Source organism: Pseudopipra pipra, chromosome 1 (genome assembly GCF_036250125.1).
Source record: "Pseudopipra pipra isolate bDixPip1 chromosome 1, bDixPip1.hap1, whole genome shotgun sequence".
Lineage (NCBI taxonomy): Eukaryota > Metazoa > Chordata > Aves > Passeriformes > Pipridae > Pseudopipra > Pseudopipra pipra.
The window spans coordinates 83,148,558-83,220,646 of NC_087549.1; positions in this window are offsets into that span (position 1 = coordinate 83,148,558).

The window sequence follows — 72,089 nt, forward strand, 5'->3', positions numbered from 1 at the left end:
GAAATATCAATTTGTGGATTAGACTAGATTTGTATGAAAATCTGAGGTTTATCAAAAGGTTTATCAGGTATGTGGTATACATTTTGTGGCAATTCTCTATTTCCGGTGATGTTCATAATGTTCTAAAAAGGTTTTGTTATTATAGAAGACATATGATGAAAAGAGATGTACTACTCTGGGACCAGCTAATAGATCAGAAGGGTTATTTATGCTGTCTCATTTAGGAGGTCTCTGCATGGTCAGTGACAAAAAACTAGGCTACTAAATTGGATACAATAAGTATTACTTCATAACTTAGATACTAAAGTTTAATATATACCTATAAATGGTGGAGGAAAATGCCCTCCTTACTCCCTCATTGATGACAAAGTCATTTGAAACAGTAATGCTTTTGCAAATCTGGATTGGTTTTTGCATTGTTCCATTTTCCCTCTCTTAATTATGGCATTGTTTATGAAATGCTTGACTGAGTTCCCATGTCCTTTTTTCCCCCATCTTTTTTCAGCTTACTTCTTTGCTGTTTTTACAGAGACATTAAGCAGAACACAGTCCTTAATTCAATACAGTCCAGAATGTAACAGAAAGATGTAAAATCATTTGATTTTGTTCAGATATTCAAGGACACATGGAGTTCTGGCTCTAAAGAAAATAGGATGCTTCTGAACATCTGCCAAAATAACTAACTTCAGCAAACGTGTATATGTCACCCTAATGTACATATAATATTTAGTTGATTTTTTTATGGTGCCTAATGTTTTACAACCTCCATTATATCCTTTTCTGAGGAATGTATCTTTTCCATTAGTGTGAAACATGCTCTTTTTTGTGTTCCATATTGATCTGCATATCCTTTTAACTACTCACTTCACAAAACATAGTAGAGACTGTTCTGAGAAAACTATTTATTACACTGAATCTGTTTTACTCATCTGTCATTTTAGGACATCTTCACTACTTCAATCAAGTTTTTAGTGGTCTCAACACTACTGGTTTAGCTGGAGAATGGTTCACAGCTACAGTGAATACTAACATGTATGTACTGTAAAAACCAATCTTTTGTAGTAAGTGAAGTTATAAGAATTGCTCCTGTATCTTAGCCTTTTAGTGCAGATAAACCCAAGGTGTGATCATACCTTTATTTTTTCAATAGTAGTGGACAGCATCTGTGTAAAACATTCCTTTCCTGACTATATTCCCACTTCTCCCCTGTTCAGCAAGAGGTATGATAAACCAGTGCAGGGCAGCCAGCCGTGTCTGAGAGCTTTAGTTGAGAGCTACTACTTGTATTTGGATATGAAATTTTATTTGCAAAGGACTGAAAAAGTTTTGTTCACTTTTGACAGGCTATAATATAATTTGCAGGTGTAAAAGGGCACTGATATCATAAAGTGCATGCGCCACCATTTTTCATTCCTGATGTTTGCAATTAAGTTAAGCATGCATTAGGCCTCATTGGTGATAGTAAAGCCGTTGTTTATAAATAGTTTGAGTATCATTCTGACAATCTGGCATGCAAACATAGCTTATTGCTTATTAGCCTAAATTTCTGCGCTCCAGGCAAACTTGGCCATATGGAAAAAAATTGCAAGCAGAAGGTCAAAAAACCATCCAGTAGTGTGCCTGAAGTTTCAGATTTTTCCTTTCTTGCTTTAAAAGTCAGCTTCTTATTTGTTGCTTCTTCCTGATGCTACTTGTTACCTAGTGTCTGATGTTACTCTGGTCTGGTTTTTAGTTCACATGGTGGTGTGATATATTAATCTGGGTTGGTAAGATCATAATTACTTTGGTATTCTAAGTTAAATGTATAGGACTTAAATAGAAAAAAGCAATGCTTCAGTGTCATTTCCTAGAGCTTAACAGAACTTAGGTGGAAGCAAGTGGTGCAGGAATGCTACTGTCTGTCAATGAGGCTGTATTGAAAAAATTTATTATATCAGCTTGGTTGTAGACATGTACCTTAAAATATTTGAAAGGCAGGAAAAAAAAGTTCAATCAAAGGAAAGGAAAAAAAGTCTTCCCTTGGACTCTAGTACTAGGCAATAGTACATAAATCTGCCTTATAATTACACTTTATAAATCTATTTCAGGTAAAAATCCATATGGCTTTGTAGTCTCTTAGAGCAGTATAAACTAAATAAAACTGATTTTAGTTGCAAGTCATCAAATAATGTAATATTTCTGTACATTACATAATCTACTTTTGCCAAACTCAATGCATTGTCCTCTGCATTACAGGTGACAGAAAACAATCTGCAAGCCTTTTCCCCCTGTAAATACTTGTTACTGGCTGGGTGTTGAGGTTGCTTTCAGACTTGTTTGGAGTTGGGTGGTAAAGTGGATTGGTACTGCACAATAAATGTCTGTGTATTAAATGTGCCTTACTAGGTAGTATCGGTTTCCTGACTGTCTTACAGGCCAATTTTGGTTCAAAAAATTTTTAACTCCCTCTACAACACATCAGGTAGATGTCAAACCCTCTTACTCCACAGAGCATAAATTGACAGGGTTGTAATTTTACCTTAAATCAGCCCTCAATGCTTTGGGGTTATTGCAGTCTCACAGATAAAGTATCAGATGTGATGGTGTAGAACAAAGACTCTGCTACATAGTCCAGTGTTAATATTCAGCAAAAATATCTGAAGCCATGACTCTGAAATGCTGGAATATTCTAGCCAGGGAGCTGTAATTCACGGTTCACATAAATTCAGTTACTTTTGTAGCAAAAATCTGAATGTGAACTATGGTTTATAGACGCAGTTGGTATGGTTATAGACTGTATGGTCACCCCTTAACACGTCTGTCTATCAAAAATGCAGCATCTTTCTTCTCTGCAAAAAGGCAAATATTAGTGCACTCTGGTCTTGCATAAACCAAAACATCCATTTGATCATATTTCTCATGCATTGTGAAATACTCTTAAAATAAGATGTTTTGGAAAAAAACAAAACACCTGTTAATATTGAATTTGATTTATTTTTTTTTTTACAGGGAGAACCAGAGGACATTTAAAAAGTAAACTCATTCTCAGCTGAAAGAACATGATATGGGATACAAACTTCAGAATTAAGTGCATGAGTCTTCTTCTTGGGATTTTTTTTCCCCACTGATAATAAACAACTGCCAAAACTGCCAGATGGCCATGAACCTGTGGTATCACTAGGTTGTCGAGTGTTTTTGATTTGTCTTTTTTAATTTAAATAAATGGCCTTTGTTCTAATTTTTAGGAAGAGAATCACTCATTCCTTTGTTATGAAGATGCATAAAGAGCGCATCCCTCTCTTTTGCAGGGGCAAAGATGGGACGACTATGTGACCAGGCTTCTCCTACTCATAGCTGTGTGGCACAAAGAAACAGTGATGCATGCAGAGGGCATCTGGCTGACATTGCTCTGCCCTGCAGTCACTTTGGCCAAGCCACTGTGTGCTTGTCATGTCTTGCTGCTGCAACAAACTGTAAAAGCGCTGTGATGTGTGCTAAAAAGCTTTCTGGGGTTTGATCCCAAGCCAAGGGAGTTGGGTGGATTGTATGGTGAGTTGAGTGGGTTTGGCACTGAGCTTCTCGGCCCTGACCTTCACTAGAGGTTAGGGAATGAGGAGTTTGTGAAAGAAAGCAACATCCTCTGGGTGGTTAAAAGGTGACACTAGGATCTCAACAGCATTGGAAAAACTGATTATGCTCCCTTTTCCTGCTTCCCCACCCTGCTCTCAGCCCTGTCTCAGGGACTCCTCAGAACACCCTGGCAATGTAGGTGTGATGATCGTGCGACTCAGTGATGTGGCTGTGCACTTTTGACTATTTATTCAACTCCTGCATAGATCTTGGCTAATGTAGCTCATGCTAAGGCATGATGTATGCTGGGAGCAGTGCCATTAGGTCAAAGTGAGAGCACTGCATAGGCAAGACAGGTGGCCAGAAAGAGTTAAAGGGCTGTTATACCATTATCATACTCAAATTGCTGTTCATCATCTGTGTCTGACAGTTTTGCCAGAATCTGCTGCCTTCTGGAAATGGTATAGATCAAACTTCCAAGCTGGAATGTCAAAAATATCAGCTTATCCCAAAAAAATTTTAAGGGAATCCCAAAGCAGCTGGACTGCTTCATGCTTATTGTGATACAAGGTACACATAAAAAGTTGTGAAGGAGGAAGGATGACCACACTCACCATGGGCTAGGTCACTTTATTTTATCCTTAAAAGTGCACAAATTGAATTATAAGTTATAAGTTATGAAACTTTAGGACCTGAAGGGTGAATGACTGAGTTCATGTGATAGGTTACTTTGGTAAAAGGGGATTGAGCAACTGCTTGTCATGATTATTTGTGTATTTCTTAGTGAGCTCCTGAAATAAAGTTTAAATCAGAGTATATCGTCCTGTAAATTCAAGATATTCAAATGGACCATGACAGTCCTCAGAGAGGTCTGACTGCCTCAGGTGCTTGGACAGGAACAGTATAACCTCGTAGCTGTAGGATGGGGTCACCCTGATGCTGCTGCCTCAGCTGTACTTTGGGGAAATGTAATGTCAGAGGGCAATGCTCCCTCCTTGATTGCTTTGTTTTGTCACTGTGAAGTCATGTGACAAAAGTTGGCAAAGCTTTTCATGTTTTAGTTTTCCACTTTAAAGTCAACGATATTAGCATCCAAAAAAAAGTGATGGAGAAAGTTTAGATAAATTTATTCCTGTATGTTATGCAAATCCCCTAATGTTTGATTTGACAAATTCTAAGTAGTTATACATCTCAGTGTTCATATGACTTATGTTCACTTATGACTTTAGAACTGTCTACATCAAACAATGCTCAAGTAACTGACCACTTATTAAGTGGTATCATGGATACTTACTGAGTATTCATGATACAAATATTGCATTACTACTGTATTTTAAATGGTTAATGATAGATATTGCATGGCTATATGGTAGTCTTAATAATAATGCCATCGTAATCTACAAGGAACATTGCAAATTTGCTTAATCTCTGTTACTGACTGAAATTGTTTGGTAAATTGGAGAGTACCATGCTTATGTTGTCTATGAGTAAATATATATATATATATGTTTTACAGTGTTAAGTTAGTGGTTGGACTTGATGATCTGGGAGGTCTTTTCCAAACTAAATGATTCTAAGTGTATCAGAATGCATTAGAAAACCATCTGAGGAAAAACTGTTACCTTCCTGTATGGCATGGTACAGTGTAACACAACTGAATGCATTGCAGAAGACTAACATAAAAACAGGCTTCAGTTTTACAAGTTGCTTTTTGTAGATCTTTATTCAGGGCTTACCCTGTTCAGCAAGTAAAGAGTGGCTGTTGTACTTGACAAAAAAGTGGACTAAGACATATTGTACTCTCATGGATATATTCCACAGTCTTGTTGCTTTTTTGCCTCTAGGAGGTGGTGCTTCTGCTCCCTGTTGCCTCAATGGTAGAATCTGTTGACTCAGCCTCTGAATCCATACTCTGAAGCATGGCAAGCAAGTCAGAAACTTGGCACATTCTCATGTATAAACTTTTCTTCACTGACACTCAAAACTAGGATGGACTCTTCCCTCTCCTCGGGCTGCAGGGACATCCCTGCCAGGGTTTCTCCTCTGCTCTGCTGGAGCCGGCTGCTCCACACAGGGATCACCCTGGCAGAACCCCCAGTGCTGCTGCCACCACGAGGGCACCTGCATCTAGTGCATAATTAAAAAATGAAATTAATGTAATCACATCCAAATTAAGGACACTGAAAAAAGTAGAAACTATTGCTTTTGGAAGGTTTTGCCCTGAAAGAGGCTTGGGCATGACAGCTGACTTCTAATTTGGCAAAAAAGCCCCCTGGTCCATAAATGGCTTTACAAAGCGGTTACTTAGTAAATGTAATTTTCCATAGGGCAATATTAAGGAGGAGGTTGGGTATGGTCCTATATTCTGATCAGCAGACTGGTGCTCCAGCTTCTTCCTACTCACCCAACAGTGCTGAGGCGTGCGTGGTTGCTGTTCATCCTAGTCTTGTCTGTGTGCAGGGCTGAGGCAGAGCCTGTACATCACTGAAGACAATATGCACATCATTAAATGTCTGAAAGAGGAATGTAAGGATTTCTATGCACAAATGGCATATGAACACTTTTCACAAATGTTAAGGTAGTTCCTGGATGGAAAGGAGCTGAGGAAGAAGAACTTGGGAATCAGTTTTTCCTCTAGTGTTGGTTTTTATTTTTCTCAGTGGTTTTCATGGTGACATAAATGAACTTAGTAGCATGGTAAATATGGTAAATAAAAAAGAACATATAGTACTATCAATAGTCTTAGTAGTAGAATCTGATGCAACATTTCCTGTATACTTTAAACAGAAGAATAAATTACATTATTCTCTTTGGTTCTTTTTCCTTGATATTTGACAGTGACAAAATTATTCGATCTGATTTGGAAACTGAAATACTGAAAATTGACATGTTGTTGTTTACAGTCTCATTTATAATGTTAATGTGGATTTGAATCCAACAATGTTATATGAAATCTGGCAGCATTAACTCACATAAAGTTGTCATTGATACTGATTGTAAATGACAGAGCAGGTTATATTCCTCATCCCTGGAAGTTATGAAATAACTGAAAAATCTATTTTTGAAGAGAATGAGAACTGACCAATAATTTTTGTCAAATTCTGGCCTGCTGTTCCAGTCAGTTTTCTCCAAACTGAGGAAAACTTGAAATGCCTCACTTTGATATATTTTTAAATGAAGCATGTTTATTCTGTATTGGCTCATAGATAAACTATTTTAAAAAGTGCTTTGGTACTCAATGCATAAACATTTCATGTTGATCTGAAATAGGGGGTTTTGTTATTGTTTAATTGCTTTTCACACTGCTGCAACTATGTGTTTGGGGGAAGAGCCAAGAAAGTGCAGAAAATGTTCTTCAGCATGATTACCATTACAGCAGGGATGGCATCTACATTTGCAAAAGCACTTAAGACCCTGTGGTGTCTTTGGATGTCTTCTGATTGAAAGTAATGGAAGTTTTCTGATAGACAACAATACTTGGGCTGTGCTTTCCGAAAAACATATGAGGTTATTTCATACACAAGTAGAAGGAATCCTATAGATAAAGTACCATTATAATTTTTTTTTCTGGGGGAGGGGTCGTTTGTTTTGGGTTTTTTGTTTGATCTTGGAGTTTTTGTTTGATTGGTATCATTTGTTTGTGGTTTTTTATGGAAGATCACTCTTTTTTCCAATTCACCCTGAAGTGGAATAGGAATTTAAGAAATGGGAAGAGATGAGATAGTAAAGAGGAATGTTCTTCATTATAAATTATAGATATAAGTTTTGCATGGGCTCATGCAGTAATATAACACATACCAATTCGGAGGTGGTTTTTCTTGCATTAGCTAAGCCAGCTCCAAAAATTAAACACACTACCTGTGAAACATTTTAGCTCCTGAATTCCTGACTGTCTTCAGAGCTGTCATTTAGTTTACCCTCTTGTTTCGAGATATTTGGCTTGTAGCAAAGTAAGGTTGATTATGCTTCCTGAACAAAATACTTAGCTCTGGTATGTGGATATAGGGAGAAAACTGCTAATTTTCTTTTTGGGGCATTGCTGTTGTTGTGAGGTGGTATGAATAATTATGGCTTATATTTTTAGCCAATTTTAGTAGAGTCTGAATTTTTCAATATTGCAAGTTTATTGCAGCTCTAGTCCATTAGCTCCACCCAAAAACTTCTAGATAAATGCCATAAATATGCTTCCATGCCTCATATTAGGAAATCATTTGGAGGAAATTTTGCCTGTTGCACATAAAAGCAGTTGAATGCTGAGGTGCACAGTATAGATTTCTTCCACAGATTGTTCCTTTCAGGGAAAGTGGAGTAAAATCCAGAAGTGAGCTCAAAGATTTTGCAAGGTTGTGTAAGCCAAGCTTGTCTTTGCTTATGCATTATAAAGATTTAAAATCGAAACATAGTATTGTTATCACCACTGTATGGTGCAGTATCTAATTTCTGATTCTTCCAACAAACACAGACTTCATTTTCCTAAGCTGATGCAAATATTTGGAAGCACACTGAATCAAAATATTTGAGAAGGGTTCTATCAGATCCCAGGACTAGTTATTATTGTCTCTTAGTATGAATCAGAAGAGTACACTACTCACTTTTCTTGTCTTTTCTTTAAGATGATTGTGGAAGCTGACATTCTTTCGAGAGCAAAGCTTGCCAAACTAATGCCTGGCAAACAGAATATAGAATAGTAAAAGTTAATATTTGTACGGCTATTTACCTTAGTACAGCATATGGAGTTCAGTGTGTCTGGGAGTTTTATTTGCAAAAGAAGTCAGCATTCAGGTGGGATAGGTGTAAATTTATAACATGTTAGTTACTTCTATTTCCTTATGCAAATAGTTCTTTGAATACTCAGCATGGAATAGCTTTCAAAATGCAGCAACCAACCTCTCATGGAGATACTTGGAGCTGACACAGGGAATATAGCACTATTTTATAGCCTAGCTAAGTGCTCACTAAGTTTCTCATGCAGACAATCCACAGGATAATGTTGCAGAGGGTTCATTAATTATCTGTAGGGGTTCATAGACTTTAACCTTGACATTTTGTGGCAAAGATACTCAACTCACCTGGGAGATACTATTATGAGAAGTTAACAGCATTGGTTACTTGATGGTTAGGTTTTCCAATGCCTGTTAATACCATTCTAAACCACCAGAACAACAGGAAACATTGTGTTGGACTTAAAATTAAATGCCTAAAAACACACTAGGAGAATGATTACTTTGAACATAACATGATGCTTCCTCATGTTTGATTGGCTGTTAATTTTCATGGGTTTAAGCTGGAAAGATCATCTTGCTACTTCATTAGGTTTTATTTCTCTTCAGTTAATGGAGGTGTGGCTTTGAGAAAGGAAAGATTTTGTTTGCCTTTAAACTCCAGTTTGACAGAAAAACCTGAATTTTCCTAAAGAGTTATTTGCACATATATCATTACAAAGTGACCATCATATTTTTTTACAAGGATCCTCTCCAATGCTGTAATAAGATGCACACAGGCTATCTGTTCCAGCCAGGTTAATAGCATGATACAGCTTTTCTCACAGGGTACAAGACATTACGGCCCACATGTTGATGTCTTTGACCTTTGGTTGATGTGGAAAGAAAAGGTAGAGAAAGCACTCTGAAAATGCAGTCTTATTCAGAAATCTTACGTATTTCTTTCCCTATTTCAGACTGTTAAATATTTGAAAATAAAGTTAAAAGTAAACTTTAGACTGGATTGCAGCAGGAAATACAACCACAGAATCATAGAATGTTTGTGTTGGAAGAGACCTTAAAGATCATCTAGTTTCAATCCCTCTGTCGTGGGCAGAGATACCTTTCACTAGACTAGGTTGCTCAGAGCTCTATCCAGTCTGCCCCTGAACACTTCTAGGATGAGGCATCCACAGCTTCCTAGGGAAACCTGTTCCAGTGACTCTCCTCTCTCACAATAAAGAATTTCTTCCTAATATCAAATCTAAATCTACTGTCCTTCAGTTTGAATCCATTTCCCCTTTTCCTGTCACTTCATGCTCTTGTAGGAAGTCCCTCCCCATCTTTCTTGTAGACTCCCTTCAGGTACCGGAAGATCATTAGAACACCCTGAAGCCTTCCCTTTTCCAGGCTGAACAAACCCATTCTATCAGCTTTTCCTCATGGGAGAGGTGCTCTATCCCTCTAATCATCTTGGTGGCCCTCCTCTGGACTTGTTCCAACAGGTTGATATCCTTCCTGTGCTGGGGACCTCAGAGCTGGATGCAGCACTTCAGGTGGGCTCTCACCAGAGCAGAGTAGATGAGCAGAATCACCTCCCTTGACCTGCTGGCCACATTGCTTTTGATGCAGCCCTGGATACGTTTGGCTTCCTGGGCTGTAAGCGCACATTGCGAGCTCATGTCCAGCCTCTCATACACCAGCACAACCAAGCCTTTCTCATCAGGGCTCTTTTCAATCTGTTCATCCTCCAACATATATTGGTACCAGGGGTTGCCCTGATCCAGGTGCAGCAACTTGCACTTGGTCTTATTAATCTCATGAAGTTTCCATGGACCCACTTCTCAAGCTCGTCCAGGTCCCTCTGGATGGCATCCCATCCTTCAGGTGTGTGAACCACACCACTCAGCTTGGTGTCATCTGCAAATTTGCTGAGACTGCACTCTATCTCTCTGTCTATGTCATTAATGTAGATATTAAACAGAACCCGTCCCCATACAGACCCTTGAGGGACACAGGATTCTGAGCCATTGACCGCTACCCTCTAGATGCAACCATCAAATTAATTCTTTATCCATCTAACAGTCCATCCATCAAATCCATGCCTCTCCAATTTAGAGAGAAGGATGTTGTGGGGAACAATGTCAAAGGCTTTACAGCAGTTCAGATAAATCACACTGAACCCTTTCCCTTGTCCACTCATGTATTCACTCCATCATACAAAGCCACTGGGTTGATCAAGCAGGACTTGCCCTTGGTGAAGTTAAACTGGCTGTCCTGAATCACTTCCCTGTCCTCTATGTGCCTTAACATAGCTTCTAGGAGGATCTGTTCTGTGATCGTCTCAGGCACAGAAGTAAGGATAAGAAACCAGAGGGATTAAGACGAGAGAACTCAGCATTTTCCAGGAAAATGTTCTCAATATGCGTGGATTTCTGTAGAAAGCAAGCACAATGAGAAGAGTAACAACTAGAACTGACTTGTGGTAGTTATCATCCTTGGTTAAGAACAATATGGTATGATGTTTAACAAGACCAAGTGCTGGGACCTGCACTTTGGCCACAATAACCCTCTGTAGTGCTACAAGCTGGGGACAGAATGGATGGAGAGTGATGAGGCAGAGAGGGACCTGGGGGTTCTAATTAACAGGAGGCTGAACATGAGCCAGCAGTGTGCCCAGGTGGCCAAGAAGGCCAGCGTGTCCAGCAGGACCAGGGCAGTGATTCTGCTGCTGTACTTAGCACTGGTTAGCCCACATCTGGAGTACTGTGTCCAGCTCTGGGGCCCTCAGTTTAGGAAGGACACTGTGGTGCTGGAGAGTGTCCAAAGAAGGGCAAAGAGGCTGGCAAACGGACTGGAGCACAGGCCATATGAGGAGCAGCTGAGAGAGCTGGGGCTGTTTAGCCTGGAGAAGAGGAGACTCAGGAGAGACCTCATCACTCTCTACAACTACCTGAAAGAATGTTGGAGCGAGGTGAGGGCTCAGTCTGTTCTCCTACGCAACCAGCAGTAGGACAAGAGGGCACAGTCTTAAGCTCTGCCAGCAGAGGTTTAGGTTACACATTAGAAAGAAATTCTTTACAGAGAGAGTAATCAGACATTGGAATGGGCTGCCCAGGGAAGTGGTGGAGTCACCGTCCCTGGAGGGTTTTAAGAGACTGGATGTGACACTTAGTGCCATGGTCTAGTTGACAGAGTGGTGTTGCATCATGGGTTGGACTCAGTGGTCTCAGAGGTCTTTTCCAACCTAGTTGATTCTGTGATTCTGTGATTCTGTAGTTCTGTAATAGTTCTCCAAAGAGTAGAAAGGGTACCTGAAAAATGGGACTTGGAGTACAAATCATGCAGGTACTGCTAAATATATTTCAATTCCTCTGACTTCAGACCAAAGAGCAGGAGAGGTTTTTGTTTTGATTTGGGTTATCCTAAGCAGAGAAATAAACTTATTTTGATTTTGAAGTCTTAACTCACCAATATGTGCTTCTAGAACATCCCACTGGAACAGAATGGGATAAATTACTTCAGGTAATGTTTCTAACATAATTCAGTCAATCTGGAGGATACTAAGGCACTGAGCAGTCAGTAATCTGATCAATATTAGTAGCAGTCAACATCAATAGTCTGATCTCATTTGTTTGAGTGTAACGAGGACTCAAACATCAACATTCAACCAATGTGCAAAGAACAACAGTGTCAGAAGTAGAACTGGAAAAATCATAGAGTCATAGAATCATTTAGGTTGGAAAAGACCTCTAAGATCTTCGAGTTCAAATGTTAACCCAGCACTGCCATGTTCACCATTAAACTAAAGATAAATGAAATAAAACCTCATATATGTATCGTCCAAAGAAAATAATAAAATATTTTTTGAAGTGTTTCTGGTAGTGGAGAGATTTGAATTATTACCACAGGAGTAACATAATTCTGAATGTACGTTATATCAACATTAGTGAAATTGTGATACATTAATACAACTACACTCATCTCTGACTTTAGTCATATGTTGCAGACTGAATGACCCAGCCTTGCTGGGTCTCTACCACTATTCTCATTCACAGAGTGTAATAATGATGCCTGAATGAGTTTTTCCCCCTGAAGTGGGCTGCAAGTGATGCACTAAAGGCAACTGGTGATCACTTTCTGTGGTGTTTTGGTGGAGTTGGAGCAAAAGTGGAAGGAAGTACACTGTTTCTCCATCCATGGGATCAGCAAGAGGTTACAAGACCAGACAGAGAAGTAGGAAAAGAAGAATTGTAGTGGAGTAGGTGATTTCTTACTGCAGGTGGGTAGAATAACATCCCCATGTCTGTAATGCCTCCCTTGTTTGTTTAGCCATTATGAAAACTTCTTGAGGTTTGGACCTGCCTGATAAGGAAATTAACAGTCATCTAACTAGTAGTAGAGCTGTAATAAAGCATGTAATAAAGTATGACTACTGAAAGCAGTAATCACATCAGATACTCATCAGATAACCCCCAGAATGAAACAATTGCATTAATCCTTTATCAGATTATTTCAAATTCAGGGGCTTACTGTCTGTCCTAGTTTTGGATTTACTCCCTCCCCACCCTGGTTTCTTCAGACAGAATTTTTTCTGGCTTCAGTAAAGGCCATATGACACTTGAAACTATGCAGTCAAAATGATACATTGTTCTTATTCTTCTGACAAATATTTTTTCTTCAGTTAGAGTCATCCCCATGAAAGTTTTGATCTGTGTTGAACAGCATGCTAGCTTATATTGCAAAGCCAGGTATAAAGCAGAGTGGAAAAAGCAGCTTTGTTCTTTTTCTTTCTTTTTCTTTGTTCAGAAAGACTGTTAACCACACTCATCCCTGTCTTGTATGCAGATTTATACCAAAATCAAAGAACAGATGACAGAAGAAGGACTGACAATGGTTACCTATTAGCCATAAGGTGACAATTTTTTCAGAATGGTTTTTCTCCAATACAGATACCAGGAAAACAGATGTTTACTTTCTCCTTGAAGAAACTGAAAGACTTGGAAAAGATCTGTGAAAATGAGATACCTAAATAGAGAAGTTTCCTACTTAGTATTAACTGAATATGGTATTAATCACTCTAAGGGTGGAAATAAGCTGTGATCATTGGTACACACTAGGAGAAGTATAGATGTTTTCACAACACTCATCTTATAAATGAATTTTCTTTACTACTTCACAAAGCCTGAAATTCATTGTATGATGTGTCCTTGACTAAGGGGTTCTTTTTCACTATTTTTTGGGGGTATCTGAACAAACAGACTTTAATTCTTCTGAACTGGTGTGAATCCTACCTTTTCTGTGGGGCTGATACTTTCTTTCTTGTTTGATTTGGGTCTGGTAGCAGGAACTGAAAACTATAAAATCATCATTCCCTCTTTCAGCAGCAAAGTGAGTAAAATAGAAAGTCATAGCTTGAGAGACCTTGAATTGCAGCTGTCTTCCCTACAGTCAAGCTGAGATTTTGAAGCTGTGTTTGGCCATCTCATTGTTAGAATGCTGCACTGCATCACATCTTCATAGGAAATGTTGTTGCATCTTAGTTTGAACATGTCAGTTCTACTATGTTTTGTGATATACTCAGTCTGTGTTTTGCTCACATCCACAATTTACATCTGCAACACTGACTGAGTCTTGTTACTTGTCTTGTGTGTCTGTATTGCAGCATAAGAATGCTTAAGAATTCCCTCCATAATTATTCAAATGATTTTTTTTATTTCAGTGTATAGTTCCTGCTCTACCTACTATGTAGTCAAGCAAAGGTGTGTCAGTTTAAAGCTACTAAGGGGCAATAAAGGACTGACACTTTTTGTAGCATGGGAAATGTCTTAGAGCTTCATGTGAATTTTTATGTCCACCATTGGATATTTCCTTTCAAGAAAGATGTGGACAACCTGGAGGAAAATCAGTGAAGGTCTGAGAATAGTTGGAAATCTTGAACATATGACTTACCAGAAAGCATTGAAATAATTTGAGGTTTTTACGGAAAAGAAAACTGGAAAGAGGCACCATAATGGTTTTGAAATTACTAAAAGGCTTCCACAAAAATGAAGCACAGTATATTCCCTTCATATTGATAGTGGATAGGATGAAAAAAACCAAAACAGTTAAGGAGATTTATGGGTTCAAAATTAAGAAGCAGCATCCTGATGGTAGGGACAACTGAATACAGGTTAGTTTATAAAGAAGCAGCAGCATCATTTGCCAATTGAGGTTTTTAAAACCAGATTAGCTAATGTTGTCCAGTAATTATGTAGCTATAATTGATCTTGCCGAGGGGTGAGCAAGCACACTAGATTTTGTCTTGAGGTTTCTCTGGTTGTTGTATATGCACTTGCCAGCATCAAGCAATGAAAATAAAGGACGAGGGACCAGGTTGCTGGAACTATAGGAGAGCTTTCCTGACTGGACCGTGGCCACCAGCAAAGGCCTGGATTTCTGTTTGTGTCACAACTCACACACAGGTCAGAGCATAGGTTTGTGCAAACCTTGAAGTAAGTTGGAAATTACATGTAAAAATGAAAAGGCCCCCAGCCCCTGTACATATAAAGTGGTGTGTGATTAGATCGGTTCTGATCAATGTGTGTATCCTTTCGCAATTACTAGAGTAATGGCTATAAAGTATACTATAGAAGAATATCTTGCAGCTTTTCAATATGGAGACTAATTGCCTAAAAATGAGTCTTCTATTTTATAATTTTTATTAAGTTGCAATACTGGAAGAAAATTGAGTCTAATTCATTGCACAAGCAATAAGATTGAATTAGATATTTTTAACTGATTTTTTTGCCCTCCTATGTAGGTATTTCCCCACTGTAATGGTTTAATATCTGTAGGGTTTGTGGAACAACTACATAATTTTGAATTATACAAAATTAGTCCCTTTTCTCTGAGCCTGGAGCATTTCATGTACACATAGACAAAAGTGAATCTAATGATGAAGCATATCAGAAAAATCACATCTATATCTGAAATCTTTATGTATCTTTGTTTCACACTTTAGGTCTTTAAATAAAAAAAAAAAAAAAAGAAAAAACAATTTAAAACTCCAGTGACTGGGTTTTCTATGGCATGTGCTATCTGCTGCAACTTTCCTATGGAAAAATGGGAAACAGTAGAAAATCTATCAGCGTGAATGCAGAAAGAGGCTACCGTAGCAAGCCGTGACAATTAGCTTCTCCTTTTCCCTGCATGATTTAAAAAGAAGACATCAATCCTTTTCTGGGAAATTCAGGAACTGTAGCAGCTGTGACAGTTACTGTCTTTCAACTCAAGGCCCATCACCAGGAATGGTACAGCTGAACGAGTCCCTCCTCTTAACATGAGGAAGCTTTCAGTTCCAGCACTGTTTCTGTCACTTCTTCACTGCCTGCTCATTGGGAGACCCCAATATGTCATTGTGACTGATACCTCAGGAACGAAGCAGTTCCAAAGATTGCTATGTTTCAATTAGCTAAACCTTACAGGCACAAATTTTCAAAGGAACCTTATGCACTCGTGCTAAATGTGATACATGTTCATTGATTGCCAGACAGTTGTTGGCAGATAAACAGGTTCTCCCACTTGAGAAAGCTGTATATGCTGTTCTGTTTCAGGATCAAAAAGCTGAAGAAACAAAAACATGATAGTGTTTTTATGACTGCTCAAATGTCAAATGAATATCCAAAGAGAAATACCAGAACGAGAGTACTGGAATTTGTGTCTGTACTTATTGGTGCCTTAGATGGCTTTGAGTTATGACTAGAAAACTAGCAATAAATTAGATTTCTTATTGGTTTTTATTATGTGTCTCTTGTCATGCTTTTGGTCTCAAATGGATGTCAATAGGCTTTTTGCTGATTAGCTGGTGACTGATTTTCTCAGAGCAAATGTGAAAAACAAAATTATTCTTCCTACAGAGCCTGCAGCAGACTAATTCTAGTTCAAAGAGAACTACCCTCCTCCTCTTCCATGAGTCTTTCAGAGATCTGAAGTCTGAGACTTGAGTAGCTCACTCTGAGGAGAATGTGGCAAGAAAGTATTGGGAGGTATTATTACCCCAAAGCTATGTTCAAAATCTAAAGCAGATGTGACAAGATTGTAGGTGTCCCTGTTCTTTTCCTCTTCTCAACCTCCCTCCTGCTCAAGAATGGGAACCAAAAACACATTTCAAGAAAATGAATTTACAGCACAACTTATGTTCCCTTTGAACTGGTTCAAGGCTTTTTATCAGTATAAACAAAATCAAGCTTTGCTGATTCAAGCTGAAAAGCAAAATATTGGAGATTCGGGGGGGATGACGGGGTGTTTTTCCTCTCTATTTTCAACCAGACAACAGTCATTATGGTGACAGGAGCAGCAGCAGCTGCAGGAAAGGAAACAGGAACAAAGAAAATGTTGCTAAATTTATTAGTCCAGAGTAGAATCACAGGCAGCTGATTCCTATCTTTAATTTCCTTCTTGGTTTTCTAATGATTTTCCACAATAACTGTAATGCCAGTGCTTTGTCACCCTTGAGAACCCAATCTCCTTCAGGTGCACTCCCTGTTCATTCCTAGCCTGTCTTCAAAATATCTTCTGCAACATCAAGTTAACTGCCAGAAAAACTTTATTTCCTCCCTCTTGAAAGAGAGAGGATCCAAACATTTCTCCTCAAGTCTTCATTTCAGTGCTGCATGCTCATCTGAGAAGAACGTAACAACAGCCCTGTAGTGTAGTGTGTGTGGTTCCGCTATTGCCCCACTGAAGAGTTGCAAAACGTCATTTCCCACGACATTTGTCAGAAGGCAGCTCTCTTTGTTGTAGAAGGATACAGCTGTTGGACTGTTCATTAAGTCTTCTTGTAAATATTAAAGTTACTAGGGCAGCCATTGTTTCTTTATGGACTGTTACTTGTATCCACTTAAGTTACGGTACATGCATGACATGCAGCATACAGACAGAGTGTAAGTTAAAAAAATATATTGTAAGCAGAAAATGGTAGAACTGAATTACAGAAATTAAACCTAACAGAATTATGACCTGTAAGGATCTACTTCATCCTCTGAGCATTGTTGTAACTATCCTCTTCAAATAAACTTTCCGGGCTCTTTTCAATTTATTCCATCAATACAGTTTCAATTACATCATTTGGACATGATACCAGCATGCTATTGTTTTCACCCCTTAGGTGCTTTTTCCTGATCTTCTTTCTCTGATTGGTACACCTCCTAGTACTATCTCTACCTTCTTTTTACTAACCTAGTTACTCGTTCTTTAACAGTAAAGGACCAAATTCAATTTACAGGAATAGACACAGAAAACAAACCTTATGTTTTAACAGCTAATTTAATTTAGATTCTTAATAGGAGATGCCTGAAAGATCAAGGGGACAGATTACCCAGTGCCTGGAAAAAAAACTTACCACATCTCTTGCAGGTCTACAAACATTAAATCATTTTAAAACTGGTTTCAAGTAAGGGTTGAGGGTTTATTTTCTATGCTGTAAGACGTGATTCTCTTAACTTGGACAGATTTCCCAGAAAAATACTGTTTTTTGTTAAAGAGGTCATTTCAATTTCTACAGGACCACTTGCTGGTTAATATGCGCATTTAGAATACATTGGAAAATACTGTTTGTATGATGTGGGTTATCAACAGTGATGAAAGACCAGTAGGGTTCTTTTGAAACTGCTGACTCTTCTATAAAAATGTGTAATGATTTGTGAAACTTGTATCAAGGGTTATTATTAAGCAAAGTCTTTCTAGGAGACTCTCATCTGTCATTCTTAGACACTAGCAAAAACCATGTTTAGTATCCTGCTTTCAATCTGAATGTCCACCTGCCTTTTAAATGATATTGATGTAGATGGTTCTGGTCCTGCTACGAAGCCTGCCTGACTATGCCTCTCTCTCACACTGAAATTGTTCAAACAGAGGTAGTGAACAGCAAAGAGGAAAGAAGAGAGGCAGCCTTTTGACAATTTTAAATACAGCTTGCATAGAGAATTGTGTGGGCTTTGAGCATCACCTGTATCTTGACCCTGCTTCATCTCTGTCAGGATGCTATCAGTTCCCCTTCTCTTTCAAAAGTTTGCATTTGCCTCTCAGCACCACTGTTTCCATCTCTCTATCTCCAGTTTTTGTCCTTTCTTCCCCGTCTTTCCCATCTAATCTTGTGTCTATGCTTCAGTTAAACCCTAATAGCCCTCTCTTTGCCTCCAGGGAAGGCAGACCATGGCTGCCCCATAATGTGTTCAAGCGAAAAAGAATCCTCTCACATCACTTGCAGCTTTAACAAAATTATCTCCTGTCCAGTGCCTTCATGGTTTCTGAGGAGGTTGCCATATTGAAGGGTGTTTGTTTTACTGTGGTTTTGTGCAGCAACACAAGAGATGTAGTGGTACCCAACCCAAAACCCAGCAAACACTGACAGAGCTGTATGAGGAGGACAGGGGAGACCATTCTTGGAGTGGTAACTGTAGGGGCTTGAACCTCATCTGGTTCTCCAGTGTATCCACACTTTTGTTCAGATAGTGTAGATGTTGGAGTACTAACACTCCCAGGGTAGCTCTGCATAGCACAGGTCTTTCTATAGACCTAAGAAATCTTTTTGGTTGCTAAGATTTCTGAAACTTCTGAAAGGAAATAAAGCTGATTGGAGTAAATCCTGACTAGTTCAGGTCTTCAAACACTAAAGTTCAGCAATATAAAGAGCTATTACCAAGACAAAACGCAACTGAGCTTCCTTGAAGTCCCCTGCAAGAGTCAATATGCTCAGAGAGATGTAGCTACTGATTATTTATTCTTCTGGATAGAACAGCAACGAGTAAATCCACTAGAAACTGAAGTTGCTTTTGACAGAGCATCTAGCAGTTGAAACAATTACAGTAAAAAGTGACAAGAAAAATGGGGAAGCAAAAAGCAAAGTAATAGAGGTAAGTCAGATCACTGATTGGAAGAAAACAGACTAAGCAGAGAAATTATTTTGGTAGTTATACAGCTGACTAGTTCAGAGGCAGAATAGCCTTCTGACCATAGCCAAATTCTTTACAATCCTGTCAATGGGACCCTGTTATTTTGTCTCTAATAAACTGATTTATAACCATCTGATTACGCCTGTCAGCAGAAGGCTACAGTGCTCATGAGTATTTTAGGCTGTATGCAGACTCCTAATCTAAGTGGAAAAAAAGAGGAGCCACTGAACATGTGTGTCATACCTCAGTACAGTCATATCCCACCACAGCCACTCATGATTATTCAGAAATATCTTGGAAGAAGTCTGGTGGAAAAGGACCTGAGCCAGCAGTGTGCCCAGGTGGCCAAGAAGGCCAATGGCATCTTGACCTGTATCAGGAATAATGTGGCCAGCAGGACCAGGGCAATGACTGTCCCTCTGTATTTGACACTGGTGAGGCCGCATCTCGAATCCAGGGTTCAGTTCTGGGCCCCTTTGAGCAAGATGCTGAGGTGCTGGAGCGTGTCCAGAGAAGGACAGCAAAGGTGGTGAAGGGTCTAAGGAGCAAGCCATATCAGAAGCAGCTGAGGGAGCTGGAGTTATTTAGCCTGGAGAAAAGGAGACTCAGGGAGGACCTTATTGCTCTCTACAACTACATGAAAGGAAGTTGTAGCCAGGTGAGGATCGGCCTCTTCTCCCAGGCAACTAACAACAGGATGAGAGAACATAGCCTCAAGCTTCAACAGGGGAGGTTCGGGTTGGACATCAGGAAGAATTTCTTCTCTGAAAGGGTGGTCAGGCATTGGAAAAGGCTGCCCAGGTAAGTGGTAGAGTCACCATCCCTGGGAGTGCTCAAGAAAAGACTGGACGTGGCACTCAGTGGTATGGTTTAGTTGGCATGGTGGTGTTTGGTCAAAGCTTGGACTCAACGATCTTGGAAGTCTTTACCAACCTTAGTGATTCTGTGACTAAGTGGAGCCACATGCCTTACATGTGCATGCTCAACATTTGCTTCTATGCAATTTGCAAAGTCACTGGTACTGCTGTGGAGTGTGTGGAAAGAAAAAGCACTAAGAATGTCTGTGAATCCCCAAAATTTCTTCTAGATTTGTGATTTCTTGTTTAGAAAAACATTTCTTATTTAAGACTTGTTTTATTAGTCAGTGCTTTTGACCTTTGGTTAGTCACTGCACATTAGGTTGACTGCTAACTTTCAGTCTTTCCTGATTTACAATGGATTGAAATAATTAGAGGTGGATTTTTTTCTGCTTCTAAGCACTTTATCTTTTGTTTGTTGTTGCTGTTGTTTGTTTTTTTTTTAACTGAAATCTTTTTCTTTGAGTTCAGTGCTTATTTGCGTTCTATCCTTGAAAAGATTTTTAATGCTCTTAAGCCCTTTGTATACTGTAGGACTGAGACTCTTCCGAACAATTTTAGTCATCAGTATTTTGTACCCTTGAATACACAAGACAAAACTAGTCATTCAAAAAACTACCCAATGAACTCTGTTATCATCATAGTGGATTTTATAACTGTACGTCATTAAGATATAAGAAAAGCTGGCAAATCATTACATTATTACTTGAATTAGCATCTGAGTAGATTTCATTTGCTCCTAAATGCCAGCTGTAACAAGTATATTTCTTCTTCTCTCTGCCTGTAACTAGGCTCATTAATCTCAGCAGGGTAGGACTAAGGAAGGGCCTGTTCAAAGGAATCATACATGCTGTTAAAAACATGTGAAACGTTTCGTCTACCCACTGGGAGACTTAAGGTAATTCTTCTTTTTTGATTATTCATGAGAAATTTTACAATGCTACTTTTGAGCAAATTCATTCAACTCTTCTGTAATTCAGTGCATTAAATCCAAAATATTTTTGTTGTGCTGGTTTTCTTCCAAAAGCCTGCATTTTCAGTAGCATCATAAATTTACAATATAATTTTCTCCTCAGTTAGATTATTCCAGTAATAAAATTCTGAACATCTGACTTAAAATGCACATTTCAATTTAAATAAAACACCCAATGAATTGAACTGTTTGCAGAGTACATGCTATGACAACAAAAGTGGTCAAAAACTAGATTTCAGCTCAGATTTCAAAAGCAAGTGATAACTTTTGGAAGTTTTGGAAGCCTGGGAAGCCTTACTATCAATGGGGTGTAGGAATCTTATTTGTCAAAGTAATTCTGAAAAGACCATCTATTGTCACTGGCCAAAAAAACCCAACCAAAAAACTAACCAACCAACCAACCAACCAACCAACAAGCCATCTTAAAGAAATAGGTAGTGAACATTATTTGTAATTTTAATCTAGGAAAACAATTCTCAACGGTATTACAGAAGTATTTAAAGAACCATTTCCAGTAAGTGATTTAATTTTGCTGACTTGTTCATCCATAACAGAGTTCAGTGCTTCCACAGTGTTGATGCAATCATAAGATAGTAATTAAACTGTTCTACATAGTGGTCTCCAGGATGTTATGATGCTACTCTCAGAGGCTGAAACAAGGCAGTTATGGAATAAAATTATACCTCTGACATAAAACATTAATGGAGGCAGAGAGCTTTTCTCTTGGGTTTCTTATACATCTCAAGAAAGACCTTGAATTGCCAAATGAAAATTAAGTTGCTAGTGAGCTTGTTTAACTTTCATTAAGTCAATTTTAGTAGATATGTTTTTAAAATAATAATAAAAAAATGATGTGATTAGATTTCCTAACATTAAACCTCTTTTACTTTGCTTTGTTCTTGCTAGAATTATCTTGGATAGAAAATACACAACACTCTGAACTCCCAAGTCTATTTCTGTATATGCAGATGCCATTTTACTGCCCTTATTTAGCGATTGCTACTTCTGTGAGAGTCTCACCTTATTCCGACCATGCCTGGGCCAGTAAAGTGGCGTTTGTGTCAATCCTCATTTCTTCAAGAAACCTTGTATTTGAGAGATCACATGTGATATCTTACATCATGTCTCCATCTATGTTGCTGGGCAATGCAGGAGAGATGAAGAATCCTCTCCTGTTCTGTGTCCCCAGTCCCCTTCGTGCACAAGAGAAACAAAGATCAGTGTCCATGCCCAGAAAAATCTAGTGCAATGGTGAGGTAAGACTGAGACTAACCACTAGCAGGTGCTATGACATGCTGGGTGCTTGCAAGTTTGCTCACTCTTCTGTCCTGTCATGATGCTCCTACAGAGGCTGGGGGCGGGAGTCACAAGGTGCATTTGGGGTGAGCAAGGGGTTGGAGGTATTCCTGGCTTGGTGCATATGCTCTGCCCCGGGATGTGGGGAAGACCGTGCCTAAAGCAGAGATGATCTCTGGAGCTTTGCCAGAAAAGGAGGGCAAGGGGAGCTCTTTAGACGGCTGCCTTGCCCCAGGCCAGGCAATTGTTGCTGGTTTTGGCTATATGAGCTGAGACTGAACAGCTCCCATCAATGCCAGCATAACAAAGCATGGGCTGGAAGATGTACAGCCAAGAGGAAAGGGCTTATGTGCTGAATAGCATAGGCCCAGTCTCAGCAGGAACAAAGGAGTAGCAACACTTTGCATGGAGTAGAAGCTTGGACCACAGCAGCAACGTTCATCTAGAGAGGGCCTCAGGACCCTTTTGCCCTCCACTACAGAAAGTAAGGATAAAAGAGACAATAGATGGCTGTCACACTATGGGCAAATCACTTCCAAGTGCTTTGCATGAGCATATTGAGTCATGGCACTGAGCCTGCCTCAGTTTACTCAGCTTGATATAAGTCCAGGCTGGGGGATTGTCTTTGCTCTGTGTGGCTTAAAACAAAATAGTTACTAAAAAGAGATGGATGCAAAATCAGCATCAATCTTTGCCTGATCAAGGACTAAAGCTGGATCCTCCTGGCCCCTAGTGCAATGTGTCAGAGCTCCTTATGCCTTGAGGGACTCATAATGCTGTAGTTGCTGCACTGGTACTGACTGACTCAGACAAGCTAAATTCATATTGGAGAAAGGGTAGTATCTCAGTCCTTCAAGACACTCAGTTTTCTCTTCAAGGTGCTTGCAGCCATCAACTCCCATAGTTGCCTATTTTTCTCTACAGCACGGGAAGAAGAAGAAATTTTAATGTCAGTTTTCTAGTTTCAGTTTTAATTATGGTCTCTATATCTGTATGCACCTAATCAGATATCCTGAAATGCTACACAGAAAATGCTGAGTCAGAACATAAAAGTTAGCCAGATAAAGATGCACAAGAAATCAAACTTAGAAGAAAGTTAAGGTTATTATTTAAATGTCATCTAAGTTAAGTAAGATATAAAACAATGCAGTGTTTTTGTGTACCTCTCAAATTTTGTAAAATAGCCATAATTCATACAAGGAGAGTGAACCTACTAGTGCAATGATAATCAAATTAAAATTCACAAGACCTCATTTGCTCTGGGTACAACTGGATCAAAATGTTTGCCCTCAGATGACGCTGGAAAACTGCAGGACAATAACATAATCCCTCATTCCACCCTCCTTTTTATTTCCAGGACCAGGTTGGGAATTGAAGAATTCATCTGGATCAGACAATATTGTCAATAGTCTTTAATCTTTGGCCTTCCCAGGAATCCATAGCTGTCCTATTAGTAGATACTATAATGACAGTTCTTCCTACTGGAAACTAAGAAGATCTTAGAACACAGTCTCCCTTTCTTATGAGTGTAAGGAGCAGTATATATAAAGATGTAGCCATCTGTATATGACCACATTTGTATATGTGTATATATACATACATGAATATAAAGAACTAGGAGTAATAATTAACACAACTGGTAACTGCTTTTTCCTATGTTTTAGGTAATTGCATTAGTCTTTATGAAGGGCTTGAGATCTTCTGTGTTTTGTTGTAAGGAATAAAATGTTCTGCATTTTGAAGTAGCTAGAAGAGGAAAAACACAGAGGAGCAGAAGTAAACAATGATAATACTAACATGCACACATCTCCCCCCTGCTCCTACTTCTTTTCCAACTAGCTTCACTACTGAGTATACCATTAGGTGCAGAAACCTTTCTGATAGCTTACCGAAGACCTGGCAATGAAATATTTTTGGAAAGGTATTAACGGCAAAATCTCTCTTTTCAAATTGTGTGTTAATCTCACTTAAGTAAGTTGCATGTCTACAACGATGTGTAGGAAAGAAGTGGCTGAAAGGGTTCACAGAGTGCTCAATGCCAAGATTCTCTTTTCCTTTTTTTGCATGATTATTCTAGTCCATACAAAATAATCTGGTTTTTTTTTTTTAGTTTATCATTTAATTTCTGTAACTTTTACTACATATAGTCTTTAAATGGTTTAAAAATGTATGTTCATGGTCCTGGGATTGCCTGCAACTGCGTGTACCAAAACACAATTTCCCAGGAACTAAACAGCTTTCAACTAATGCATTTGAGCAGTGTCTGCTGACACTGTCAGCAGAAGGACTGTGTTCCTTCATCAGTTAAAGTTACATGTATTTTACTGGAAAAATATCCTCCTTGTTGTTAATCAGTCAACAGTGATTTGTGAAGGATGAGGATCTCTGTGACAAATACACAGCTCCAGATTACAATTGCCACAAAGTTTGGGCATACTCAAATTCAGTTTTGGGAGTTTGGTGGTGCATTTTTTCTTTAATCCGTTGAGAAATAAAAGTGAAGAGATTAATCTTCTTTGACGGTATGTTTCGTATAAGCAGACGGACTGGCAGAAAGGGGCAATACCGGGCACTCTCTCTCTGAGAGAGGCAAGACAAGGCTCGGTGCAGGGAGGCTGGTTGCTGATTACAGGGCACTCGCGCATTTCCCGCAAATTCCCACATGGTGGCAGAGGCAGTTCACAAAACTTTTCGTTCGGCTGCAGGTGGAGGAAGATCTGGCAATGTTAAATCTGGAAACGTCCTGCTGATTAGCCATAGGATGGTGCAAAGTGGTCAGGGAAGTTGCCTTTGAACACTCTCCTGTCTGTGCCCTCTGGATGCTCTAACTTCTCCATGCAGGTACATAATGCCAATGTTAGCTATCTTGGGGCAAATTTGGTGCCAAAAAAAAAAAAAATGTTAGCATTGTTTTCTGTAAAGTGCCAAATTTTTCTTTCTCCTTGTTAAAGTTTTTAAACCTTATCTGTTTCCTTACAGTGTGCTATGTTGCTCTGTGAATAACATCTGCAAGTGACCCGGAAAAGAAGTGAGAAAAGAAACTTCTGTAAGTTTCTAGCAAAGGAAAAATTACAACTGATGCTCTAAGGGTTGGGATGTAGGGAAGGCATGAAGGCATTGAATATAATCTCAAAAGACCTCACATCAATAGGAGCTAGTATTGATTCACTCTTTTGCAATGTTACTGTGTTATGGCACAAAGCAAACATTGGACATTCTGAATCTGTGTTAAGTGTATTTTGTGGGTCTGTCTGCATTCATCCCTAAGCGGTGAAAATCTTAAGGCCTGAGAATATACTAATTCACTTTCTGTATCTTTCTTAACAGCAGGAAAAGAAGGCTTAAGAAAAAAGAAAGTGACTGAGAAGTGAAACTGGAGCTCCTGAGAGATTTTCTTTTGGACTTCAAGATTTTAAACCACAGGCCTGGTTACCAGCAATATATGAGGACAGTTTGAAAATAGCTTGTGAAATTTAGGACATTGTCTTGTGCTAGTAAAAACAGATTGAAAATTTCTGCATCTTTCCTCAGGGTGGGAAATGCCTCATCCTTTTCCAACATCTCCTTTTCTCTCTGTAGTCCTTACCTTAAGGAAATAAGTAATGACCTATATCTTACCTGGAAAGAACTCCTTTATCTCTGGTACTTAGGAAGGAATAAGGTCTGGTCTTTCTGTCAGGTTCTTCTCTACACCTCTGAAGACAGCAAGAGTAGAATCTGGACCTGGTCAGGGGTTTGTACCACCTTTGTTCTGTTGTCTCCCATACCATCTCTCCCTCAGGAGAGATGTTCTTGCCTCCTTGTTCCTACCACTGCCCTCTGTCAGGAAGGTGTGGGCGTGTTTCCCTTCATCTTACTGAGCGTATTGCCACACAGGCCCTTGGGAGGATCATCCTTGCTTTGCATGGTGGCAATGACAGAGGGAAAAGACTGAAGAGAACAGATATGATAAAAGAGGGGAAAGGAGAAAGATCAAACACTTTAGCAAAAATAAGTACAAAATCACAGAGTTCAAAAAACCCATGATCAAAATGATATAGTGACACAACAGAGAAGCTAAGGAGAACCTTTGTTCTTGCTACATTTGCATCTTTCATGTGGTTTCTTTTCACATGAAATATTCATGTGCCTGATAATATGACTTATTGTTAGCTAAGAGTTATTTTTCTTTCCAGGAGAGTCTTTTAAGGGTTAAGAACTTGAAAATGTTTCTAATCTACTAATAGAAAAAAAGTTTGAATCAATCAAACTGTTTCTATTTTGAAATATTTTTTCATTGCATATTTTTCCAATAGTAATATGCTGATACATCTAGACAAGAAGCAAGAAGTCACAGGAAAATAAAATACTTCCTTTTGAAACTGATATAATGGGACATATAAACTAGGGGGGTTGTGTTTGGTTTTTGTTGGCTTTTTCTTTAAATCCCTGTATAATCTAGAGATTCATGAAAAGTCATCTTTTTCCATCACCAGTTCTGTCAAATCTATTAAAATATTTTGGAAGCAAGTACCTGGCCAGCTCTACTTAAATAACACCATGAGTCTGTTTAAGATTGCCTTGTATTCCTGATGCCCATAAAGCTTTAAAAAGCATGATTATTTCTGGTACCTCTCTGAGTGGGGCGTGTGGTACTTCCAGAGTACCCTACTCTGCTGAACATCTTTGTGCCAAGAAGGAATCCCAAATCACCTGGACTTGTATACCAGGTTTTGTTTGTTTGGCTGGAAGGCTGATGGGTGGTATCTCTTCACCTAAAGCATGTTTGCTTTATGGAGACGTATTAGTACTTGATAAATGTGGAAGCCCCTGGACTCAGATACAGAGAGAAGCTTACAAGAGGGGAAGTGTATTTTAACTGCTGTGATTTAATGAACATTGGGCAGTTGAGTTGCTACTGGATGGGATCAGGCAAACATTTTATATTAAAAGTCACTCTGAACTTCCTACATTAAGCTAAGAGCACACAACTGATTGTTATATTCTCTTTTTAGAATCGGATTTGAGCTTCTCAGAGAATGTCTTCAAAGATAACATGGTCTCTCTGTGCCCTATGGAGGTACACAGGATTCAAGAGGGAGAATGAGGCACTTCCCCACTTTGCCAAATCTTAAGCTTAATACAATTCTTACACCTCTTACCCCTAATTCTCACTGGGGAAAGGTTTGCCTCCAAAAACAGGAGTGAGGAAACAACCTTTTGAATTTCTGCACTGGACAGAATGCCTGCTTTTCTGGGGAAGAACAATACCATCTTTTACCCAAGCAAAACCTGTATTGATCTAAAGACTAGAGAATATTTTTTTTGCTTTTATCTTATGTACAGTCACACAGGAGGTAACTGCTGTGTTCCTTCCCCAGCTGAGGGAGAAGTTAAGCACCAATACTGGTGTTAATGCTTCTAACTATTTGAGAGGCACTAAAGTAACACACTGTTGGTGGAATTAATACCTGGATGGCATTAAATCATTAATTTCAGTACTTGTATAAATTATGGTGAGCACAAACTGAAATGCACAAGTATAATATAGTTAAGCAGAGGGCATTAAGAAAATAAAAATCTACAAAAAAAAAAGGCTACCTCAAAACCTGATGCAAGCTGTCCCCTCTAGTCAAAGGAAAATGAGAAATGATCAGGCTCTGGCTGCCCAGCCCAAGGGTTTGAATGCTACTCCCAGACTGACTGTCCACCTGACCCCCATGAGAGGCTGAGCACATATCCCAGGCCATGAGTATTGCCCTGACATGACAGCTCAGACAGTCTGAAAAGAAACTCAAAATAAAATCATGCAAAAAATCAACTAGAGCAGAGAGAAGATGTTTGTCTGATAAGCAGGGAGCAGGTTTCCACCATCAAAACAACCCATTCAAACCCCATTTATCCTGAAGTACCCCAGCAGTGATGCTGCTGAAGACACTGCTTTCCCACTGATGTCTGAGGCAGTGCCTCTGCACTGAAATTTGGAAATTAATTAAGTGATTTTGAAAACTGCAGTGCTTAGGGGTTCTTCATTTATATTATTTCCAGCATGAATTCATGCTCACTCTACCTAAAAAAATCAGTGGTAGTAGAGCTCCATTGTATCTTGTGAAATAAAATAGTACTCAATATTAAGCAGTTGAAATGTTTTAATGATAAAGAGAATAGTAAGTATATAATTTCAATTTCTAGTATACCTGCATGGATAGTTCCAGCATACCACTTGAACTACCATTGGAGTGAATTTAGCTATTAGAATTAATATTAAATTGTTTGGTTTAGAGTCATCATGATGGAGATGTAGGTAGAATCATCCTACCTACCTATTCACATTTCATGTCATATGATCAGTTAGAATGCCATGTACATTCAAAGACAAAGCTGGGCTCCAGGTATTAAGAAGAGTAAAATAATCCAGAATATAATTTTCCTTAATTAGCCTTAAAAATGTCAATTTTAAAAAGGAAAGAGCTCTAAGATTAAAACTATACATAAATCTCTGCAACTTTTAATATTCAATTTATAAAGAGTACACAAAGGAACTTTTTTCCAAACTGAGGCATCTAAGACTCTGCCTATATGCCCTAAAGGGGATCTGACCCCACACCAGAATGAGAGCTGAGTGATCTCCAAAATGCCTCCCCCATGGGAAAGAGGGCAAGGTACATGAGACAGGATGGCTTCAAAGTAATTTGCACTCCGATGTCTTACCTAAATGACTGGCAAATCAGTAGCCAGTCTTTATATTGCAAGTGATCTTAATATCACTGTGACATCTAGAGTATTATCTGGAGGAAACTCTACCACTGGTATGTCAGTAGAACTTTTTTTTAATCTGATTTTATACTGTGAAATATTCAAGGCTGCAGATGTATTTATTCAAATGAAATATTTGTACCAAGTTATGGTGATTACTGGGAAGCCAGTGCAACCCACAGATTAGTGTTATAGCTTGTAGGAATTTTCGAAAGCTTGTAGGAAAATATTTGAAAGGTCTAACTTTTATTTTGTCATATTCAAAAGGAAATTTGGGAAATGTATGTGAAGAGGTAGAGGTAGGAAAGGAGAGGAAAATAATATTAAGACACACATGTGCCTTTATTTACAGTGAAATTCAAGATAGTTGAATTTGAACTCTCTTCCCATTCAGTGAATGGATGGGAAGGTGGAGATATAAGTGGTTTAGCTGATAAGAAATCTCCTTTTCTTGACTTAGTGAGTGGGTGAGTGGGAATATTGGTCAGAGAACTAAGAGTTCTATTGGGCTTCTACAGCTTTAGCTATTGTGAATGCTTCCAGTTTACTTGGCAGAAATGATGAAGTACAATGTATTTTGTGTACATATAGATATTGCTACATTCTTCTCAGGCTTTAACATGTGCTTTAAAATATGTACAGTCACTTGACAGGACCAAGAAACAGCAAATATTAAAGATCACCTAAATGAACTCTGATTTTTTAATTCAGGTAACTGTAGACATAATTAGTTAAGAATTTGTTTAATTCTCTATGCACAGACCTAAATCTAACCTTACAGGTTAATGCTAAGAAGCTAAAGGTTTCACAGCTCATATGCAATGTAGATGTTTGTAAAACCTCAGTCATATTACTGCTTTAGGGGAAATAGTTAAACATTGTCAAGGATTAAAATATTAATTTGAAAATAGAAAATACTGCTTGTGCAGGGAAAAATTTTTTAAGGCTGCTCTGTTCCTTTCAGAAATAAAAGTAAACTAGTAATAAAATCAGTTTAAATTTGGCCTCTAGTTCCACTGAAAAAGAAAAATAAAAAATGTTTGGAAAATATGAATTTTTAATTTTAAACTGAGCTGAAAGGTCAAATTCAGCTAAATTTAACATAGAAAAATTAAAGCAGAATAAAACATTTTGTTCTGTTACATTCAACTTAAGTAACAGCATGCATGTTTATGGTTTAGTAAATATTCAATCCATTTTGGAAGAAAAGAGGGATTGTGAATTAGTTGCTAAGAATTGCATTTTTTAAAGAAACTGAAATGAAACTCATTTACTGATAGGGCCACTAGAAGGACAATTGGTGCAGGGGCTCAATTCAGAGGGGAAAGAATGGAAGCTAAAAGCTTTCACATAGAGAGATGAGGGGAGAAAAAAAGGATTAAAGAGGAATAGATAACTGATATGCTTCTGATTTTTCACCTTCACTAGTATTTTATGTGCCTCTGACTACTTTTCATGGGGCTATTTTCTTTATTGTAGGAATTGTTCTGTGCCTCAGAAAACGATGACAACTTTTGTACAGTGAAAATAAAAGTGGCTAAAATGAGGAGGGAACATAATGGAAGTGTAAAATGGCCTTGTCCTGTTTAACAAATAAGTTTGAGCACATTAACTGCCAGGTTATTGTCAAGTGTTATGCAGATACCACCTAGATGCAGACTTATCCAAGTGCATCCACATTTCAAATGGTTGGTTTGAAGGGAGACAAAGATTAAATAGCACCTGCCATTATCTGTGTGCTTTCATGCATAGGTATAAAACTGAGATTACAATTTGGAAAGCCTAGTTCATCTGGGATCATCTAGGAATCTGCAGTTTGATATATATACATAATTAAACTGCTTATTCTGTATTAAAGGTAATTTAAAATACTTTAAAAAGAACTATGTTACAGTTCTGATATGAACCTAAGAACCTAAGCAGTTTGAGAACTGGCAAAAGTTTTTATTCATAATAGGAAAATATAGAAAATATTAGGTAGATAACATGGAAAATGATTACTTGGAATTGCTAACTCAAAAGGAGAAGTAAAACTATTGCTACTATGCATATTTATAGCACTGTGTAGTCTTTTATGCTCACTGCTGGACCCATAGAGTTCTACATATGATTTCAGATAATTAACACATTATTGCAATGCATCTATTCTCTAAATGAATGGGAACATTAGTCATTTCACTCAATAACTGCTTTCACAGTATGGCTTGAATATTAATGCCGGGTATTTCATAAAACACCTGAATCATGCAAACATTTCTTGTAACGACAGATAGAATAGTCAAATGGCACAACAGAATACTTGCCATGCCAGTCATTGCACTGAGTGATTGAAACTCAGTTTCAGAACAACAGGTCACACATGATAAGATACATATTTGTCCCCACTCCTTTGCTGTTTGCGTCTCAGAGTGCATCCACCACATTTTGTGGTTGCTTTAGGCCAGACTGCTGAGCCCTGCTTAAGTTTCATGATCCTACTCCCAACCTCCTGACATTTTTAAAAGCACGCTGGGAGAGGGGAGCTGCTCTATCTGCACCCTACTCCTAGCAGATCAAGTGTTTAGTTTTCAGCTGGATTAGCTCCCTCACCCAGCTCAGGTGTACAAGTCCACACCAGGTGGGGGGTATGCAAGTAAGTGGAAGGGGGACGGCAGCATTCAGGTAGGGTCAGGCTGCCAGGAATCTGTGCTTTTGCTTCTTTCCAAAGGGAAACTTCAAACGTCTGAGAAAACAATCCTCAGTTCTGCATGAAATGTTCAGGGATGAATGGATCTTTACAGCTTGGCCACCTGTGTGAAAAAAACAACAGTCTAGACCTTCAGGGCTCTTACACGAGAAATCGTCTAAACCATTTGTCCATGTTTGTTTGGAATGTAAAGTGCTGAATTTGTTCTTGCAGAAAAAATACAGTAGGAATGATACCTGAGACAGGAGAAGATGCGAAAAACAGATGTTGCTTCTCTTAAATGGCTTAGGTGTCTGATTTACTCATTTCAGCACGAAATAACCAACAAAAGCCACTTACTACATTATTATTTTCCTCCATCTATTAATTATATAAAAACATCAGCACTTTATTTAGACTTTAATTAACATAATCCAAGTACAAAGTTCAGCCAGGGCAAGGACGCAGGGATATTGATTATCTGTCCTTTCCACCGGAGTCAAAAATCATTTCTGTGCTGCATTTATTAATATATGTTCATAGCTATGGCATTGAAATCTATCACTGCAATCGACCTTTATTTTCAGGCAGTCAATAGCCATTGACCCATGCAGATAAATTACCATAGTGAATTTCGCAGTTGCTTGCTCAGACTCTTATATCGATAGTTTACCTACTGAATGTTTATTTTTTTTCCTTCCCTTTTGCCTATCAAACATGTAAAATAACTCACACAGATTCAAACAAATACATAGATAAGCAGGTCACAAATCACTTTGCTGTTCTCTGTGCTTGCATGGGGACACACGGTACCTTTCTTATTTCTCCCTTTTGGTGTCAGCCAAACACCCGTTTTGCTAAGGAAAAGGAGAGTGCAGGAATAGTGTTTCAAATAGATGGTACTTCAGATAAGAAATATGTTATTCTGTGGCTACAAAAGATGTCTCTCATAGTTTGTAGATATGAGTAAAATCGTTCTGAATGATCATAGACTATAATGTGGGCTGCAGCATTTTGATCTTGATTTACATTTACACATGGCAATGTTTAGGTGTGATAGTATTAAATTGTTTTCTCTATTCTATTGAAGACCTACAGACCTGCTTGAAATATTGGATCTGAATCTGACCTTTCCTATAGAGTTTGAGATTCAGAAACAAAATCTTAATTTGATCCAGTTCTAATAATTTAAATAAATTCTGATTTGAAAATTCAAATAGTCTCTTGGACTGACCTCCCATTTTCTTCTTTGTTACATAAAAAAAAATAATTAAATTGTCAAGAAAGAAGTGAATAGCAAAAAGATGATATGTCAGTTTGTTTGTGTCCTTTGTGCATTTGATTTGAAAAGGGCATGGTTTTTAGGCAACTTCAAAACTGTGTTCTGTTGTTGTTTCATTAGACAAAAAGGGAGTCTTAGCAAGCAGGTGGCCTGATTGTTACTGTGAGGAGCAACACGTAAGTTCAGGGATGCCATTTCAGTGCATGTTTGTGTCATTGAACTGGAAAATCTATGACATTCAGTTTTAGCCTGTTTCCCCTAAAGTTAGTGTTTGGAGGCAGAATGTGAGTTTAATAGAAACTATCAGGCTTGTTGTGTCTGATGGGGTTATTATTAAATTACATGATTCCATAGAAGACTTTGTGAGTTATTCACATAATTTTTTTCCTTTTTTTTCAGTTCCACATAAAAGTAATAGATTAAAGCTAAGAGACTTTTTGGTTTTTTTTTACCAGAGATGCAAGGCAGACTGTGTCTAGACTGTTTTGCCCTTAGCTCTCCTCCCTGATATCCACAGTGGCTGTATTTACATTCATAAATGTTTTTTAAAAGCAATACTGTCATTTTGAAGCTAAGGATTTGCTGGTCAGGGCCCCGAGGATATTAATCCAACTCAGTGGCTCTAATCATCCTCTACTGAGGTCTCCACCCACCTTTTCACCCGAACCCTGTTTCAGCTCAGCCAAGGGCTAACAGTCCTGGCTAAGCTACAGTGTAGCTGTGCCTGTCTTTGCTTCCTGAATTGATCTCCAACTTGTACTATGGCCTTGCTGCTAGTCCTCTCTTCAGCCTAATTTCCTGCTGATACTTGCAAAAGAATTTTGAACAAGAAGTTTCTCCAGAGGCAGAAGACTTGGTGGTGGAGCCAGAAGTCTGTTAATCTTATGACTGCCATTGGGTGCAAGAAGACTGATGAGCAATGCCAAGAGCTCAAGGAGGTAAAGGTCATGCTTCTGGAGACCTGGAACTGCTGCTCTTTGTGTGAGACCTAGTTGGTGTGCCCTGTTACAGACATCTACAATGAACAAGAGAGAAATGTACCATGAAGCCAACCAGATGCTGGGACGCCTTGGATCTCAGGACCAATCTGTTGGATGGTTCAGAGGAGACTGCATGCGCTGTTCCACTTCTAAGCTCACAGTGCTGGGACCTGGCAAAAGGATACAATGAAGATATATCCAGACACAATCCTCCAATCTGTCCCTTTTCCTACCCAACACGGGAAGCTTCCTGTGGAAATGTCCTATACTGCCATCCTGGTAGGTGCAGTGTTTTTCTTTAGATGCTTTCATGGGTGAAAGGAAAGATATGTGTAAGGCTTTTTGTGGCTTTAGGGTGTTCAGCTCAGAGGAGGGATAAGTACTGCTGGTCTGCTGACTGCAAGGTCTGTTATATTTTCTAAAGCTATTCCTCTGCAAGAGTGGTCTCCTGCATGGTGACTAACCAACTCAAAAACTACCCACACAATTTCCACCCCTTAGTCCCTGCTACAAAGTCAGCTGCATGTGAAGCCTTGCCATGGTAGTAGAGCCCTCCTAGGCTTTTCTGACACAATTCTGCTGTGCATCAGTTCTCCCTTCTCTGTATGCAGTGGCTAATAAGCAGATGGTGTGATTGTCTTGCCTCACAAAGCAGTATTGCAGATCTCATCCCATTGCTTGGCCATCAAGAAATAAGAGTGACAAGGTAGTGGGATGCAAGGCAGACTATGGTTGAGAGGGTGGCCTGAGTGGTAGGAGTGAGGAGAGGACAATAGCCATTCTCCTAAATGCAGAAGCTCCTAAAATTTCACATGAGTATAGCAAAGGCAAGGGCCTGCCGCAGCCAACTGCGGATGTCAAATTTTGGGGTATCTCACATCCCAAGGACCACGCTCCAGGGTCATTTTCTGGGCCCAAATCCTATGCCTGATGCACATAATCTCAGCAATGAGAAATTCCAGAGGATCATGCTCTTTGCCCTTTCCCTTAGAGAAAAGAAGGCATTGGAAGTTGGGCATTGAGTGATTGAAGGTGTCCTGTAATAACTGATGGAGCCATGGGGACTAGGTCACCCTGCTGCCTCTAAAGCACCTTCTATTCAACATAGTCCCAACTGAGAGTGAGCAGGTGGGAATGTTTCCACAATGAAGAAAACATCAATAGTGCTATGACTCTGAAGTGGATTTTACTTCATCTAAACCATTAAGAGGCAAAGGAATTCAAATCCTGTCATCTTTTGTCATATGCAAAAGATAGGGAGGAAGGAATAATCAAGACCATTTCTATCTCACCTTTGCTAAGATTATCGCTGAGTTTGGAAGCTGGATATTCAACAGACAATAGCTATCTGGAAGTCTGCTCACTTACTTGTGCAAAAAAAGTAAAGCAAAATTAAAAAAGAAAAAAAAGAAACTTAGAATTGAAGTGTTGATTTTTGGGATTTTCCTGCACAGAGTCAGGAGTTGGATTCAATGATCCTTGCAGTTCCCTTTCAACTAAGGATATTCTAAATTTCTATGATTCAAACAATTCTGATAAGACAAAGACTAATAAGGTAAATAGGAAAATTTAGTCACTGCAGTCATGTTTATTATTGCACAGTAACATAATATGATGATATATAATAATTCTAAAGATGAAATTAATGTTTCCTTTTCGAGGTTTGTGTTTGTCAGTGGGATTGCAAAAGAGATAATTGTACTTGCAGTAGCAAAGGCAATGAATAGTAACAAATTGTCTTCATTATGATTTTTTTTTTTAATGCTATAACCAATGGTCTTCCAGCACTTTGTTTGCAAAAATCAATGAAAACTTGCACAGTGAACTTTAATAGACTCCATTATGTTTTTGGAGGATAAAACCTTCTGCTTGTTCCCTTGTTTTCCTTATCTGCAGTCCCCTATCTCTCTCATCTCCCACAATGATCAACGTTAGAGGCAGCTTTGTCAGAAACTTAATTCCTTCCACTTTGGAATGAACATGAATTAGCACAATACTTGTAGGGTTTTGTCATGCAAAATATCTCAGTGAATTTTTCTTGTTGTATGGATCGCTTGTAGATTGAATGCCCGTGTAAGTCACAGTTTATGACATACTAATACATTAAATAAATCATGAAAGTCTGTTATTCTATTTTAAGTGGCTCATGTAGGTAAGTAATACAGCCTTTTAGGAAATTTGCATAATAGAGGCTTTTTCCTCTTTGGCAAAACCCAAGTGATGCCTAAAAGAAAATTCAAGGAGAAAAAGTCTGAGGCAAATTAGTTTTGAAGGTGAGATAAGGAAAGGGTTTTAATTTGTGCCTGGGCATAAGATTACAAGATGCGTGCAAGTCCCTTTGTACAGATGTTACAATTTATAATACTGCTTGTCCAATCCGAGGTTTTCCCACCCTGCAGCTTTTGCCCTGATCCACCCCCACCCTGCCCCTGGGGAATTGAGGCGGGGGTCTTTTCGGGACCCTCTCTTCATCAATCTTCATCTTCTTCAGGGTACAGGGGGCACATAGTTACCCAGAGTTTGACTGTACTCTGCAGTTTAGGCCAAGATACAAGCATTGTCCAAACAAAACAGGCCTATCTTAAAGAGAGACTAAACATTTCTACTGGAATTCAGGGGGTAGAATTGATATGGGGAGCATAGAATGGGGTAAAAGGGTTAGAGAGTTTCTGTGTTAAGGGTAAAGGAATGAAATGCTGCTGCTTCTAAATCTACTTCTGCTATCTAACTACTTATAAAACTTATAAAAATTAGAAAAATCAAATAACCAGATGGACTTTAAGGCATCACAAGTGAAAACTGTCCTTTTAGTGGGTAAGGGTGGTAGGAAATAATAACTACATTTGTATGAAGTAGATGTGATATGGTCACAGGTGCAGTACAAGTCACGGTTTATTTTATACTTCAGTCAAATATTTGTGGAGGAAATGGGTCTACTATTTGCTTAGCCTAGGAGCTGAGGAAGCCTGGTAGGATATCAGCAAACCTTTCAGATGTACTGTGCCATCTCAGGAGACTGCAAGTGAACAGGCCCTCCGTTTGTGCTTTGCCTGAAAGACTGTTTCTTGTAGTTGAGTACATCTGCGTGCAAGATATTGACTCGAAGCAGGTCTGAGAAGCAGAGCAAAAGAGAATCAATTTAGAGGAGAAAGGATTTCCTACAGGTTTGTCACTGGGCCAATTGCTTTTGTCTGTATTAGGTTTTCTTTGGAGACTTTCTGTAGAAGAAATAAACAAAATTCATTCTCACCGCTAACTTAATATAATTCAAGATGTTTCCATTGCAAAGAGTGTAAAGTACAATTGGGTGTTCTAATCATTGTAAGTACTGTATAATTAGTCTTCCAAATGAATGTTTCCACTCATCAGGATGACTAAATAACTTGTTGAGTAAAATTCTTAATTTACATAACTAAAAGCCAATAATGGCTTCATCTCCGTTCATCTGATTGTATTCTGATTTTATATCCACATTTCATTGGCCACCTGCCACTCTCTAAAGGATAGGAGGTAATTAGAACCAGTGATAGTGCACTATTGTTATACTTTTTACAGCACAGATGTAGTTGGGTGCTATCATCATATCTGTTACAATTTTGTGAATAATATCGTTATGTGCCTGCTGACCATAAATTTAATTGGAAATGTGGATCCGTGGAAAATGCATTTTAATCTCTGCATCATAATACATTTTGCTTAACATAATGGCACTTCGAAGTTTTAACAGAATATGTTACCTTGTGTGCAGACAGCAAAATCTCTGTTGCCTCTAACTGTTGAGTATATGCGTATACTTGCACACAAAATTTTTCACTGTAATAAAATAACATTATATTTTACATAAGAATGTGGCCGTCCCTGGAGGTTTTTAAGATAAGACTGGATGTGGCACTTAGTGCCATGGACTAGTAACCACAGCAGTGTTGGATCAAGGGTTGGACTTGAGGATCTCAAAGGTCTTTTCCAAGCTGGTTGATTCTATGATTTTTGATGCTATGATAATATAATATTCACTCTAATAATTTATTATATATAAAAATATATTTTGCTCTATTAACATAATATTATCATATTATTATAAGTAATATAATACTACACAAAATAATATTTAAAGTATACTGAAGTAATGAAAATTAGTATTAAATAATAATTATTGCTATTCTGGCTTCTATATTGCATTTCACATGGATCAGGTGATACAGCACCATAATGAATAATAAATTACTTCAAGTAATAAAATTGTTTACATGTAACTATCTCTTAAAAATGACTGTCAGACAACCTTATTTAAGTGTTCCATTTCACTGTAATACTGAGGGGGTTTGGGGTTTTGTGCTTTTTAGTTTGTTTTCTTAATTCAACTACTACAAATAAAATGCATAATAAACCTTGAAATAAAGCAGATTATACTGTGGAAAAAACTGGAAGAGTGTATTAGCAAAGAGATGGAGAAAATAAAGACCTTCTTTGAATGACTGCTGATCCCAGGCACAGTTTTCTTGATACGTTCAACACAGATAATATCCTAGATAGCAGAGTCAAACATTTAATCACCTTCTTCAGTGCTGAATCTGATCTATATCCCGGATTCTGCACCAGTAAAAGCATTTTGAACCAATTCTCTCTACTTCCTGAAATGTCATTTTGAAATCAATCTGTTAAATAAACTTTCTGACAATTCCAAATTGACCAGAATGGTTAGTTGCTCCATCTCTTATTAAATTATTGTTACAAATATTCTAAAATCTTAAATGTATTGGGATACTTATAGGTTAAACTTTTTATTTTTTTAGTAACTATGGAGTTGGTTTGTCCTGAAGCTCTACTGCTTCTCTGGATTAAGAGAATATCATTTCCCTTTTTCCCTGATAAGACTGAAAAAAAGTCACAAGTTACATATGAAATTTCTGTCTTTTTTTTTTACCTCCATCATCTTAGATCAGTTAATGGCTTTGTTCAATTGGACAGTAGGATATGCTATAGCAATAATGGTCAATAATTAGGACTCTCTTCACTTTGCTTTGTTTTCTGAGTTTGAACTGTCTCAGCTCTCTCTCCATCACTCTTTTTTAAATTTTGTTGTGTTCACTATCGATGCATACCTTCTTGTTTTAGACTTGCTATTCCCATTTTTCATGTCTTTGGCAATGTGGCAGTACTTCCTTCTTGCTGGATTCACTGTTTGTCTTGTTCTGCACTCCTCAAAGTACTCTTCAATAATAAAGATTACAAAGTTTGTCTTAATTGTGCTTAAAAATATTTTTTACCTTCTCTAACTGTTTTGGAGTTCCACAGTGGAAATTAAAAACAGCTTTAAAATTTTCAGCCCCTGAGAGAGAAGTACTCAGTTGTCAGTTCAGTGATGTTGTAAAATAGCATACATTTGACCATTTTTTGCAGAGTAAAAGCTAAACTGATGAACTATCTGGGAACCAAAAGTAGGGTTACAATTTCATAATCTCACTTCTTTAGTAAGCATAGATTATCTCTTCCTACTGGAAGATGATAAGGTGATGAAAAATAGAGGCATGAACTTTACACAATGATTAAGAAAAACCACAAGGAGTGGGGAACAAATTTTTTACTTAAAAAAAAAAAAGGGGAGTGGGTTAGAATTGTTTGCTATAAATCAGTTTGTCTATCACATGGTTGGTATGCTATGGGGAGAAGGTATTTATGTCACTTAACCAGGTTTGTGAGGTCAAATGCTGGCATCAATGTTTGCTTTAGGTGTAGCACAAAGCCTATTTAGAATTGACTTTTAAAAAATAGAATTAACGTGCAAGAGGAAACTTGAGGAAAATCTGCCCGGAGTTAGGCTCAGGAAGATTTATGTTGGCAAGCATGAGAAGGCAATATTGTGGGTGTGTAAAGGAAAAAGAAGTGTACTGCATGTGAAGAGCTCGCACAGAAATTGTGCAACTATTTTAGAGCAGGAATACAGAAGAATATTAGCAGCTACTTGAGGCAGATTAGGAAACAGTCATTAGTACTGTGATAAATTGCTGATGACCTGGTCATTCAATTGACGACAGTAATTGAAGCACCAGATTCTGGAAGAAAAAGTACAGGGAAGGGAAAGGAAAAAAAAAAAGGAAAACCCCAAATAAAACAACAAAAAATGCAATCCCAAATCCTAATCTGATTTATGTGATCAGAAAGGTGTATCAATGAACAATAACTTACATTGCTTGAGAAGACTTTTCTGCAAGGTATGCTGTAGAATCATTTTCTGTGACTAATCATAATATGATGCGGATTTAAATAACAATAAATAAATCAATAAAGCAGGACATTATATTTTGTTTGAGGTGATGTTTGCCTTAAAAAAAAATCACTCATTTTTTTTTCTCCTTGATATTTCACAGGGGTGCAATTATCACCTCTTTACTTGACTGCAAAAGAGAAATGTTAAAGAAAGTTGGAATGGATTTCCTGTTCTTCTTCCACACTGGAGGGAAACCTTACTTATGTAGTTTGTTAATGGTGATCTGGTTGAACAACTTCTTGGTAGATTCATAGCCAAGGAATTATTTTTTTTCCTTTATTCTGTGGAAGCTTTGTAAACTGTGGAAACGTGCATATTTTATGTCCTTTTCTTTGCTTATCCTGGTTAAATATACCCAACTTATTGCTATACATTCCCTAAGTTGCTTCTATTTAATCACCTGACTTCTCTTTGAAGATATCTTAGGACTTGTCATTATGATTAATCACATTCCTAACTCTTTGTTTCTACTTTAGTTAATTTGTCACTGACTATATTGTCATTTTGCTTTCCTTTTACTTTACAATTAAGTTTGTCTCATTTTATTCTCATCCTAGACATATTTTTTCCTATTATTATCCCTTTACATTTTCTTATTCCCTATCAAGATCAAAATATGTTTTACCCTCTGCTATCAATGTTCACTTACATAGCATTCTTTATTGGTGCATGCTCTTCTTTTGGACAGTTCAGCTGATATGTTTTGTCTTGGAGAATTCTGGCATGAAGAAACTTTTCTGATCTCTTCCCATGACTGTAGCTGAAGAACTCCTCTGCCTTTTTCCCCCTTCTTTACCCATAGACTATGACTTTGTATTTGCTCTTCATTCTTTTAGCATTTAAACTATTTTCACTTCCATTTGGTCTTTTTCCAGTTGAACACTTTGGTCCTTTTTTTCCCTCATCCAGTAATCGTGTGTGATCTGCTATTCATCATTCCCACATGTCTAATTAACCTGCCTTTTACAGATTTATGCCTCCTTATGGCTGGATTTTCTGCTGATGTTGTCTAGATGTGTGCATGTGGCTCTCCATACTTAGATTTTTGAAGTTGAGGTGTGCAACACATTCCTGATTTGTACCCACCATCCTTGTTTTTCCACTTGAATGAGTTTATTTAAAACTAATTAAATGCTAGTGCATTTTGCATATGACACTACTCTGCTTTAGCCAATTTGCATATTCAGGCTAAGAGTAACAACTGCACAAAGTTTTCCCTCTGTTTTCAGAGGTAAAGTGAAAGTCTTCTTTGTAACTCACATACCTGGATAGGTGAAGAATTTTATTTTTTCTTTCTGTTATGTAGAGAAAGTCTTCATGTTATACACAGCTGCTGTAATGACTTAACCCAAACCTTTTATTGTGCCTCTGGCAGAGAGAATGTTTCAAGAAAAGATTCTTAACTGATTTACTTCATTACAAATCTTAATTATTTACTTCATTAATTTGAAATTTCTGTTGAAAATTACTCTTTGGTAGCTTACACAATTCAGTAGACAGGACCTTTCAAAGGCTTGACAGTTTTTGGGACTGGGAGGTTATAATGACTGTTTATCAGCATTCTCTCCTCTGAACCTTTGCTGGTGTAGAAATAATAGATGGGATTTTTAGGTACCTAAAGCTCCTCATCAACCTGCAAAGGAGCTTGATCTTCTTAGTGAAGACTCTAATGTCCTCTTGCCTAACAGCAAAAGCAAGTATCTGACTCCTTCAGCCACTGCCCCTTTGTGTATTGCAGGTTATTTATTGACCTTTTGGGGTTGGGTTGGGGTTTTGTTTGTTTGTTTGTTTGTTTTTCTGGACTGCCCATCCCAGTTGCTTCTTACATCTTCTCCTAAGAACTGAAATTCAGGTCTGAAGGCATGTGCTTTGTGACATTCTTTTTAATAAAGTTACCTTCTGTTCAATGGGAGTTGAAGGCACTGGCAAACTTTCTTCTCTCTCCTTATGCTGTTGCACAGAGACTTCCAAAAGAAACAATTGGCTTATGCTGATTGTGTCAGTGTAGTCAAGATTTCCAGTGTAAACCTTGTATAGTAAACTTATAAAATATTTAGACCCCCATATGACTATTCTCTACTGCATTTATGAAGCTGGTTTACAAAGCCACCTGCTTTCATGTAGAGGTCAGGAATTTGCTATTCAGACACAGTCTTTATTGCACCAAGCTGATCTAATTTAACTTTCTTCATCCATACTTGTCAACCCATGGTTTAACTTGGCTTTTTAGGTCCCTATCATGGGCAGTGACATTGCCTATTTTCTTAGGGGTTTAAATAGATCATGAGAGGACTTGAGGAAACCTCCTCTGTTAAAAAATCAGCTAGAGGGTAGGGAAGATGGGAGCAGCTCAAGGAAATCACCAGAAGGCTTCTTGAAAATCAAAGCTGCATGATTGTGATAGGTTTCTGTGCTAACTACTGGTTTTAGATGAATCTCATGGCTGAAATTTCACTGGTAAATCTGCTTGCATGGTGAGAGCTAACTTTAAATAAGACATAATATACCTGCTTATATCTAAGTTTCATAGCAGTTGACTGTCATATTGCACAATAGCTGTAAGAAACAAACATGGTATTCTCAATGGTTCTCCTCAAGTTATTTTGCTAAATTAGGAAACGAAAACCAACAAATTGTGATGATTAACCCTATTGCTGATATTTCTGTCCTTTAAGGATGAGTTTAAATGGCACAATGCAAAAGAATACCTAAACACTGGCTTCATTCTCTAGAGTTTTTCTGATAAATAACGTCACACTCTCCTCATTACATGGGGTGAATGCTTAAAAAAGGTACTGAACCTGCTTATGCTTTCTGAAGATAAGTAGCAATGTTCTTTGCTGTCTCAAGTGGCAATCTTCTTATGCTTTCAACTATGGTGTGAAAATATTTTATTTGCAAACCTTTGTGTGATATTAATGAGATCACCTAATTATTTAGTCCCTCTTAACATCCTCATAGCACACTTCTATTTAAAAGAATTTTGTAACTAGATGTGAATTAGGAAAAAATTTTTTTTTTACTTCTGTACATATAACCCAAGGTCAATAACTTACAATTACCGGTATTGTAAAAGAAAAGGATTTGCCTCTGCCACATTTTTTTTTAGTTTTTTATTAGTAGTTTTATGTTAAAATCTTTGCTCCAGTTTTCACTCAATACTCAGTCCTGCTGAAGATCTCCTCTAATGAGATGCTAATAGTTCTGCAATAAATTATTTTTACTTCCTATTTGTATGGATTTCTGACCTGTGGTATATCTTCTGGGTCAGAAAAGGCACCAGCCCTGAAACTCCTAGTGAAGTTCCATTGTTCAATGTAACATTTGTTATGGTTTCACTCCTGTTTAATAAAACACTTGAATTGTGACATTAGCTTTAAATTGAAGAATTTGTAACATGTAGCACAAGTCTGCGACATAACTCCTAAAGTTTATTTCTCAGGATAACATTGAAGACTTTAATGTGTCGTACAAATGAACTTGAACTGGTGTTTTCAAAGATTGTGGAAGAGGTGTGCATAGATTTTCTACTAATATCCTTGCACTTCAGTGTAACCTACTGTGGTGCTTAGTCCTTCAAAGAAGTCTGCTCTGTAAAGTTAGTGCTAAGGGTACTTTTATAATCAGTACACCTTTCATTTCCTAGCTCAACATTAGGTCAATAATGAACTTCTTCATTTTGTGCTGGTCTTTTTGAAAAAACACAGAGGTCTCTGAATTACAGTTCACTGGAAGTGGGAAATACATGAAACTAACCTGGCTAAGCTAGAGAAGGTTGATATAGAGCTCTGCTACTGAGATGTGTACTCTATGACCACAGATAAAGAAGAATTAGAAGTGGTAGCAGATAATCAGAGCAAATACAAATTTTTAAATGGAAGTGAAAGGCTTTGTATGCCACATCCCAGAGGAAAAATTTGGAAATAATAAGAAAAAAATAAACTAGCATCTTGAAAGGCTGACATATCGGAGGTAAGCACTGTCACTAAAACGTGTCATTACACAAAACTCCATCAGGCAGACTAGACAAACTGTGGCAGAGAACTTGGAGGAGAAATGACCACAGATTACCTTCCCCTTCAGGTCTAACTCAATTCTAACAGTCTAGGGAGCATTACTTTACTTTTTTTCATTAATAATAGCACTCTAAATGTTTTTGAGCCATGAAGCCAATGGTAATGGGTTGCATCTTGTGGTAGGGACTGTCACATAGGGAGGGGTACAACAAGAGCATTAGGGACTCAACATTCACTATTTTCCATAAGAATTGTCTGCTTAGAATGGTTTATTGGTTCCTGAGCTTGTTGTCTCTAGAGTAAATACATTTTTCATCCTACTGTGAGCAAGACTTTGATTGAAAAAGCTAAAGATCACATGTTGAAGATGAAGTGTAATAGAATTCGGGAAGAAAACTGTCACTATAGTTGGATACTTCTCTTTGATGTAAATATTTAATATGTATGAAGAGCCTTGGCCTTTCCCCAGCAGTGCACACAAAGAGGAGTGTTGCTAGTTATTTACCCCACAGAGCTTTGGAGAAACCTGACTGAATTGTCTGAGTAACAATTTGTATATTGTTCTTCTCCCTGGGCTGTACAAGCAAACACTGTCTCTTGTTTGTTTAGTCTGCTTAGTCTGCCAGATTAAAATTACAGTATATGGCAATTGAAAGGCCATTGATGTGCTCTGGACCCATTCATTTTCCGCAGACCAGTTATAGTTTTCATTATTTTTACTGTGTGGACTGGGACTCTTTCATAGCTGCCTAAGGGGCTTGGAGAGTTGCATAAAATCAATGGCACCTAGGTCTCCAGATGCTAGAGGATAAATGGAAAAGGAGGGAAAAAAGTTTTCCTTCACTGGAATCTGCAGAAGATGCTGAGGTAGTGTAGGGCAGTTGCACAAGGAGACAAATCATCTCTTAGAGCTATAGCTGAGTGACAACTGCTTTGGAGATCTTTTCTTCTTGTCGTCAAATGGCAAATCCTACAGGAAAGGAACAGTCCCATACGAGGTCTGATGGCACACGAAGCAGTAGCAAAACTGTCCTCTGTTAAGACTACAGAGAAGGAAGCAGTTATTCCTCCTGTTTCCTGATGTTTCAAGATGCTGTTAGGATTTAGGTTAATATTAAGATAATATTATATAAAGAAAAAATTACAGATAAAACATAAGCATGTTAAAACAAGTGCCTATATTGTATTATTAATAGGCTAAGAGATAAACTGCAGGTTTTTAATTCATTCTTTTAACTTATGCATTTGCTTTGATTATAGAGACATAATTAAGATGGGTAATTACAAACCCTGTGTTTCCCGGTAATGTATTCATGCAATAGTAGCTATAGCATTTTACAATATCAAGCTCATATGTAAAGCAAATTATCTATTTAGTTGGAATGATATCACTAGAGCCAAATTAAATTCTCTGATAAGCACAACTATTCATTAGTTGGCTGCACATTATCTAAAAGCCACTTGTATCTCAGTAACAAAGTTGGAATATTATCCTATCCTAGATACATTTGCTCTCAAAAGCATAATAAACGAGTTTAACTAGATCAGTTGAGACCATTTTGGTTTTCGATTTCCTAATTAACTTGACTTAAATTGCTGCTGACACATCTGTCTTAGAGTTGGTTTCACTGAGTTTCTGACCTGCTGCAAACTCTCCTTCTTAGGCAGGCTAAAGTTTACTTCTGAAACGCAAAAAGGAAAAAGGAGTTTTCAATAAGTTGTTGGGTGAGTTTCTTTGAATCGATTGGTTTGTGCTGTTTAATTTTAAAATCCGCTTTTAATAGTATATTAGGTGCTGCACATGCTGGAGAGGTGTCTTCAAGTATTTAAATCAAAATAAATAAAATATTGACTAAACTGAACTCAGTAGCTCAGTGAATTAAACTGAAGAGTCATATTCCAATTTCAAACAATGCATTTGTAGGGATTTATTCCAGTTCAAAGTAATGCTTAAAACTCTCAATTTTCAATTGATTTGGTGCAAATTTTATGTGCAAGAACAAAATCTGAGAGGTGCTCTTACACTAGTCTGAAACCTGCAGGATGATTTTCCTTTACCTTAAGCATTGTGATTTCTTCTGTCGTCCTCCAATTTCTTGGTACACAATGTAGTTTTTTCATAGGCCAGTGTCAGGAGAAAGGTGGGACAGTAAAGAACTCTTTTTCTGTCCATAGCATAATATGTTATGGACAGTGCTTCTCCTCATAAATAAATGATAGGACCCTCCACACCTGCATCTGTCCTGGATAATGACTTTGGCTTGGCAATTTCAAAACAACTATAAAAAAATGGAGGAAAAATTCCTTCTTACAGTTTCAGTGTTTCATAACAATTGTCTGTGACACACCCTGATGCAGAATTCCAGGTTGATAAGACAGTACAGCAGCTAGGTATCTCCTGTAAATCTGAGTAGGAAGTTTTATCCAGAAGACATCAGTTTTCAGTGGTTTACTGGGTAAAAAAAAAAAAATTGGATGACTGAGCTCAGAGAGAGGTGGTGAATGGAGTTAAATCCTTTCAACTGCCTCAAAAGAGGCTGCAGTAAGGTGCTTTTCTCTCAGGTGACAGGACAAGAGGAAATGGCCTCAAGTTGTGCCAAGGAGGTTTAGATTGGATATTAGGCAAAATATCATCATAGGAAGAGTTATATATATTTTATGAACTATTAACATTCTTGGTTTATGCATTGTGAACCTGCCTATAGAGTGCTGTTCATATCAGTTGGGTCTGCTGATATAAATATTAGTATTACTTTGTTTCAATGAGAACCAGTGTATATAAGTGATTTGAGGCAAAAAACAAGACTTTAATTTTAATCTGTTTCTGACTTTGTCTGATTTAAAGACATATAATATCTACAGTAGCAAAAGCTATATTTTTATTAAACTTTCTGTGTTATTCTTACCCATTATTTAACATATACATGAAGATAAATATATACTGATGCACTAACTATGATCTATTTCTGAAATAATCTTAGAATTCAGGGTCAAATAGACCAAGTGTTTGGTTTTGGTTTTTTTAATCAGGCTCAACTCCTCTTCTGGAATAGTTTGTATTAAGCAAATGCATTGTAATTGAAAGAAGCTTTCACAGTAATGAGTGGAATGGAAGCACACATCTCTAGTGTTTCAGATTTGTTTGGGATAAATAGCACTGACCTATAGATTTATTTTTTTTTAAGTAAAAAAAGAAGTTACTTCTATGATCCTCCAGTAACCCAGAGCTTTGAGCTAGATTTCCCACACCTTTTTAAAAATGAGGCTTCTAGTCACTAAGATCAAATATAAAGTAGAAAAGCAAACTTCTTAAAGAGTAGAGAAAATACAAAGTAAGTTGAAAATAAAATAGGCTTATAAGCCTATGTCTTTTTTCAGTTCTGTGTTCTTTCAGGGTGAGTCCTTTTCTCTAGTCTTACTTTCAACCTAGTAAATTGGTGCCTTTCTTTCTACACAATCTAACCCGGGTCCCTAGGAAAAGCCTTACTTTCTTTCCCCCTGAAATCTGTCTCTGCGTGCTCACTGCTTAGATGAGGAGTCTTCTGGCCTCTGCTGGGTGAAGTCTCCCTGCCAGCTTTCTCCCATATTATAATATCCTTTTACCTTCTGCCTGCATCCATAATTTTTTTTTAGCAACAGCTTAGACAGTAAATTATTTAAACCTTTTTAAGATGCAGATGTCTGTTGGATGTCTTTCCTTCTTTACATTTGAACTTTTGTCCTGTGGACTAAATGTGTTTCTGTTGTCAAATGCCGAAGTTCTTATCCCTATGCCCTATCCATCTACCCTTAAATCTCTTGTTTGCTGGCAGCTTGCCAGTCAGGCCAGAGCTAAATGAATACCTGATGTGGCTGATACCAGGAAGACAGATGTTATATAATCAAATGAATATATGAGAGTACAAACTGTGCTGAGGTTTTGTAAGGAAGGTAAAATGCTCTAGCAGCCTTAGCATCTCGTTTTTATTGATGTATTTTATGTTAAGTAGGGAATTGCCTGTGAACTAACACAAGGCTAGAAAATGCCAGGTCATAAATACCAGAGTATTATACAGGACCTGGAATTAATGGGAAGAAGTACCAGAATAGCCCATGGCCAGAATTTTCAGAGCCCTCACTTGAGATCGGGAAGACCAAGATTAAGGTCTACTCCAACATGTCTAGTCACAAAGTTCCCATCTGCAAAGAAGTAGTGTGGAAATAAATAACACTGTGTGGTCTTTATCTTCCCTGAAGTCCTTACCAGAACCATCCTTTTAACTTCTGTGTTCTTTTCCTCCTCCTGACTTACACACTACTCTGCAGGCTACAGTGAGGAGTAACTGTTGTGTGTAGACCACAAGGAGAATATTTTCACTTGATTCTCCGTCGACATATAATACAAAGGTTTCCCAGAGTCAGAAGGGACAGAATAAAAATCAGCTTTATATTTCCATGTTTTAGTGTAGTGAGATTTTTTTGCCTCTTATTTGAAATCAGCAAGGACAACAGCAACAACTGTTGTGCCTGAAAGAAGTAGTTTCTGTCCTTAATAATTGTGGTATTTTCCACCTTCCTTCTCTTTAAAACTGAATTTTGTAACTGCAAATGAAAACGAATGCCATGATGGTAGTATAAGCTGCAGGCTAGGTTGACCCAGTGTTTTACTGTTGGGATAGAAGTAGATATTATAAATCATTAAATATTTAGAACTATGCATTCCAATTATAACAAAATGTCAATTCTCTTCCTACCGCAGTAGTTAGTACCAGACGTGAGAATCATGTTTTAATCCTAAGGTGTTTGGTTGTTTTTTTTCTGGTGCAAATTGCACCTAAGAGATATAGTGAGAAATGACACTCATAAGCATAAGAAAATGACACTCATAAGCAGTAGAAAAGAATTTATTAAGCACCAGCTGCATACATCTTAAAATGACAGATAAGATACAATTGAAAGACAGATTTATATGGAATGAAATAAGTGAAATACCAGCAATAGTTTAATTTTGAGTTTGTTTCCCCCACTCTGAATCATGCTAGTTAGCTACATTTGCAAAATTAAGCTATTTATTTTTAACTTTGATTCAGGTGAGCCCCAATGTACTGAATAGCTACAATTCTCCTTCATTTTATGGATATGTTCGGTATTAGAGATGCATGCCAGAATGAGTAGAGGATGCTTCTACCGGGGATCAAAAACATGGCCGCATGCACTTAATTTAGGTAGGTGACCTTGACATTTTGCCAAGGTTTTTACCAAGGTTAATTAGCACAATAAGACAGCACTCGAACTTAACTAGATCAACTTAATGCTTCTGTTAATATCATGCTATTAAGTGTTATTTGCTACAATACTTTCCATGTCAAGTATTATATATGAAAAAGATTTACTACTAGGTAGTGAACAATTCCCATCACTGGCTTCATTAAAGAAAAAATATATTTCCAGTGTGAAAGATAATTTCAAGAAAATAGTTAAAAAAAGAATTGGAATCTGGATGATTCAGTTTAGTTTACATTTCTACACTGCCTCAGATACTTTTTAACATACTATATAAGAGACTATATAAGAGACTACTTCAGAACTGTTGGTTTTGTCTGGTTGGTGAGCTGAAGCAGCAGTCATTGAAGAGAATAAGGTGAAGTTGGTCTTTTGATCTGTGAACTATCTTGTCCAAGTCTGTGTATATAGAGACAATAGACTTCTTGAAAGAAGAGAATAAGCTCTCCTCTTCTGCTAAGGCATGTTAATATCTCAGGAAGCAGTAGAAGAAAGAGGACCTGCTTTGTTGATAGGAGCTCTCTATCCTGCTGTGCTGAGCTCAGATTCCAGATGAGAAAGAAGAAAGCAAATGGAGATTCAATCCAGACAAGGATTTTGGATAGGTCATATCTCCTTAGTGTTGCTATGGTACCTAGTAAGTAAGGATACATCTGAAACCCAGTGATATAATCTGACCAATTTATTGAAGACCACGAAGCTCATGGAAACTCTTTTCTAGTTGCAAGTTGATTAGCATTTTGGATTCTTCTACTGTTTACAAGACTTTACCAAATAGTCTGCTCAAACAGTTTTCAATGCGATGATTCTCTTTAGTCTGTTTGTTCTGATTGCTGGCTTTTCTTTGCATCCAATGTTTATTGTTGGTTCAGCTTGGATGTCTGAAACTTGTAAAGCAAAATAGTCAGTGGTGGATAATGTGAGTAGCAAATATCCTTGTTCCCATGTGAGCAGGGGCAGAAGTGTATTCACATAAAACTTTCTTACAAATAAATCTCTTTTCTCTTTATAAAGTTAACTTTGTAACAGATAGTCAAATATAGAGCTTTAAAAGTCTCCACATTTATAGAATGTTTTATTAACTGACATTGGGGCTGTCCTAGTTTTAGGACTTGGGAGTCTCCTGGATTTGGTTAAGAATTGTCAGAATGGTGACTCTAAATTTATCTTGATTGTCCTGTCTACCCACACTTTTAAATCTTACCAATTCTCTCAGGTAAAATCAGAGGTGATTTGCTCTATAACATTCTTTTGGGAAAGAGATGGGAGGAAGCTCACATATTGTGAAAAAATCTGAGCTAAAATGATTAACATGTGAGACAAAAAAGATGCCTGTGAATTTTTCCTCTAGTTATATATTCCTCCTCACAGAAATGTAGTGCACACTATAGAGATTTAGATGTTTTTGAATTATTAGTTTCAGTTCTGTATGCGATCGCGTCCCTATGGGTAACATCTATAAATATTCTTCAGTTTTTCTACACTTCTGCAATTATTTAATCTGAAAACACTGGCTTTATTTGATTTATGCCAAAGTGTCATCTGAGGATTTGGCCTGTACTACCTCACACTGCCTTAAAAAGGCTAGATTATTTACATTGAAAAATTATATTGTCCATTAAACTATTTCAAAGATATGAAAACTTGAAGCTTCACTCTGTCTTTCTAAATGCAAGCCAAATCTTAGCTTATACTTATAACAAAGCAAAAAGGCAGCAAAAAAGAAAGGAACTCCAGTTGGTCAAGTATATATTATGCCAATTAAAGGGCTCTACTTTGAAAATTACATTCAGTTCTGAATTATGCAACCCTGAAAACATAGAAACAAAGCCCCTGCTTCTTTTTTGACACTTTCATGTTAATACTAATTCACTGAAAGGCATACAGGTAATGTAGCTGACAATGGTAGGCATGAGTCATATTTTGTGAAGAAGAAAGAGGGTTAAAGGATTTTAGAGAAGCTCTCTTGTTCCCTTCTTAGTGAGATAAAGGAGAGGGAAGCAATGTTTTCCAGGTTAGGAGTCCCAGAAACAGAACAAAGGCAGAAGTAAAAGGAAAAGCCTCTGAAAAGTACATGACCCTTTCATGCTTGAATCTGCATATCAGACTACCTAAATCTCTCTCATTTGGACCTGATGGTTTTGATAGGCAGGGAACTACATGGAATAAATGTATGAATAATAAAAAAACCCATGATGGTCTGCAATATAAAAGATATAAACTTAAGATAAGATTATTCCAAGGTTTTTATGAAAGGATGGTTCTTGACAGATGCTTAGAGGTTATCAGAGGGAAAGTCATCCTATGTTCATCCTACTTCTCATAACTTTGCCCCAAAGTTTCTCTAACAGCCGTTGTTGGAGACTTGATAGTGGACTACATGGGTTTGTAAACCAAATCCCGGGGAAATCACCTGATCACTTATGACTCTAATATAGATCCTTGTGTTGGCCTTTTTAGCCACGAGCGCGCTTGTAACAATGGGTATAGCCCTTCCCAAATCTTCGTTCGTGAAGCCTAGCCATGATAGATCCTTGTATTAAGAAAGATAGGGGATTTTACAGATCTTTGGTTTTATTTATTTTGAACCTTGATGGAAACCTTATTGAAGCCTATAGGAAGTATTCCTTGACTTTAGTGCATCTATTTGTTTCAATTCCGTGGAACTAACCCAGTAGAGTTTAACAAACAATAAGAAAAAAACATATAAAACCAAAAGACAGTCGCCTTCTGTTGATTCAATTTCCCTTTTATACTCACAACTTCTCTTCACACATGTTGGGACATATTTGTTCAGTACTTGCAGAGCAGCTCTAGCTTGGAGTTTCTCTTTTCAGGTCCTTCCAACCTTCATCATACTGCCTGGTTCCCATTCTGTGTCCGAACCACATGACCTTTTTTTTGCCAACTGTATATTTTTTACTCTTTCACGGAAGGTCAGTGCACTTGTCTCAACATTTGAAAACTATGGGAAGGGAAGGTTCCTTTAACTGTCTTTAATCTCCTTACGTCTCTGCTTAGGGCATGTCACAGCTTAGGAATGATATTCACCAATTTTGTGTTCCCCTTTCAAACCACAAGCTGCTTGTTCATGCCCCCCTTTTCTCATTCCACTTCCCACTGCAGCAGGATGGAGTTGACAATTGAAGGTACAAAAGGCAAAAATAGTGGGTTGAAATAAGAACGGTTTACTGGAAATAGCAATTAAAAAAATGAACAATAACAGCAATAATATTAATAAGAAAAGATATAAGAAAATAAATTGTTCATACACAAAGAAAAACATTATTCCCAGAAGAGAGTCCTTTTCTCTCACTGCTGGCAATTACATGAGGCGGTATCAAATAACCTCCAGATTCTGGCTATGCCCCAACCGGGCTACAGCAAAAAATTAACCCTGGCCTGGCCTGAACCAGGACAGGGCCACCAAAATTTGTCCCAGAGCTATGCAATGTTTGCTTGTGCCTCGTTGCACTGTACCAGTCCTTCTGGAGCCACAGAGTGGTTGGAAATGGCTTCCCACAAAGGTATTTAGCTGTATGAATGCCTCTCGTGTCCTAGGAGGGTCCAATGCTGGTGACAATGCCTTTTCCCATCCTTACTGAATTCCCCAATGAGAAAAAAATTGATCTGGTTATGATGAATTGTCTGTTTCTTTTAAAATGGGGAAAGCTCAAGTGCAATTGATTGGAATCAATTGTTTCATTGAACACTGTAAATAATAACTTGTATCCAAATTAAATACAATTGTTATGGTTGATTTCTCATTTAAAATTTAATAACAAAAACAAATTAGGAGGTTTGTGGATCCTAGGTTTTTATGTGATTGCTACAGCAACAGCTAAACTATATATTGTGACTTTTATTTGTAAGAGTGAAATGTGCTTGAACCCCAAGTCAGTTCTCTGTGACTAGCTGTGACCTTTGCTCTACTAAGTGCTTTCAGACCAAAGGCTCCCTCTGACCTCTTGAGGAGGTTGGGCACATGCAGGACAACAGGATGGGTCAGCTGAGCTCCTGTCTTCTGAACCAGGTGGCACTTTGTGTGAAGGAGCTGGGCATGTCTGGCAGTGTCACACCTGGAGACGCAGGGGGGTAGTGTTCCAGGTGGTCACAGCAAGTTCTTATTATCTGTGGCAGTGTGCTGCACAGGTATGTTTGAGGAAGTGGCAGAGAGGACACCAAAAAGCAGATGTGGAGGCATGGCTAAGGATGTGCTCATGGGAGCAGTTACCCCAAGGGACTGCAACCTGCAGGTGGGCCATGCTCGGGCAGAGGAGGTTCATAGTGCTGAGGTACTATCAGCCATAGTGCAAAGTTGCTACAATAGCATGGAGCAAAGCAAGATTGATACTAGGTCAGATTTAAGTCCATAGCTGGCATTTGTAAGCAAGATGTATGGACTGCAGAAAACCTGCAAAAGACAGATGGATTTTCAAACAAATTCCAAAATGTACTGAAACTTTTGGAAAATACTGAATTCACTGTGTCTTCATGTGATCTTATTAAGGGCTTGAACTTACCATACAAAGATGAGTGTCTCAACCCTCACAGACATTTTCCTTGTAAGTTGCTGGTTTTAGCCAAGGCAGAAAAACTGAGATTATATATCAATTAGTATTAGAATTTTGCGGGATGTTTCTGGCATTTTCTAAAATGGCAGCCTCTTTTTTTAGGCTGTTAAATTTTGTGGTCAATGTAGCCCATATTAAAAAGTGATTAATAAGGAGGTTGTCAAATGAGGCATTATCAAGGAGCAATTTTGTTAGGGGACTTTGATAGTGACATTAAAGGAAAATGTGTTTTCCGTAAACAAGTGGATATATGCTTAATGCTTGGAAATCAGACGTAGAAATACCGCTGGTAAAATTTAGGGTTGCCTCATAATGTGAAGTAGTAAATGACGAGTACTCATATGGAGTCAATCAGAGCAATTGGACAAAGGGTCTACATTGAAAAGGATGAATGTTGACTCTGCCAAATGTAATGTTTGCAATTGAGGGAAAGGACACTGCTCTGATGTGAGATATGGTAATGTTATCTCGGTCTTTACTAAAGTTGAAAATCTTCAGGGATATGATGAGATAAATGGAAAAACCCTCCAATATGAGAGGTCAATAAGAAGTTATTACAAAACAGGTCAACAAGGATACATAACAGAAAAACTAGGTATGCTTTTTGATAGTGAGAGTAATAGATCATGTTGGAAAAAATTGTCTAGAAGGATCTTGATTCTCCATCCCTTGAATATTCTAAATCTTTCTAGAAAAGAGGCTGTTATTCCAGCAGGAATTTTGGCATGGGCCTGATGTAGAAACAACTGCAGAGGGCTTTGTGTTATGGAGCATGTCAGTCAAAATATCTACAGTGCTGTCTTTTGTTCTTCAAATCTATGCAAGCCCCAAATTTTAACTCTCCTAAGGATTTTTCCTGAAAAAATATTTGCATCTGGAAGTCATAAAAAAGCAAATAAAGTAAAACAAAGAGACAAAACCTCCCCAGTGATTCTACAGAAGTATTAGTCAAGGACTTATAAATTTACTGTCATTCCAAATTGGAATGAAACCTGTGAGACTGGTCTGGATCAAGTGTAACAATCAGTTGTTTTCTTTGCTTTGTTTTATTTTACAGCTTTTAAATAAAGCAAATTCAAAAAACCCATCTCATTCTGCAAATGGCTTTATTGGAGTTATTTACAGAGTTTTTCATAAAATAAAATTTCTACCAAGCCAACCTGATTTTATTTTGACACAGTCTTTGAGATTGTATATTGCCATGACTCATGCCTGTGAAGCTAAATATTACAGCCAACTCTACTTGTATGTATTGTGGGTTTTTAATTGCAGCACACACAACTCTTGAGTCTTGCTTCACACCATTTTTTCTTTCTTAAGGAGAAAATTAAACACTAGCATTCTGTTTAATTGCAATTAAACCATATCTTTTTCTTCTCTATAAAAAGATCTGTTTGTAACTGTATTACTACTTGCCTTGGGTTGTCACAATTTGTTCTCATGTATAAGAAGTATAATATTCTGGATTCTGCAATTAAGGTACCAAATTACTTTAAAAGGCAGTATCAGTGAGTCAAGCTGAACCTTTATATGTGTGCGGATCAACTTGCTAGTGGAACTCTACAAGATGAAAACGCTGAGCCATGGTGTAGTTTTTTCCATTCATTACACCAACTTTATGTTAATGAAAACCCAATAACATTACCAGATTTCCCTTTAGTTTATACCAATGTAAATTGAAGGAAAATCAGATCCCAAACGCTCTTAGGAAAAGAATGAAAATCAAATCTATCTGTTTCCGCTATGGAACTGTAATGAAGGCACCATATACTGAATTTTCCATCTTCATCTAATGTGCAATCTCTTCCGTCACCTGGCAGACTGTTCCATTTATGGCCATACTGCAGAACCACTGTTTCACCAAAGTGATTTATGTGCCTGAAGGTGTGTAGTGTGTTGCTTCAGAATGTGTTGTAGGGCAAGCATGTTCTTTCTTCACTGGCACTACTCTTAAGATGTTCTGGAAGAAAAAAGAACAGCAATTCCAAAAAAAGCCCAACCCAACAACTTCTTAGAGACTTTAGAGAAGTTCAAAGCACTGCATATGCTTGGCACTGTCATGCTTGCACCTACAGGTTATTTGATATGTTGATAAAGATTTTTGTAAGTGTAAACCAGGGGTTTTGACATGTGGGTGCATGTCCTCCTGTACAGTGGATGGGTGAACCTGCAGACAGATTGTGGTTTGTGGCTATGGATAGAGAACAGTTTTTATTCCTCGTCACCTTTAAATTCTACGGCTTTCACTGTCAACTACTTAACAAGTAGGAGTATGACACTACATTTGGAGATGCAAAGACTACTAGTATGTCACAAAAGCCAGAAAATTTTCTATGTGCAGGAAAACACAGTCCAGGAAGGTAAAATTAAGGGAGAGATTAAGCTGCACAGTAACACTACTGTGTTCCAATTCTTTTATGTATTGCAAATATATCTGATGGCACAGTGTAAATTTGTGATGGTACAGTGGAAATAATTATCTTTAGCATAAGAATGAGATCTGAATATACAATCTGTACACCATAACTTTTGTGATGCTTACATTTAGTTATCATGAAAGTGATCAGAGGGCTGGAGCACCTCTCTTATGAGGACAGGTTGAGAGAGCTGGGACTGTACAGCCTGGAGAAGGGAAGTCTCTGGGCTTTCAATATAAAAGATTGGCTTTGTATATTGAAGAACGACTTTTACCAAGGCCTCTAGTGACAGAACAAGAGGTAACAGCTTTAAGCTGAAAGACAGTAGGTTTTGATTCGACATAAGGAAGACATTTTTTATTATGAGAGTGGTGAGGCATTGACAGAGGTTGTCCAGAGACAACCCTATTGTGGATGCCCTATCAATGGAAGTGTACAAGGTCAGGTTGAATGGGGTTTTGAGCAATCTGATCTAGTAAAAAATGTTCCAGCCAAGCCAGAGGTGGGTGGACTTAGATGATCTTTTAAAGGTTGCTCCCAAACCATTCGTGACCGTGATTTATGCTTAAAAAAGAATTTTCCATCTATATTGGTATTACCAAGACCTCTTCAACATCTTCATAAATGACTTGGATGCAGGACTGGAAGGGATACTAAGCAAGTTTGCAGACAACACAAAATTGGGAAGGGCTGTTGATTCCCTTGAAGGTATGGAGGCCCTGCAGAGAGACCTCAACAAATTGGAGGACTGGGCAATCACCAACCATCTGAGGTTCAACAAGGGAAAGTATCAGATTCTACAGCTGGGATGGGGCAGCCCTGGCTGTTCGTACAGATGGGGGAACGAGACTCTGGAAAGCAGTGTCATGGTAAGGAACTTGGGATCCTGGTCTAGGACAAGCTGAATATGAGTGAGCAGTGCCCTGGCAGCCAGGAGGGCCAACCATGTCCTGGGGAACACCAGGAAAAGCACAGCCAGGGGTCGAGGGAGGGGATTATCCCACTCTGCTCTGCACTGATGTAGCCTCATCTTGAATATTGTGTGCAGTTTTGGGGGCCACAATGTAAGAAAGATATTAAGCCATTAGAGAGTGTCAAAAGGAGTGCAATGAAGATGGTGAAGGGCCTTGAGGGGAAGCTGCTTGAGGAGCAGCTAAGGTCACTTGATCTGTTCAGCCTGGAGAAGAGGGGACTAAGGGGAGGCCTCATTGCAGTCTACAACTTCCTCATGAGGGGAAGAAGAGGGGTAGTCACTGATACCTTCTCTGTGGTGATCAGTGATGGGACCCAAGGAAATGGACTGAGGTTGTGCCAGGGGAGGTTTAGGTTAGATATTAGAAAAAGGTTTTCCACCTAGAGAGTGGTTGGGCACTGGAACAAGCTCCCCAGGGAAGTGGTCACAACACCAAGTCTGCCAGAGCTCAAGAAGCCTTTGGATGATTCTGTCAGGTACATGGTATGACTCTTGGGGATTGTCCTGTGCAGGGCTAAGGGTTCAACTTGATGATTTTTCTGGGTCCCTTCCAACACAGCATATTCTGTGATTCTGTGAATTGTAAAAAAATTTCAGAATGCACGAAAAAGATTTTCTTCTGCAAATGGTATTGAATCTCATTATTTCTTTAGTGGTTTTGTTCCTGAATTGTGAAAATACAGGGAGGGAGGACTCTAATTTGACCCTTTTCTCCTTTCAAGGTAACAACCAAAAGTGAGAGGAAAAGTCCTTGCCTCTTCAAATTAAAAGGGCTTTTTTCCTTGATATCTCTGGAAGGAAGTTTTACCTTCAGGATTGGAAGAAATGAGCTCATAGACAAAAAATGAAGTGTTTGGATTGCTGGTTACTGTCAATAGGAATACATGAGTTTTAATCCACTGTGTGATGTGTATTTGCTACAAAGCTTTGGGCAGCTGGTTGGAAAGCTGCTGAGTGGAAAACGACCTGGAGGATGCTGTTGGCCAGACATGAAAATACGAGCCAGCAGTGTGCCTATGTAGCCAAGAAGTCCAATGGCATCCTAGCTTATATAAAGACTTGTGTGGCTAGCAGGACTAGGGCAGTAATTGTCCCCCTGTACTCAGCACTCATGAGACCACACCTCAAGTCCTGTGTCCAGTTCTGAGCCTGTTACTTGAAGAAAGACATTGAGGTGCTGGTTTGTGTCCAGAGTAGGTCAGCGAAGCTGGTGAAGGGTCTGAAACACAAGTCTTATGAGAAATGGCTGAGAGAGCTGGGGCTGTTTAGCTGGAGAAATGGAGGCTGAGGGGAGACCATATTGCTCTCTACAACTACATGAAAGGAGGCTGTAGCAAGGTGAGCGTCAGCCTCCTCTCTCAAGCAACCAGCGGTAGGATGAGAGGAATCAGCCACAAGTTGTGCTGGGGTGGTTTAGAATGGATATTGTTTGCAGAAAGGGTGGCCAGGTGTTGGAACAGACTGCCCAGGGAAGTGGTATTAAATACCCTGAAGGTATTTAAAAGACACGTAGATGTGGCACCTGGGGATATGGTTTAGTGGAGACCTTGGCAGTGCTGGTTTAATGGTTAGATTCAATGATCTTAAAGGTCTTTTCCAAGCTAAACAATTCCATTATTCTATTATTTAATATAATCAAAATATATTGGGAGAAAAGCAAGATCGTATAGAGCATGTAACAAAATTCTAACTGTATGGAGATTTTGAAAAAGTCCTGCAAACAGGATAGAGTTCTGTGGGTTTAGAGCCTCAGCATTTACTAGTTTAGCTCCCTTGTTCTGTAGAGTTTAAATTAGGCTGGGATCTAACACAGGAAGTGTCAAATATATGAGATTTCATTTGTTAGTAAATGTGATTTATTTACAAACAGTTCTTGTAAATCAAATTAAATTTCCATATTAATTTATTTGTTGGAACTCTACTAAATTTTTTCTTTTTCTCTTGCATAAGAATGCTAGAGACTGGAAGTACCAGAGTGAAATTAGGAAGTAGGTATATGACTGTGGGATTTTTTGTTAGAGTCTGAACTGAACAGTTTACAGTCAGAAGCTGTACAAAAAAAAAAAAAAAGAAAAGGCACAGATGTTTACTGCTCTCTACACAAGAGCTGGTGGTCTCTCTATGGCAATTTTGCTACCAAAACAAACTAACATATTTTGGCTTTGAGGCTGATAGTTCATCATATTCTCCAAAAAGGCCTGATCTTGCAGCCAAGTACATTGTTCCAACTTTCTTTCCATATTTTTACTTTTGTTGATATTCTTGTGCTAAGATGGTAGGTTTTCTTTGTGATATAAAACCTCACTAGTAAATGATGCTTTAGAGCCCATGGCTGACCCTATGGCAGCAGAGCTTATTAGAACACCATGTGCAGTTTAATGAAAACAGAGGGAAAAAATTTAAAATTAAATAAAAAAACCTGAAGTATATTTTGCTAGACTGCTCATATTCCTGGAGATGTGTTAAATTCATCTCTACAGATATACACAGGACTCCAAAATACTTCCAATGCCCAATCTGAACAGGTGTGTCACCTGGTTAGTGCTCTCTCTTGATGCTGAGACCACAAAAGTGTGGAAGCATTCTCTTTGTACAGACACAGAAAACTGCATGTCTTCTCAGGGCTCTCAAAGTTTAGCCACTTGTGCTCAAGCCTAGCTCTGATGCAGTGTGGCTATGTTACTGTGCAGAAAAACCATCTGAGAATAGGCTGGGAGATGCCTTTCACCTAGCCCCTCTCTTACTCAGGGGTTTTGGTTATGCTCAGCCCCTTGCCCTTGATCCTTGTCTTGACTACTTTGCAGCTGTACCTTTGACCGTCCATGGACTCTACTGATCTTGACCTGATCTGTTTTATTGCCTTCCTGACTTGACCTCAGGCCTGTGACATCTCTATGGGCTGGCTCCATGATCTGGATTCCCGGGTGACCCTGCTTAATGTCACTGATCAGAGCAACCCTGCTCTCTATGTTTAGCATCCCACAGTACTGTGCTCCTTGTTGATGAGGACACTGCCTGTGCCTGCCTTGCTGTCATCCTCAGTCCCTGGCTGACCCTGTAAAAAGCAGCCCACTCTTGCAGCTCCCTGAAGGGGATTGATGTGTGATTGTGGCAGCTTACTGTTGATGCTCCACTTGTTAATGATCCCACATCCAGCCAGAAGGAAGATTTCTGGCCTACTCTAGCTCTGGTTTGTTCTTTTTTCAAAATGTTTCCAAGAACAAGACACAGTAAATACAGATTTTGAACACATTTCTTCTTACACAGAGATTAAGACATGGCTGCTTGTATTAGACAAAGCTCATCCTATTCCTGATTAAATGTTCATAATAATAATTACTTGTTCACATTACAATGCCTCCTGCATCTCCCAGCTAAGAGTAATGCTTCATTCTGTTAGGCAGCACACAAATAACAGCAACCCAGGGGGAACAAATACACATCAGAGAGGACAGATAGGATACAGGGAAGTAAATAGACCTAACCATGGAATAAAATTTTCTGTGTAAAAAAAAAAAAAATAAATCAGGGTTTTTTTGAAAACAAAAACATTCCAGTGTTGACAAAAAATAGATGAAATTTATTAATTAATATATTTGTGTAGAAAAATTATTTGAGTGTTCCTAGCTGAAAACCTGCTGCTGAGCATTTTGGAAGGCGTTTCTGTCACTGCACTGGTTAGCTGCTTAGTCCTCCGAGGTTTTTGGCTCCCAGTTGCTCAGCTTTTGGGCTGCCTGCCAAGGCAGGATGCTGCGTGACCCAGGGAGATACACAGCCCCTGTGCTGGTAGCTGGGGAACTCAAGGTGGCAAACTAGCATTTGCTGTTGTACAAGTGATCTATTTTAGCTACCCATGGTAAGTCTGTTACACAAGGCCTTAGGGGAAAGTGGTGGTAGAGGCAAAAAGAGGAGTAAGTTTCAAGGATCCAGGTTATCACAAGCTCCATCTTCCTCAAGCCAAAGAGAGCCAAAGAAAGAGAACAGAGGGATCTTTCCCAGTTGCTTTGTCTATCTGCCTCCCACCTGCAAATGGAGTTAGGGTTCTTGTGAGACAGGGGTGCATACCACCCTTTAGTGGGTATGATGGATGGGTATGGTGGTCAAAAAAAATCCCACCACTGCATAGTGGAAATGCCACTACCAGTCAGTGGAGCTGAGAACATTATGATGTAGTTGTCCTTGGTGGTCTGTGTGTCACTGTAGCCCTGCTGCTGTTTCTAAATCAGTGCTTTTTTATTTCTACCAGACTAAAAATGCTTGAGAATATGAATTGTTGCAAATGTAATGTAGTAAATAAAACTAGTTCAGCTTTTACTGAGATAACTACTCGTGGGGGATACCTAATGCTGATATTTTGAAAATCAACAGCTTACTCATCACTGATCATGGAATATAGTAACTCAGGAGGCTACACTGTGCAGAACTGATGACATATTTGAATATATTTATAATGATTTATCTTGTTCACCTGTCCCATGAAAATGAAAGGCTTTATGAACAAGATAGAAATGAAACCACCTGTAAGGGAACGTATTAGATATCCTGAATCTTTCCAGATCCCACTTGAAGATGCTGAATCCATAGAGAAAACTGCACAATGTATGCTGGACCTTACCTAAAGTTCTTGAGAAGTTACTTAGGACAAAACATGAGGAGAGCCATGACTGCATATTTCTCTCCCATTTAATCCATTGTGTGCAGTTTAGTTTTTAGGTACATAGGGGCATTGGGGGGGGGGGTTGTTGTTGTTTTTGTTTGGGTTTTTTGATCTTATTATGAAAGGTTTGCCCTGTTTCATGGTTGATTTCTTTCTCATTATGCATGCAGCTGAAAGCTCAAAATCATCTGAAGTGAACTTTTGATGTAAATTGCAAAACTCCACTGAAGTCAATGAGTGCTATCCATTTACACAGACCAAACACTCTTCCAGCAACACTTACTGTTATTTGCTTTTCTGATGTGAGAGTACTGAAAAGAATAATAATGTGAACAATCTGTATGTATTGCAGGTTCCATTTTGTTATAGTCCTAGTCATACAACAGTATCATGTTGCTGCAAAAAATATATCCAAAATAGGAGGGATTGTGTCATAAAAATTACTTTTTTAAACTGTTTCTGTTCTCTACAATTTCTTCACAGGACTGAGAAATTAACCAATTGTGAAATCACATATTCACAAAAATAGATGAGAGTTTGTGGCCTGATGATACAATAAATCTAGCTGAACGTTTACAGTTATCAGTTAAAAATGTCCCTCAAGCATTCCAACCATGTGACCCAAAATGCTGAATTGGTGTCAATTCAAATTATTGGGTAAAATTAGTTCTTTTTTCTTTAGTTCAATGTATAGTATAACTTTGTACCAGGCCAAGTATTGCCTGTCATCCCATAAATTTCATAAATCTAGACTAAAAATAGAAAGTTGTCCTAAGCTGTATCATGTTCTCCTTATTTCAACTGAATTGCATTCATGTTTGATTTAGATCTAATGCCTAGTGTACTTCATCACTAATAATTCATGGTTAAAAACAAGGTAGAAAATTTCTAGTGACATTTTCCTCTGGATTTTTTGACTCCAAACTTTAAAGGCAAGGAAGGATTCACTTGAACTCAGATCTGAGCCACTTTTGTCTTTGAAATACAGCAAGATCAGATTGATGTGGAAAATCAGAACCATTGCATTGTTTGCTTGCTTTCAAAAGTTTGACTGCTGGCAATGGCATTCTTTAAATGTGGTGACTGTGAGAATAGATTGCTAGAGACTGAAAAAGCTGAATTATACTGTATTGCACTGATTTGGGAGGATTAGTGAAAAAAGTATTAGGCTGCTTTTTAATTTATTTTAGATGAAAACAAACAAGTCTTGGTATAAGAATAGAATATGCTTACTTGCTACAGTTGTTCTGAGAGCACCTCCAGAAAGTTAAATTCTTCAGAAAGGACAGAATTACCCCTCAGGGATATTTGAATGGATTGGAGCCTTCAGAGAACCAAACTTTACTATAGACCAGAGCTGCCTGAAAATTCAGTTTTCCTTCCAGTATAAAAATGGGATATAACAATAATAAGATTTATTAGAATAATCAGTGGTGGGAACATTTTGACGTGTTACTCTGTCAGACTCCTGAAGTGACTTAATTTTGATGATACTTAAAGTACACTGACAGATAAGAATTACCTACAAAATTCGCTTGTGTTTACAGCTTGCTTCTAAAATGGATTTTAGTGAGAAAGAGCATATGACAGATCATCTTGCAAAACAGCTGACTGCTTAGATTGCTGCTGTGCATAGATGATGTTCAGTTTCTTTCTTATTCTGAGCTGGTTCAAGCCCAGTTTCCTCCAAGAACCATGACAAATGGGAAAGCCAAGTTTTGGACAGAAAGCACTATCTGATCCGGTTAACATCCAGCTGTTTTGCTCAGGGATCATTCATGAAGTAGGAAAGTAGGAGTAGGAAAGACAATTCTGAGGCTAAGCAGTGGTCACAACATCCTTTAAGGAAGGACCCTGAACCTTTTCAAGCTAACCTAAGCCTGAAATCCAAGGTCTCCCACTTATAAAGTGCCTGGATCTTTGGCAAACATGAGCCAAAGCATAACTTGGTTCAACAACTCCACTTAAGGAACTGGTTCTACTTTCTGCTGTGTAGTGAAGGGTGCTATCCATCCACAGGAGCCAGAAAGCAACCTCAAAATTCTTTCATTAAGACTGCCCTAATTATGTGGCTGGAGTGGTCCTTATGAGATCTTTGCCAGATTACCCAAGAAAATCTGGGCAACAACTTCCTATTCGATATACTTCATTTGAAACTAGCTTAGTCTCTTACAAATTAAATCTGTACAGAATGGAGCACTCTGTCTTTTAACATCTCTGCATAATCTAAATCCAAATCCCTATCTGTTCAAGTAGAAAACTTCTTAAAGACCAGCGAGATGCGTTACTGTTGTTTTGGGTTTTTTTCTCCAAACAGTCTGAATGAATCTTCTACTATTTCTCTCACTTATTGACAATTTATGCCTATATCTCAAAAACTGGTTCTCTCATGACCGGTAACTGGTCATAAAAATTGATATTCTTTGGTATCTCTCTCCCTTTTGCAAGTTTTGCTCATTAGAAACTTCAAGCCTATTCTGTACCATAATTTTCATGTTTGAAAGCAATCCACAAAATCTTATTTGCAATGCAGTACACATAAAGGACTGACACTGCTGTTACAATATCGGTCAATTGATAATGCTTGTGCATTCTTTGCATAGTTGTGGTCTTTGGGGAAGGGCAGGCTGAGGAGATTGGTTTTGGTTTTAAAGTCATAGTGGAGACAGATTCTTTTTTTTCTTCCCCTTTTCTATTTATTTTTCCTGGTTTAAAACCTTTTTTCAGCAAGTCTAATAGGACTTATCCAAATGGGTGCCACACCAGAAATGGTCATGACTCTAGCTGCTTGAGGTGTCAATTACAAATGAACCTTTTTATTAATAATTCTACATGCAGTTCATCACTGCCAGCCTATTTTAACTCTTTTAGGCTCAGCTTTTCCCAGCATACTTCTACCTGGGAACTGGCCTATCAAATCTGCAGTCTTAATATGTCTGTTTGGTGCCAGACTGTTTGAGAAATTTATTTTCCATCTATCATCTGATAAATTGAGGCCATGTTGCTGAGAACACAGCTACGTTGGGCAGGGCACATCTCAGGGATGAAGGACCACCGCCTCCCTAAGATCTTGCTTTATGGTGAACTTGCCACTGGCTGCCGCAAGAGAGGAGCCTCAAAGAAAAGATACAAAGACTCCCTGAAACAACATCTCAGCCTTGGCCATATTGATCACCATAACTGGTCTACTCTGGCCTCCAATCAGGAGGCCTGGAGACACACCATCTATAACGCTGCTGCTTCCTTTGAGAACACACGCAGGATCACTCTCGAGAAGAAAAGACAACGCAGAAAGAACTGTGTCTTGCAGAATATACCACCTAAGGAGTCTTTCTGCTCTGCCTTTTGCAATCGGACATGTCTATCTCATATTGGCCTCATTAACCACCAGCATGCCTGTAACAAATGTAGATAGAGCCTTCCTAAATCTTCATTCGTGAAGCCTAGCCATGATGATGATCATCTGATAAATACTTTGTCTTTGTGCTGAGTTTTACTTAGCTTATGTTGTTTCCCACATGCACGCACACGCTCTGGCATCTGTCTTTTCTAATTCCCGAGGGACCTGAATCACAGAAAAACCTTGAGTCAGGTACTTAATGTCTGTTTGTACCAATGAGGATAAAGCACACAGATGGGAGCTGAGTCTGCAGGAGAGGTATGTTAGTGCTGTGGCAGTCTTGTATATCTGGAACTCAGATGGTCTCTTTTCTGGTTTGCTCTCTCCCTCAAATAAATTTCCTTGTAGTGCTTTCTCTGTAAAATTAGTGGGAATACTTACCCACCCCTGGTAGGAGGTGAGCGTGGGAAGGGAAGAGTAGAGATACAAGGCCAAATAAGCTTTACTACTACTGTGGTAATATTTGGAAATCCCAGTCAAGCCTGCAACCTCATGCTGGGAGCATTATACAAACGCTCAGTAGAGAGAGTAAGAAGCTTAGAGTCTAACTGGCTAAAACAAAAATGGAGACCGTAAAGAGACAGGAAGATTTGAAGGTGATGTTGTTGTACTAGGAGGTGTTACTGGGTTGGAAAACATTTATTCATTAAGATTATTAGTAGATAATAGTATAATGCAAGGGATGATTTTCTCCAAAATAATTTGGTTCAAGACCTACAAAATGAAAATTACTTTGACTTTTTTGAGGAAAAATCTATGCTTTCTCTCTTAATGGTAACATGGTGCATCATGAAATTTTCATTCCCTTCCAAGTAAAAATTGCTAAAGCTTTAATCACTGTTTCTTATCTGGATTACCAAATCACTGTATGAAAATACTTACAAGTTATTACTCAGTAGTTTGAACAGGCTGTTTCTTTGCCTGCTTTTTTGATAAATTCTATGATTTTGTTGTTGTAAAATATACAATTAATGTCTAATGGGCTCATGACTACATGAGCTTAGAGACATTGAAACAAGAGATTTCTCTATTGGGAAGATATTATAATCTGAACATATGGTCTGAGCTTTGGATTTTGTGATACTGAAAACAGAATATCTCAAAGGTTAAAAAAGTGTGAATATTAAGATGTTTGAGGCTGATTTCAGATGATGTAATCGACATGCAAAAAGCTGTATGTTTTGCCACCTAATATAAATAGGTCACCTAAATAAAGCACAACTAATAGCGCAACTACAGGTGTCTCTCTCCCAATAGAACTTGTTCATATTAGCAAAATCAGTAGAACTGCTAAGGAAAATACATCCTACTTTTACCAAGGCAAGAGTTCAGAAATCTCATCTATCAATTAGTGTCTACAGCGTTGAGCCATAATTTTGCTGCCTGCAGCACGTGCTTTGGATGCTGTAATAGACACACCAGAAATATCACATGAAATCATCAAAGGTTTGTTAGTGTGTCTGATGTTGAAAGATAGAAGTTCCTCATTTTACTATGAGAACCTCAGCATTTAAAGATTTCCTGATCTGCTCGATTGTGTAATGCTCTTCAATATGCTATTGTCCTCCCATGCCACAGAAACTGTTTGAGGAACAAGGGTGTATCTGAGTGTCATCCCATTGCAGGGCAAGGCTTGGACAGGACAATCCTGTGGTCAGCAGATCTCAGAATGGCTTCTGTGTCCTACAGCTAAGCCAAACTTGTAATTTCCTGGATAGACTAAGCTGACTCGGAGTCTGTGGCTTTGCAGTGAGAGTAAAATCTCAGTGTGGGAAACTGTACTTTTGCTCCCAGTTTTGCATCTGTGGCCTGTTGAAGGGAGGGGAGGGATGTTTTAGAAACTTGTCTCTGGCGGTGGTAGTCAGGAAACCTTCCTTTTTTTTAACTTAAAGAAGAATGATTGAACCATGGAGTGTGTCTTAGTCTTTTCAGTAAGATTTTAGATTAAGTTTGTCGTTAAGCAATGCATAGGTTTCTTTATAGGCACCCTGTTTAAAAATTTCTGCTGCCCCTCAGTAGCAAAATTTAAAAGGTCTGAAATCACAAGTAGAACACAAATGAGCAGTTTCTATGAAACACCTTGGATAGTCTACAGTGCTAAAAATAAGGAGATTTGATATATATGGGGTTTTAGTATTCTTAATAGAAATGGACAGACCCTTATAGATTTTATAAATACTATAAGTAATATTTTCTTTTGTATTCATGAAACTGTAGGATCTTGCCTGATACTTCCTGTATTATAGTGACCCCATTAACATAATGTTTATGCACTAAAGGCTGTAAAAACAAACATACTGATTTGTTTTGTCTTATTTCAATCAATGTAACTAATCTAAGTAAATACTTCTGAATTGAGCTTGCAAGTTCAGTCTATAGATAAGAATTGTGAGAATTGGTGGTCTATTCTTGGAACCAACATTTGCTTTGTTGCTTTGTTGCATGATAAAAATATGTCAAAATGAGAAATATAGAGAAGAAAAGGAAATTAGTATATGTCTCTGATTTATTTGTCCGCACGATTACTGATGATGATTACAGCCAAGCAAATACGTAGCTGCAAGAGTCTGTAGTTTACATTCTTCTATTTTTCTCCCAGCAGAAATTGTATCTTTAAAATAATCATGTGATTAAATTCTATTTCTGTTTCAGGCTATAATGATGAACTTGATATTCACTGATAGCAACATGTTCCTGCACACTTGATGTCTCCAAGGACCCTGTGAGGTGTATATGTAGGTGTCTGTCAATGTCATTGAACACGGCTTAATCACAGGTCACTTCAGTGTTTGGGGGTCTTTGCTGCCCTATTTCTATGAAAGCAATCACAAGATGCCTCCTAAATGTTTAACCTTCCAGCAGAGATTCACCAGCAGAGATATTATCTCTATTAATATTTCAATCCAGTCCTGAAATCAGGAATGGCTTTAAAAAAAAAAAAAGTCTTAGTTACCTTTGAAAGAGAAGAAAAAATACTGCCAGACAAACCTGCCAGCATTCACAGATTCATAAAAGAGAGGAAGACTTTAAGGTTCTGGACTCGTAGAACTCTAGTAGTTTACTCTAAAAACGAGTAAAAAAAAAAAATCTGAACAACAAACCAACCAACTAACTAAACAACAAAAAAACAACCAAACAAAAAAAAACCCCTCCTCCCTGTCCCCCAACAACAATATGAAGAAGTAGAGAAAAAAAAATTAAAAAATATGTATGATCACACTGACAGTGGTATCTAGCTTAGCTAATTTGGCTTTCATTTATCTTTGAGGCTATCCAGATTGATTTTTCAGCAAATACTACATGGCTAGTTGTTTTGCAAGGGCTCATGCATGTTGGCAACACCAAAGCACAATTCAGCTGTTTTCTAGGCCTGGTTTTTGATTGTGCTGTGTCTTATGATATCCACAAGAAAGAACTGGGATAAGGCCACAAGACTTGTATTTACAAGACTGAAACTGCATATAAAATGGAGTCCCTTTGCAGTCTAATCAAATCACTGAAAACAGACACACACTTACAGGAGCACCGCTTGTTCCACTGGAGTTAAATATTTGTTTTCTATTTGTAGTATTCATGACCTTTCCATTTAAACTTTTAGCCTTTGCTTGGCTGTGGAGATATGCTGCCCCTCCTGTCATTCCCAGATCTGATGAATGTTTGGGAGGAGTCTTCATAAAGCTGGTATAACGTATTCTGAAGACAATTTTTTTATATTTTCCAGTAGTCTTCCTGTTAGTTCCTGCAACCATTTATGCTTGAACAGAACATTTGTACAGTTACTGTTTTAAGGCTGACTTTGAGTATCTTTTTCCCACTCTGAAGAGCTTGAGAAGAGCTCTCCTACTGAGAAAAGGAAAAAGAAAAGGTGGTGTTCATACCACCTTGTCTATTGAAATGTATCCATTGCTTCTGGGAATAGGGTCTTTAATTCTCCTAGGTTTTTTAACTGTTGATCTGTGGTGGTGGTTTGCATGCAGCAAAATGAAGGTAGAAAAATATTAATAATTTATCATAAATCAGGCTCCTTGAGGAGCATCTGAATTCACAATGAGTATACAAAGCTGAGGTGAGATAGTTTAGCTTTGATAACAAAAGTCCATTTTTAAATGCTAATTAACCCCCCAAGTGTATGCTTTTTAAAAAAATTAAGATCTCCAATCATTTCACTTTGAAGTTCCATTTTCTATTAAAGAAGAAAAATAAAAGAAACTATGAAGCGTCTTACATTTGTCTGGAAGGGACCAAACAGCTGATTAAAAGAATGAACTCTAAGCGTAAAAGGAAAATTTAATGACATCTCATGAACAATTAAAAAGACCATTTGCATTCTTCTAAGTCTATTAAAAAAAAAAAAAAAGGTTTGACTATAATCACATGCTGTGAGGGGATAGAAAAGGGAACATTAAATGCTTTTCATGATTCCTCCTGAACCCTCAGATGGCACAACAGGATTCTTATTAGCATGCACATTGCTGTGACCTGGTTTACTACAGCTTTGCATTTAGGCAGGTGTCTTAAAACAGATGTACAAATCTGTATTTTCTTTTTTTCTGCCTCTGATTCAAGTTGTGCAGTTTGTATGTCTGTTCTTTCCATAGAGATTTTCTGGCCCCTTGGATGCAGCAGATGATTTTAGATCTTGCTCAAATTTAGAAGCCTTTTGAAAGCTAGCAGAAAAGTGAGTTATCAGTCTCCAAGGAAAATTTCATTCCTTTTTCAGTGGGTTAATGTGTATTCTGAATGTGCTGGGCATTTGGTGTGTCCCTCAAACCCCAAAATTTATGAAGCATTGGATGATATTTTGTTGTAGCCCCAGTAACATCTGTTGCGCAGTTGAGAATTCCATAATAATTTTCATCTTTGACTGTTTTGATCTGTAACAACTGTTTTATCTGATGTAAAAAGGGCTTGGAGGGGAAGTAACAAGTCATGCAACCGATGCTATAGCTGTGGAGGCCAATATTCAACTGGGACCATCTACGAGTATTTAAACAAGATAAAATACCTATTATTTCTACAGTAATCTCCTAAGTGCCTTTAAGTCTAATCTTTCTGACCTAAAACTGGTGGAAGTATATAAGGGAGCTCAGAGCCCTGGGAAGTTCCGGGAATCTTGTTTTTCCCTGCATGCTCGCTCTCACACAGTTCACTGAGCATCTTTCAGTGGCTGTTTTTGGGAACAATCTGTTTTGCAGAGTCAGACTTTCCCTGTGAGACCACAACCCTTCACTTTTTAGTCACTTACCAAATAAGATAACAGAATCAGCTACAGGAAAGATTACAGAAAGACCATGTTATGACATTGCGTAGGTTGTTTTCTCTGATCAGATATGATTCAGATTCAGGGTGACTTGGGGATAAACTTATCCCTCTTCACTACCTCCGGAAAAATTTCTATATATTTTATGGTGAAATGTTTCTTTTTTGTTCTTTTTTCTTTTTGTGTGTTCTTTTTTCCTTTAAATAGAAAAATAATTGTTCAAGCTGACAAGCAACATGTAATTCTTATGCAAGCATGCAGGGAAGGCACAAGAGCAGCCTTCAAGGGATTAGAAATGTCGAACTGTGCAACTCTAAATGGTGCAGATCTAATTGATGCTTTACTTAGCAGGGGAGGAGAAAACTCTAGCAAATAGTTGGTGGATATTTTGCTTTCAGAAAGAACACTGTCACAGACATCTTTCTACAAATGCTACATCAGTTGCTAACAAGTTGTTCTGGGAGACCATTCTTGCTGATTTATGTGCTGCCACTCAATTCTTCTCCAGTCACCGTTGTCACCAAAAGATTCAGGAGAAAAAAAACTTCAGGGCAATTTAGATAGGGGGTAAGAAAAGGGAAGGTTTTAATGAAGCCTCTTAGACTCTGGGAAGTACAAAACCACGCACACACCCCCTGACTAAAGAGTTATAATTTTATAATGATGTCCAGCCAATCCCCATTTGTCCATCCCCTGGTCTTTGCCCTGTTCCGCCCCTGGCCTGCTCCTCAGGAATTGAGTCTGGGGGCATTTTGGGACCCTCTCTACCTCATCTTCTTCTTCTTCAAAGCACATAAAGTCCTTGGAGACTGCCCAAAGTTCTGGGCTGGAAGGTTGCTTTGACTGGGTGATATCTGGTTGTCCAGGCCAGGGTGCAAATGTTCTTAAACAGAATGAAGGCCTACCTTAAAAAAAGACTAAATATTCCACTGGAATTTAGGGGAATTGATATGGAATTGGGGTAATAGGGTTGGGTATATATGTAACTACCATGCTAAAGGGTAAGGGATATAATACAGCTACTTCTAAAAATTACATTAACTACATAACTACTTCTAAAACCTATAAAAATTTAAAAAATAATAATAAATAAATAAAAAACTCCAAGGTAACACTGTGAACATCTGGATTTCCTTTAATTTGTTATGAAAGATTACCTTGAACCTGGACAAGAGAGCCAGTTAAGGAGCTCACTTCTAGATCCAGGGAACATAGGAAATTAATTTCATGTGTTGCATATGAAACAATGGAAAAATATGTTATTTACTGCCTCAGTTGTGGAATTGCTAAT